Source organism: Arvicanthis niloticus, chromosome 27 (genome assembly GCF_011762505.2).
Source record: "Arvicanthis niloticus isolate mArvNil1 chromosome 27, mArvNil1.pat.X, whole genome shotgun sequence".
Lineage (NCBI taxonomy): Eukaryota > Metazoa > Chordata > Mammalia > Rodentia > Muridae > Arvicanthis > Arvicanthis niloticus.
Genome location: NC_133435.1, coordinates 5,142,136 through 5,214,224, shown reverse-complemented (window position 1 = coordinate 5,214,224; position 72,089 = coordinate 5,142,136). Strand labels below are relative to the sequence as shown.

General features: G+C 44.0%; 1 protein-coding gene across 1 annotated transcript; it reads left to right on the top strand.

Annotated features, from left to right (window-relative positions):
• The first annotated feature begins 46,967 nt into the window (after positions 1-46,967).
• On the top strand, positions 46,968-65,418 carry LOC143439525 (dynein regulatory complex subunit 7-like). Its single transcript, XM_076925899.1, has 15 exons — positions 46,968-47,122; positions 48,146-48,225; positions 48,993-49,190; positions 49,435-49,652; positions 54,728-54,856; positions 56,924-56,996; positions 57,753-57,881; positions 58,032-58,160; positions 59,471-59,691; positions 60,893-61,108; positions 61,631-61,741; positions 61,836-61,946; positions 62,896-63,090; positions 64,951-65,090; positions 65,175-65,418. Exons 1-15 carry the CDS (start codon positions 46,968-46,970, stop codon positions 65,266-65,268), a joined length of 2,199 nt encoding a protein of 732 aa, XP_076782014.1. The 3' UTR covers positions 65,269-65,418.
• The last annotated feature ends 6,671 nt before the right edge of the window (positions 65,419-72,089 follow it).

Below are 72,089 nucleotides of genomic sequence, written 5' to 3'. Positions count from 1 at the left end.
AAAGCACTTCCAGCTGGGCTTAATGCTAGGGACAGTTATACTGGTGTGGAGGAGGGGAGGAGGACGCTAAAGAATGGAGAGGGCAGGCCTGCTGCCCAAAGCAGAGTGTGTGAGAGCAGAGAGAGCCCTTGCCACCCCAAGTCTGGAGGAGAAAAGAGGACCCATGTGGGGGAGGGAGAGAAACAGGTATGGAGTGGCACCCCGGCAGGCATCCTACTGTATTAAGAACCCAGCCAGCCTTGCCAACGCCACATGCAGGAAGCTAAGGCCACAAAGATCCCAACTTTCTTCTTTATGTCTCAACTTCTGCCAGTGATGACCCAGGACAGCCAGTGATGTCCTGGAGAGTGAGAGAGGGTGAGAAAATGAACCAAAAGCAAATGCCACACCAACTTAACTCTGTCCCCAGTGCTGAGCTCAGAGCACTGAGTTCACCTATTATTTATTTGCAGATACTTGCAACTGCAAAAAAAAAAAAAAAAAAAAAAAAAAAAAAAAAAAGATTAAATAAAACAAATTAGTTCCCCGCCACTTGTTTTAGTATCCATCCCTTCTCATTGTTTTTGAGGAGGTGCTGAGGATGTTTGTCCTATGCAGGTTATTAGTCTGAGCTCTTTGAGGCAGATGGGCCCTCAGGCATCTTTTAGCTTGAAGGCACCATGGATGGCAGGCGGTGACCAACACAGCCTCTCCACTGGAGAGCCATCGTGGGCTTGCCATTGTTGGGCTGCAGTAGGTGGGAGGAGGACCCTTGACAGAATTAAGGACACAGCTCTGGTGAAGAGGAGAGGGACTGGCAGTCATTATCCACACTGCTTTTCTTTTCTGTCGCCCCACTCCCACCCCATCCTGATGGGGAGGGGATGGTGTAACCTCCCTCCCTCAGCCGGTGAGGTGTTCAGCTTGATGGAACAGCACTCCTCTGGACTGTCCCATATTAGAAATGAGACTGTGTTATCTAGGTCCACATTCTGTCTCTTGATAACTACATCCTAACTGGAACAGAGACTTCTAGGCACTAAGGGAGGGGCCCCAAGACTGTCCCCTCTGGTGAATGTGACAGACTTAGAAGAGGGATTAGAATGCAAGCGTGAGCAGAAGAGAGCTGTGCTGCTAGGAGCTGTAGCATGAAGATAGATGATTGTTCCCTACACATAGGAGCAGGGTTGTGACACTGGCAGCCTGGCCTCAGGAGCCAGGTGGGTGTGGAGGTGATAGCACAGAAAAGAGGATCCCAGATAAGTTTATTCTGAATAGGATGGTGTGTTTTGGATATTTATTGAGAAGATTCTGAGTCAAAGATGCACTGTATCTTTACCAGATTTTTGATGCAGTTGTATTGGGGAATATCTCTTATTTGCATATTTACAATAGGCAGGGTTTAGTCCAAAAATCAGAGTCCTCAGGCTTTGCTTGGAGAAGGCTGATGCTCAGGTGTAAGGGAGAGGCAGAAGCCCGGGCCAGGCAGGCCTAGGCTGCCTGTATCCCTAGAGCACTCATTACCTCTCTCTTGCCTGGCTCTCAGCTCCCAGTGCTTAATCAAAACCACAGAGCCCACAGAGATGAATATGTAAATTATAATTTGAATTATTCATCTGCAAAAGAGCTATTTCTTACCCATATCTGAATTTATGTGAGTCTCACTGTGTCTTTGTCTTCTGTCTTTGCTGTTAGAGAGGCCGAGTGATTGTGTTTCTAGGATTTCAGGATGAAATTGATGATGCAGCACATTGTGGTTTTATTGCCACATTTGGAAAACAAAAGCAAGTCCCACACTCAGTGTGCTCCGTGGAAGACATTTGCCAGTGTTATGGGTGTAAAAATGTGGGGTGCATGTAGCGGATTGTTTCTTAGAAACTACAAAAGAGGGCTGGAGTGTGGCTGAATTGGTGGGGTGCCTACCCAGCTTGTACAAAGCTCTGCACTCAGTCAACACTGCATCAGTGGGGAATGGTGGTGCTCACCCACGCTCCTAGCATTCAGGAGATAGAGGAAGGATGAGCAAGAATTCAGTGTCATAGTCAGCTAGAGGAACGGAGAAAGCGTGACCCATCCCGTGGGAAAGAAGTGGTAGGGTTTGTTTTACTGAAAGATCCATTGGGGTTCTAGGAAGGGAGGTTGAATTATGTGGAGAAAATTATGTTCCATTTAGTTAGTAGTATTCCACTTCATAGTATGTACAGTTTAGTTTTAATTTCACAATAACCTGGAGTGCTGTTTTAAAAATCAGAAACTCATCAGTAATTCAGTGACTATTTATCTGAGGACCTGTTGCATGCCGAATGCCGGGGACACTATGGGGAGTTCCGATGTCTCTTCCTACCTGGTGCTGACATTCACAGATGTGTCAACCTAGCTATCTCAGAGAATGTTCTAGTGGCCATGCTCAGAGCCTCTCCTCGGGAAAATGGAGTGGTCCTGATGGTTCTCTTTCTCTACCTTTCTTTCCAAGCTCCATGGGCACTGTCATCCTTGTGTCCACATGTCGCTTTGATAAAAATTAAAATAGCAGCTTGGCTGGGTGCCAAGATCTTTCTTCCTTGTCAGGAATATAGATATTTGCTTCACTGTCTCTGAGCTCTTGCTTTTAGACCATAATGGTATATGATATATTTTTTGAAATGAAATATATTTTGTATCTGGTTAGAACTGGCACAGTAGTCCAAATCTTTAGAAGGAAGACTTCCTTCTAAGCGCTGGTAGGCATTTCCGTGCCACCTCAGTTTGAGCGACAACCTTAACTATAGCAAGTTTGAGTAGTTAAAAATGTGATCCCACTGTGAAGACATGCACAGTGCAAAGATGGAAGGGGTGTGACTCTTGTTCTCTATAGCTGACAGGCACACATGAAAAGCATCCAAGGAGCCAGCTTCTACCACACCAGTACTGAGGGAGGAGCTGATTTTGGTAACCCATCAGAAACAGATGGTACAGCTTCATTGATGAAGACACCACATAGACAAATCAAGCTGGGACTGAGCTGGAAGCTTCCTCCCTGCTGGGCAGCATTCAAAGTACCAGAAAGTGCTACCCAGGCTGCTGGAGGAGAAGAAACATTAACAGTCTTACCCAGCTGTGTCTCCTATGAACTACAATACTGACTTGCTGGATAAGATGTGTCCTCTGGTGCATCAGTGGGCATGATTGTTTTAGGGTAACCAGTTATTTTCTGATTGGGTTGGAGGACAGATCCATGAGAAGCAACAAATACCCCATGCTATAATCTGGTCAAAGCTTATTACAGAGAGGTCACAAACCCTAGGTGCAAGGAGCTCACTGCTGATGTTATGCAAAATAGATATAAAGCCAAATCGTTTTCTACATATTTACATTTCTACATTGGGATCGTGCTGCTCTCCTGAGAAGAGAAGCTTGTCTTGAACCGTGGGCAACAGTTATCACAGAGACCCTGAACTGGTGACAGTTCTGAGAATGAGTGAATGAGTAACTAGGGACAGAGAACATCTTTGTCCCCTCAAGGCCCAGAGAATGTTGCATTAAAGGGGTCAGAAAGATCATGTGAGCCAGTAGATGAAAAATAGTATGGCGAAGTGCTGTTTTCTGAATAAGACATAGACTCTGAATCATGAACACACAGAAGTGAGGCTATCTACATATACACATAGTCACATGTGCATGTGTGTGCACACAGACATACATGCAGACGTGCACACACACGTACACTCATATGAAAGAGTTGGTAAGAAGAGTGGAAGGGGAGTAAGAAAGGATGATGGGAACAAATATGATCACAGTACATAGTGCACATGTATAAAATTGTCAAAATAGCTATCTTACTTCTCTATTGCTGTGAAGAGATACCGTGACCATGACAACCCTTACGAAGGAAAGTAGTTGGGTCTTGCTTACAGTTTTAGAAGTTTAATCCATTATCAGCATGGCCGGAAGCACGGTGGCGTGCAGGCAGACATGTGCTGGAGAAGGAGCTGGGAGTTCTACAACTGAATCCACAGGTACCAGGAAGAGAAGAGACACTGGGACAGGCTTGGGCCTTTGAAACCTCAAAGCACCCCCACCTCTGCCTCCTATAACACACTTGCTCCAACAAGGCCACACTTCCTAATGCTACTCCTTGACAAATGATTCAAATATATGAGTCTATGAGGGCCATTCTGATTCGGCCTACCATAATAACTAATTAAGGAAATGAGTCTGTAAGGCAAGGACAAGAGAGAAAGGGCACACGTACCGTCAGTGCTGTCCCATTGTACTGAATGGAAGGTGTAAACACGCCACTAGAACATGCTCTGACAAGACTTCTGTCCACTGAACTGCCAGCTCAGATCCTGGAGCAGTCTCAGCTCTGCACAGAGTGGCAGTGTTCTGTGGAGGGGACCCATGTAGGCTGTCAGGGTTTTGTCAGACACCGGGCTCTTATCATTTGAGTTGTCAGTGCTGTTTCCAGGATCTGCAAATCGACAGCTACTCCACCCCAACCTCACCAGTCTGGGCCAAGCTTACCTGTATAGAGGCATCACTAACTTTTCGCTGTTGGTTGATGAATTCTTTTAGTTTGTATTAATTTATCTTCTCTCAAATTGGCTCTCGGTGGAATTTTAAAATGTATTTTTAAAAAATACACTGTGTCTTTTTTCTCTCTGAGCAGTGTGCAGTCTGATTAAGGAGAGATTAGAATCTTACAGACACATAATAGCATGGAACCTACAGTCAAATACTAAATGTTCAAAGCTATTAGAAGTCAGCCAACCTTGTTATTGGAAAGTTTTCACTAGCCTAGCAAGAAGCAAATATTTTTTTTTTCTACTCAAATAAAGTTGGAGAGTTTAGAAGTCCTATGGGACTCTGTAAAAAGCCAGCCTGGGCACAGGAAGGTAGGTCTGGTTCAGAAAGGGCGTCTGTCATGACCTTCAGCTTCTAAAGGGTAAGAAATGTCATGCTTCCCTTTTGAGGGGTGTAGCCCTCACATACCATGTCCTGTGAATCCACTAACTTCTTGAAAGCTCAGGTGTCCTCTTTGCTTGGGCTGAAACAAAAGGAAATGAAAGTAAAATTATCATCTATTGGCACCAGCATCTAGTGTTTCATAGGGATTCTCAATATAGTATGTCATTGTATTTTTACAAAACTTTTATATGCTACCTGTCACCATTCCCCATTTACAAGGGAAGAAATTAAGCTTACAGAGTTTGACTGACTTGTCCCAGATAAAACACTAGTCACGAACAATTTTATCTCTGACTCATGAATATGGTCTCTGAAAGCCCAGCTTGGTGTCCATACCTGTAATTACAACACTTGGGAGGTAGAAGCAGAAGGATCATGAATTCAAGATCATACTCAGCTACATAGTCAGTTTGAAGCTTGCATGGGTTATATAAGAGTCTACTTCAACAGATAGACAGATGACAAACAAGACAGACAGACAGACAGATAGACAGACAGCAGGCTGAATGGACAAGAATTTTTCTTGCAGTAGCACATCATATTTCTATTGACTGGCCCAGGTTTTTTAGCTACAGGTCACTAATAACAAATATCACTGACCGTAGGTATCATAGGCATCCTTAGAAGACATCCTTTAACTCCAGTAGAACATGCATCTGCTTGGAAATTCTTGCCACATGGAATTTATGGTTGAAAAAAATCTTACACTGAAATGTCACAGCCCCTGTGACTCTTAGAGAATCTTGGGATAGCTGGGAGCACAAGTCCTTGATATAGATCATTACAATGAGCTTGCATTGTTTATACCTGTTCCCAGACTGCAATGCTCAGTGTCTCTGCTCTGTTGTACCCAGATGTCTGATCTCTGAGCTCTGGTCTCCTTTGTTCATATGTGTATATGAATGATTGGTATGTGTATGCATACACACACAGGAGGGACAGAGACAGACACAGAAAAGAGAGAGAGACAGAGAGAATATGTTTTCTTCTGTGGAAAGCTATGATCTGCATGACTACTGGAACGAGGAGAGGGAAAGAGGGCCCGTTAGTGGGCCATCAGAATACAGTGGGTGACAAAACTGAGTATAAAGAAGCCTTGGGTTTGGAGAGCCAGCGTCCGACAGTGACGACTGCCATAACGCAGGTGTTCCAAGTGCTTTCAAGACCTCTGCCAAAGCCCATTCATTCTGGTTTATCTAGTCTAGGAGGTTCTTATTTCTATCTAATATCATAGTGGACTTTTTAACATGGCTGTAAAATCCAATCAAGAAGACTCTGCTATCCTGCTGAAAGAAGTATTAGGATCTCTGAAGCAGCCTGTCAGACTCACACCCTTCATTCTCTCACTTGAGTCTCTTCATGTGTCTGAACAGTATGGGCATTTTCCTCTGCAAAGTGTCCAGTAAGCAACCTAATTGGCCCTCCACAGACAAAATGTTTTTAAATTGACTCAGGTCAGATTCCTATTTTCTTGTTCAGTACAATAAACTTGCTCAGGAAAACTCTCCAACAAGCCCCAACATTGATTCTCTGGGGCTTCAGAGCAGTGCACTGCGTTGCCCATGACACCACGTTGCCATGGCAACTCTCGTGGTCAGAAGACAAATGAAAGCAAAGGGATTGCTGTAATGTCCTCATCATTGTAATTGTCTCTTACTGAGAGGGAGTGGGGCTGAGGATTGGCTGTGCTGGGGATAACAAGGAAAGCTTGAAGCCACGTCCTTAGAGCCTCTCTTGTCATCTCCTGTCTGCAGTTTCTCTCTCATTCCCTTCATAAGTCTGAACCATTCCAAGATTACTTGAGTAAGTGTCCTGCATATTGAAAAGTAAAAGGAACATTACTAGGAATATGGAAGGACCCCCATCTGGCAAAGCCCCGGGATTAAGACTGAAAACTGACTGGCTCCCTGAGCCCCAGGTAGCCAATCAGATTCTCTGTGTCACTTTGCTCAGGAATGGACCGAGGTGAGCAGTCACTCTGTCCTGGGAAAGGGTAGATTGTGATGAGATAAGACCTGAATAGTTTTAATTTCCCCAACTTTTGTTTTTTGTCTTGTTTTGTTTTGTTTTTGCCAACAAGCAGAAATGATAACAGTACCTTTCATACATATTTGCACTCTATTTTAATTATGGTGGTCACTATGCCATAACCTTCTTCAAGAAAAAGTTCTTCTACCAAAGAGGAGATCTAAATAAACATGTTTCCTGTTTAGTTCTGCCTCCCCTCCTCCTCCACCAGAGCAATCAAGTGGAGGTGGGTGCCTGAAAGGATCCATCTCAGCCTCTGCTGTTCAGAGAGCAGATAGAGAAAAGAAATCTTCTTTATCTGGAATTTGTTCAGCAAATATTTGTGGATTGCCTTATATAAAATACCATTGTGAACTCGATGGCAAGACAGATACTGCTCCCTGCATCCTGGTGCCAAGAACATAGATTCTTATATGTAAGGAAATGTGCTCTGCTCTGCTCTCAGCAATAGGTGAGGTGCATGACTGATACAGTGTAGGTGCGCGTACTCGGTGCACAGCAGGCTCACCCACCGTTTTAGGGTCAGGCCTCATGGGCAAGCCGCAGCGATTCTAGTAAGAAGTGTGCCCAAGCAGTGTAGAGGAAACACGAAAAGACCAGTGTGGTATCAGTGCTGCTGGCCAGCCCTGGAGGATTCTACAGTGAATTTTCATCTGCAGATTCTCTGAGCAAATCTTTGTTCCCTCTGACTCATGGAGTCTAATTAAAGCAAATGCTGGCAAGATTTGAGAGGCGTGCATGGACCTTAACTTTAAGGGCATGTATGAGTCACTGTCCTCAGGCAGTGTAGACTTAGATGGACAAGCACGATTGACAGGAAATAAGTAACTTGCATGGTTTCAGTGCTAATACAGGTAGCAATCTGTATCCGAATTTCAAGATGGCAAGTCACAATTCTCAAATTAGTAAATACAAATTTCTTTGCAGTAGAATTTTTTTTCGTGTAGGTTTTGTAGGGCTTGTTTAAACTGTGGGTCAACTGTAGCATTTTCCTTCTGTTGATGGTAATCTCAATAATTATCTGTGCTGGTACACTTCAAGTTTTCCTCACTGTGCCTTCTGCTATTGATTTCAAAGTTTACATATTTTATATTGTGTACCATGGAAATATATTGTAATTCTGACTGTTCTGAATACTTTTATACTTTAGCCTTGATCCTAGAATTAAAAGTGGATGCAGCCCATTATTCTTCAGAATTATATTATTCTGTAGCTAGCTATATATTTACTTTTATATTTTTATGTGATTGAATTTTGCTCTTTGATAGACCTTCATTTCAACTTGAAGACTTGCTTTAGTGCTCTCAGGCAAGTCTAGTTACTTTTGTTTGTTTGGAAAAGTCTGTATTTCCCATTTATCTCTGAAGGACAGCTTATTCAGTCCAGTATTACTTCCTGGTAGCTTTTTTTGTCTTTCAGCAATGTGACCAAGACAGCACAGTTTTTTGTTTTCTTTTGTTTTGTTTTGTGTGTTTTCTGAGAAATCTCCTCATAGTTTCATAGATATTTCCTTGGGAGGTGAAATCTACTTTCCTCTGAATTCTTTCACAGCACTTTCTTGATGATTGACTTTTGACAGCTGAGGTACAGTGTTTCGGTGTGGACTTTTGGGCTTCATGTTTGGAGTTTGTTGGGTGTCCTGCATCCAAAAATGGAGGCGTTCCTTTCCTAGTTATTCCTGTGTTTACAGTTTCTTGTTTGGGGGAACTGATAAAATACCAGTCACCATTAGGTGATGTCACAGATGTCCCTGTGCCTTCTTGACATTTTCTTTTCTTATTTTTGTCTCTCTGCCTGAGTCCTTTCAGATAATCGGTCTTTGAAGTTCAATGATTCTTCTGTTCTGTCTGCTGTTGAACACTTAGCATGGACTTTCTAGCTTAGTGTTTGTATTTTCCAGCTCTGACTCTCCCATGTGACTCCTTTTAGCTCAGCACTGCTTATGACCAGTGAAGTGGGAGTCAGGACCACAGTAGAAGCTGCCCTCCAGCTCCTGGATAAGATCAGCTGCTGTGAGCAGACAGCTTAAGGAAGGAAACATTACTATGTCTTACAGTTACTGAGATGTTTCACCCTATCATGGTGGGAGGGGCATGGAAGTGTGCACTCTGGCAACTTATTCCTAACAAAGCAGAGAAAAGGGAAACAGAAAGACTAGGCCAGAATCAGGAGCAGTTACAACTTCCAGAGTCCCCAAACTAATGATTACTGCCAGCCAGCCAGCTAGCCAGCCAGAAACCTCCCAAAGGCCCCACAGCCTTCAAATAGCATCACGAGCATTTAAAACATGAGTGTGGGGTGGGAATGTGTATCAGTTAGAGAAGTACTTGCATAGCACGAAGCAAACCTGGGTTTCTATCCTCAGCACCTCATAAAATGGGCATAGTGGTGCCTACCTATAGGTTCAGAACGCAACAAGACTGAGGTCAGCCTGAGATACAAAGGACTTTGTTTCAAAGAGTAAAATAATTAATGCCTCCTAAAGTCTCAGATGCCCCACTACAGCTAAGTAATACTATACTTGAAGTGTAGTGATCACACGGTGGAATATTTTCAGCCCTTGAAGGGAAGGAAAAGTCATGTGGATGGACAAAGGGGACATTAACTAGGTGAAAGACACAGCCACTGATCAGTAGAGGCTACACAATGCTCTATGTGGCAGTAGCTCAAGTAGACAGAGCTACAAGGTAAAGTAGTCATTTGAGTGGCTGTGCGACATCAGAGCATCCTAGAGGTAGATGGGCGAGCGCTGTGCCTGTGCTACTAGCAATGCTGCTTGCTGTACATGTGCACACTGCTAAGTGGGCAAGCTTCGCTATAAAGTGTTATTACAATTTTAATAAAGGAAATCTGTGCCAACGTTTCATTTACATGATTAAGGGACTTCAGGAACAATGTGGCGAGCTCAGTGAGGGTTTGAGAAACAGGGTTTCCATTGTGGCAGTAAGAGTGTTGAATGCAATTACCAAGTTGCATGCAAATATCTGGGAGAGTTCCATCTGTTTGTCAAAATTGTATTTCCTGAGGGACCTGTGGCTCTCTGATGTGCATTCTAGAAGATAGCCTACTATGACATTAACATATTAGATAGTTATTTTTGTCCCATTTCAAGTTCTGTATAATTTTTTTCTTTTTATTGAATATAATTTTTTTCTCATACAATATATCCCTATTAGAGTTTCCCCTCCTCTACTCCTCCCAGTTCCTCCCCATCTTCTCTCCCCTCTGGATCCACTCCCTCTGTCCTCATTTAAAAAGAACAGGCTTCTAAGAGATAAAGACCAAACATGACAGAATAAAACATAATAAGATGAAACAAAAACTGTCATATCAAAGTTGGACATGGCAACTCAACAGGAGGAAAAGAGTCCCAAGAGCAGGCAAAAGACTCAGAGAACAACTTGTTCTCATAGTCAGGAGTCCATATACTTAGATAATAGCCATAATATGTATGCAAAGGACCTGGTGCAGAGCTATTTAGGTCCTGTGCTGGCTGCTTCATTGCTGTGAGCTCTGATGCCCTTCTGATTTAGATGGCCTTGATCCCCTGGTATCCTCTATTCCCTCTGGTTCTTCTAATCTTTCTACCTCCTCTTTTGCAGGATTCCATGATGACAGAGAATAGGGATTTGATGGACACTTCCCATTTGGACTCTCTGCATAATGTCTGGCTGTGGGTCCCTGCATCTGTCCCTTCTGCTCTCTGATGGTGATAGAGTAAGGCATTGATCTATGAATTAGCAGGATATCATTAGGAATCTTTTTTTTTTTTTTTTTTAAGAACAGATGTGTTTATTTTACCCTAAGTGAAAACATCAACTATTTTCTGGGCTGTCTACTCTCTGGTTCTCAGTCACCCAAGCAGTGCTGGATGTGAGTTTCTTCTCATGGAGTGGGCCATAGATAAAATCAGACATTGGTTAGCTACTCCTGCAAGTTCTATGCCACCTTTGTCCTAGCATACTTTATATAGAGAACATATTGTAGGTCAGAAGTTCTGTAAGTAGGTTCATACCCACATTTGTCTTTCTGTAGCCTTCAAAGTATCTTCCTGCACCAGAGAGATCAGAATGTAGGATGAAGGTTCAGTATAGGCACCAGCTTGACTTCTCCATGCTCATTGAGTTGTGTGAGTTAATTGTTGATTCTGGTGCCTGTACTATCAGTGTTCTGTTCAGGAGACATCCTGTGCCAATGCATTCAAGGCTATTCTCCACTTTATTTTCTATCAGGTTCTGTGTAACTGGTTTTATGTTGTGGTTTTTGGGCGTCACTTTGTTCAGGGTGATAAATGTAGGACTTCTTGCGTTCTTCTACATGCCGCCATCCAGTTTGACCAGCATCATTTGCTGAAGACGCTGTCTTTTTTTTTTTCAGTGTATATTTTTGGCTTCTTTATTGAAAAACAGGTACCCATATGTATTTGGATATATGATTCTATATCCCCTTGATCTCCTTCTGTTATCTTATTTCTATTGGGTCTTAAATTCAATTCTATTAATCAATGTGTCTGTTTTTAATGTCAATACTGTATGGTTTTACTTCTGTTGCTCCTCAGGACAGCTTGAAATCAGGGATAGTGATTCCTCCAGAAGTTGTTATTGTTCAGGATTGGTTCATCTATCCTGGTTTTGTTGTTGTTTTGTTTTTCCATGTAAGATTGTGAATTGTCCTTTCGATGTGGGGATTTTGATGAGGATTGTATTGGATTTGTAGATTACTTTTGGCAGGTTGGTGATTTTTTACTCTGTTTATCCTATCAATCCATGATGATGGGGCATCTTTCAGTCTTCTGATATCCTTTTCAATTTCTTTTTTCAAGGACTTGAAATTTTTTAATCATAAAAGTCTTTCACTTGCATGGTTAGAGTTACCCCAAGATGTTTTATATTATCTGAGGCTATTGTGAAAGGCATTTCTCTCTGATTTCTTTCTCAGTCTATTTGCCATTTGTATATTAGAGTGCTGCTGATTTTTTGAGTTAATCTTGTATCAAACCACTGTGCTGAAAACGTTTGTTGCTGTAGGAATTCTTTGGTAGAATTTTTAGGGTTGCTGCAAATAACAAAACTTTGACTTTTTTCTTTCCAATTTATATCCCCTAGATTTCCTTCAGTTATCTTATTTCTCTGGCTAAAAAGCCAAGTACTATATCAACTAGATACGGAAAGCATGGACAGCCTAGTCTTGTTCCTGACATTAGTGGAATTGCTCTGGTCCAGTCTATCTGGCGTTCTTTAAGCTTCTTGCACCTTTATAGGCACATCCTTCTTTAGGTTTTGAAATTTTAGTTCTATGATTTGTTGAAAACATTTTTTCTGGGCCTTTGACCTGTGTTTCTTCTTCTTCCTCTATACCTAATATTCTTAGATTTAGTCTTTCCATAGTGTCTCAGGGTTTCTGGATGTTTTATGTCAGTAGTTTTAGGTTTAACATCTTCTTTGACTGATGTATCCATTTCTTCTGTTACATCTTCAGTGCCTGAGATTCTTTCTCCTATCTCTTGTAGTCCGTTGTTGAAGCCTCTGTAGTTCCTGATCGGAATCCTACATTTTTTGTTTTCACACTTCCCTCCCTCAGTTTGGGTTTTCTTTATTGGTTCTATTTCCAATTTTAGGTCTTGAAGAGTTTTATTTATATCCTTACACTCTTTTCTTTGTGTGTTTTCTTGGATTTTCTTAAGCGATTTATTAATTTCCTTTTAAAGAACCCTTATCATATTGATAAATGCCATTTTTAAGGTTTTTTTTTTTTTCTTGTGCTTCAACTATGTTTAAATATTCAGGGCCTGCTGTTGTAGAATATTTGGGCTCAAGTGGAGACATATTGTCTTCTGGTTGTTATTGATTGTGTGTTGGCATCAGATGCTGGCAACTAGGCATCTGGGTTTGGGATGATTATAGTTCTAAGTACTGATTTCTGGATATATCTTTGTTGTGTGGGTATTTTTTTGTTGTTGTTGTTGTTTTTGTTTTTGTTTTTGTTTTTGTTTTTTTTCCTGTCTGGATTGTCAGAGAGTGGGATGGCTTTGTGTTGCCCATTTTCCTGGCCTGGTGTGTTCACAGGGAATGCCTGCTGGCATTAGAGGCTGGGTAACTGGGATGAATTGGAGGAAGGAAGGTTGAAAGAGGTCTTTGTGAGACCACAGCAGGTTTCCAGAAACTACAGAGCTGAGGCTAAGACTAGGGAATTAGATGTCAGAGCAGTAGAAGAGGTGTGGGTGCACCTTCTTATTGCTATAGGAGGAGTGGTTAGCATTGGGCCGGGATACAGCAGTGAGTCGGGAGAGGAAGGAAAGGTAGGGGAAAGTCTGTGAAATTCAGAGGATGTGAGCAGGGGTGAAGGAAGGGGCGAGGGAAGACTGTAGTTGATATTCTGTGACAGTACTAGCAATGAGACTTGAGATTGGGTCTCAGGGGAACAAAGACAGGAGAAGGGCTGCAGGCAGCCCACCTGGTTTTCCCGAAGGCACAGCCTGTCTGGATAAACTTTTACTGAACGCTACTTCTGCTGTCATAAAGTAACAGTGTTGTTCTTCAAAATGAATATATGTTCATGCCTTCACACCCACATGAAAGCCAGTGTTGTATGTCTTGTGATAACTGAATTTGTTTAATTAATTGCCTTATTTGGTTTCTCAAGTTTGAATTAGACATAGGCTCAGCCCATAGTCTATATACAAACTATGACATAATGGTAACCCTAATTTATATTATGACACCAACTTAATGACAACTACTAAGTGTAGCCCATGACCCATGTCTTTATGGTGTCTAAATGTTGTTCTATCAGCCTGATTTATTAACACAGGTATAACAACAGGTGTTGAGCCACTGTCCTTTTTGTTGTATTGTCAGCAAACCCAAAAAGAAAATGAGTTACTTAATTTCTAATTGAAGGTCATAAAAAGAGTCTAAGAGTCTGGAACTGTCCTTAATGGTGGTCACCATCATATTCTGATAAAATAGAATGTATTCTCCAAGACGCCATTACCAGCACAACTTCAGTTGCATAGTAAGTTGTTCTATTTAGATTGTAGTATAAAGGCTGATTTCTAGAAGTCCTGTGTAAATAATGCTACTGGGTCTATTAGAGTAAATGCTTTGTGAGCATGAGGACCTGAGTTTGATCCCGAGAAACCACGTGGAAAATGTTGGATGTGGTGGCGTGAGCTGGGAGTGGAGACCATCACGTTTCTGGAGCTTGATGGTCAGTCAGTCTAACCTATAGAGTGAGTTCCAGGTCATTGAGAGAAGTTGTCTCAGAAAGTGGTTGACACCTATGACACGAGAGAATGACCCCTCCCCTACTCACAAATATATGTACCTGCATATGCAAATAAAATAATTGTTACTGAATGCTAAGAGACTCTAGTCTCATCTAGTTACAGTAGTCTATGTTTATTGTATTGTTATAAGCACTTTTACCTACAATGTTGTCAGTATCTTAGCTTTTTTTTTTTTTTGGTAGAATTACTATAGATTCTTCTGGAGATAACATCTTTAAAGTTAGAAATTGCAAAACTGAAGCTTCAAGTGCTTCTTTTTGTTTAGGATGAATCATAGCCTTTCTAAGTGGAATCCAATGTGACAGGACCTCTTCCTAATACCCACAGGCACAGCATCCTTAACATCTCTGGTGATCCATTAGCTTATCATCCACACCAGGATTTCTCTCACTGATGCTCTCACTGATTCCAAGGGGTCAGTAGGGAGAAGACATTCCTTCTCATTCACTCAGTACAGTAGGGCAAACATCAGAATGAGATCAAGAAAAAATGATCTCATATGTTCATCAGGAAAAAGAACATGCAAACACTAACAACCATAGTTTGAAACAAGTAACCACATGGAGGTTTCTCTCAATGATTTTATTTGATCTGATATCACTGATATGCATTCTGCTGATCTTGGTTCAACTACTATTTACTTGCATGATAGTCTCCTCCCCTGTTAGTGTCATCCAGTAGTTCCTGACTTGGGCTCTTGGTCTAGATGGGCTCTAGCTTAGAAAAACTGGACCATGGCGTCTTCCTCTCAGCCTATGTGGTTGTGCACACCTGTGATAGCCAGGCAAGTTGGTGTGCATTCGTGATTCTACCACTCCTGAAGGCTGAGTAGGAATTTGGGCTCAACCTGAAAAGAAAATGGAAAAAAAATGAATACAGATAGATGCAAAAAAAAAAAAAAAAAAAAAAAGGAAATTTGGTGTAACCTTTCTGAGATAAAGGATTTAGGAAAACTGTGAGAAAAATGAGTGAGCTTTGCTGACAAAGACAGGTGATAGGTATGCCCTAAAACGTGAAAGCATCGAAATGTCAAGAAATAATAATAGAAGCAGCTTCCAGCACAGGGTGAGTTTGGAGGTTCCCTGGGCAAGAACATGGAGGATGATTGACAAGGAAGGAGAGATGCCATGGAGATGATTTGAATGTGAGGAAACCACCTTGGATCTGCGGAGAAGGGAGTTAGAGATGTGTCAGCTGAGAGTGAATGACTATAGTTAAGGTGACCTGTGAGCATAGGTAAGATGCTTTGACATGCTTTGACAGGAAGCTGTCCAAAGCGGGTGTAGGAAGAGATGAATCCCACTGAAGGAGGCGTCTTCATTGATTCCAGGTGGGTTTTCATTGTGCCACTGTTGACTTTTTCTATGAGAGGAGAAAGACTATAGCCATGTGAAAAAACATCACTATTAAATAATGCCCTATGACTCCAGAGTAGGTTTCCCACTCCTTAAAAAAAAAAAATCCCTCTTCTCTGTCCAGGTGCCTAACGTCTGGGTATATGTTATTATTTTTCTAGGTGAGAAACAATGGGCTAGAAGCTAATTTTAGCTGAAATGAGACAGATTTTAATATTTAGACAAGAGATCATGTTTCTTTCTAAGAAGACTTAGGAGACTCCTAATGTGGTCTGAGATACAATGAAGCCCAACACCCATCTTTTTCTGAGTTTTCTGTTGAGAGCTTCGTCGGCAGGTAGCCTGTCAGCTGTTGCATCTGCTTCTGGAGTCTGCTCATTTGTAAGGAAGTAGCTATACTTTTCTTCCAGAGTCCCCATGTCACTTGCTGTCCCTACCATAAACACCACGCCATGCCCAGGTCCCTCCAGTCCCATCTGTGGAGTGCTACTCAGCCCAGCTCTTCTGAACCTCCACCTTAGCCCACATATACCGCTCAGAGAGTATACCATGGTGACCTGCACTTCTGAGCCAAATGATGCCTGGGTGAAGTATTACCAGTTTTCTGGGGATGGCAATCTTAGTGGTGGAATATAACTTTCTGAAATGAGCATTCCAAGTTTGGACTTCTTTATGCCATTTGAAAGGACTGTTGTATGATCCTTTTGCTCACTGTCTCTCTCCAGCCCACCAATATGTTAGATCTTTTACATCTTTTTTTCATAGGAAATTGGGAGAGAGAGGGGAAAGGGGAAAGAAAAAGTATTGGGGCCTTCATCTTGGAGGATGACAGCATTGCACATTCTGATGCTTTAAGGTTGATGTGCTACAGATAACCATGAGACCAAGTTTACTGTTGTTTTTCTACAAATGTCCCTGAGGATTTCTGCCTAACTTCCATCAGTTATCACTAGAAGTGATGTTTAAAGTATTTGCTGTTAATCCTAGATTTGTCTATTTATCCTTCCTGGTTCACCTATCTTAAAATGCTTTTATCAGGAGTAGAATTACTTGGAATTATGGTATTTGAATGCATTATTCATCATTCTTTTGAGGCCTGCCCTGTTTTTATTATTGGACATTTTATTTACATTTATTTACATTTATTTTATTGACATTTTATGTCATCCCTTTACCCCATTTCCTCCCTGCCCAGGAACTCCCCTATCCCATCCCTCCTCCTCCTGCTTCCATGAGGATGTCTCCCCCCCCCCAACCCCACCACTCCTACCTCCCCACCCTCTAATTTCCCCACACTCGGCATCCAGCCATCATGGGACCAAGGATCTCCTCTCCCATCTATGCCCTACAAGGCCATCCTCCCCTACATATACAGCTGGAGCCGTGGGTCCCTCCCTATGTGCTCTCAGGCTGGTGGTTTAGACTCTGGGAGCTCTGGTTGGTTGGTATTGTTGGTCTCCTCATGGAGCCACAAACCCTTTCAGCTCCTTCAACACCTTCTCTCTAACTCCTCCATTGGGAACCCCCTGATCAGTTCAATGGTTAGCTGTGAGCATCTGCTTCTGAATATGTCAGACTCTGGCAGATGTCTAAGGAGACATCTGGGTCCTGTTTACGTATCCAGTCTGTTAGTCTACGTCTTTTTATTGGGGAATTGAGTTCATTGATGTTAAGATATATTAAGGAAAAGTGGTTGTTTCTTTCTGTTATTTTAGTTATAAGAGGTGTAATTATGTTTGTGTAACTATCTTCTTTTGGGTTTGTTGGAAGATTACTTTCTTGCTTTTTCTATGTTGTAGTTTCTCTTCTTGTGTTGGAGTTTTCCATCTATTATCCTTTGTAGGGCTAGATTTGTGAGAAGATATTGTATAAATTTGGTTTTGTCATGGAATATCTTGGTTTCTGCATCTATAGTGATTGAGAGTTTTGCTGGGTATAGAAGTCTGGGCTGGCATTTGTGTTCTCTTAGGGTCTGTATGATATCACTCCAGGATCTTCTGGCTTTTATAGTCTCTGGTGAGAAGTCTGATGTAATTCTTATAGGTCTGCCTTTATATGTTACTTGACCTTTTCCCTTTACTACTTTTAGTATTTTTTTCTTTGTTTTGTGCATTTGATGTTTTGATTTTTATGTGACAGGAGGAATGTATTTTATGGTCTAGTCTATTTGGAGTTCTATAGGCTTCTTATATGTTCATCTGGATACTTTCTTTAGGATAGGAAAGTTTTCCTCTATAAATTTGTTGAAGGTATTTACTGGCCCTTTAAGTTGGGAATCTTCACTCTCATCTATACCTATTATCCTTAGGTTTGGTCTTCTCATTGTGTCCTGGATTTCCTGCATGTTTTGTGTTAGGAGATTTTTGCACTTTCTTTGACAGTTGTGTCAGTATTTCTCATGGTATCTTCTGTACATGAGATTCTGTCTTCTATCTCTTGTATTCTGTTGGTGATGTTTATGTCTATGACTCCTGATTTCTTTCCTAGGTTTTCTATCTTCAGGGTAGTCTCCCTTTGAGAGTTTCTTATTGTTTCTACTTCCATTTTTAGATCCTAGATGGTTTTGTTGAATTTCTTCACCTGTTTGGTTGTGTCTTCTTGCAATTTCTTAAGGGTTTTTTGTGTTTCCTCTTTAAGGGCTTCTACCTGTTTACCTGTGTTCTCCTGTATTTGTTAAGGGAGTTATTTATGTCCTTCTTAAAGTCCTCTATCATCATCATGAGTTGTGATTTTAAATCTGAATCCGGTTTTTCCAGTGTGATGGGGTGTCCAAGACTTGCTATGATAGGAGAACTGGGCTCTGATGATGCCAGGTAACTTTAGTTTCTGTTGCTTATGTTCTTGCACTTGCCTTTTGCCATCTGGTTAACTCTAGTGCTACCTGCATCGCTGTCTCTGAGTGGAGCCTGTCTTTCCAGTTATCTTGCTTGTCTCAGAACTCCTCAGAGTCCAGCTGTCTCTGTGATCATCTGATCCTGAGCTCTCGGGTAGAAGAGCTCCTGGGACTCAGGCTTCCTCTGGGATCCTGAAATCCTGCTGCTCTGAGTACAGTGGTTCCACCAGCACTCTAAGATTGTTCAGGATATGTCTTCACAGGAGCAGACCTGCTAGGTGTCTTCCCCAACAAAAAGGACCAAGCAAGGGGTGGAAGGGGAGTGGTATTCCAGAGGGACGGGGTTTGGGTGAGTGATGGGTCCAGAGTGCCCCAGGCTCCCAGTTGCAGTTCTGGGGCATAGGGTTGTGGGGGAGAGTTCTTACCAGTTGCTCTAGGAAGGTTCAGGATAAGGTATCTTCATGGAACAAACCAGCCAGGTGTCTGCCCCAGACAAAAGAGGAGAGGCCTGCCTCTTTATCCCTTGTGAATAGTCTTTGCTTTGAAGTTTACTTTTTCAAATCAAGCCACTCCTGTTAAATTTAAATCTTATTCTTAGAATGACTTTTGCCCATCTTTTACTTTTAACTAATTTACATCAATATGTTGAAAATTACTTTTCACATACTGTATATTAGCTAGGTGTTGGATTTTTAAACTCCTATCTGAATTCTCACTTTTACTTGGAGTATAAAGAACATTTACATTTAATGTAGTTATGGTTTGAGTCATCTTGCTAATCTTGCTATTTGTTACAACTATTCTTTGTTTCTGGTTTCTTTCGTTTTCTTTTATCTTTCTTTTTCTTTTTTCTATTTTTTTTTTTTTTGGCCTCATTTTGAATTAATCAACCTTGCTTCTAGTGATTCTAGTTTTCTGTTTTGTTTGCTAATTAGCTAATAAATGGTTGCTTTAAGGTTCAGTGATTTCCCTGAGGTTCAATGATTGCTTTAGGGTTTGCTGATTGCTTTAGGGTTTAGTGGTTGCTTTAGAGTTTGCTGATTGCCTTGGGGTTCAATGATTGCTTTAGGAATTAGTGATTGCTTTAGATTTTGCAGGATATCTATTTTGACCACATACCACTAGTCAGTGTCACTGCATTTACTTCATAAATGTTTAAGAACGTTCTGACAGCATTTTTCGTCTCTGCCTTCTTAAGCTTTATGTCGCATAGACTAACATTTATTCTCAGTGGCTATGGGGACTGTGCATGTTCAAGGCCAAGGTGATGGCAGCCCTGTGCCTGGTTGATGAGAACATCCTGGTTGTAGCCTCACAGGGTTTTCTTCATGACCTTGACTCTCAATCTGTAGTTTGATCTTGGGCCTTCCAGACTTGTTTAAGAATGCCCTGATCCCTGCGACTCCAACAGCAACCCTCACTCTTCCACCTTTGATGCTGGGGCTGGCATCGCTCTCAATGACAACTTTGTAAAGCTCATTTCCTGGCATGACAGTGGATACGGCTACAGCAACAGGATTGTAGATCTCATGGCCCACATGACCTCCAAGGAGTAAGAAACCCTGGACCACCCACCCCAGCAAGGACACTGAGAGCAAGAGAGAGAGGTCCTCGGTTGCTGAGGAGTCCCTGTCCCAACTCGGCCCCCAACACTGAGCATCTGCCTCGCAATTTCCATCCCAGACCCCCATAACAACAGGAGAGGCCTAGGGAGCCCTCCCTACTTTCTTAAATACCATCAATAAAAGTTCACTGCACCCCCTCCCCCCAAAAAGAATCCCCTAATTCTGAAAACAATTTCTAGTCAATTCCATCTAGACTTTGTGGCTATTACTACTGAAAAATCACAACTCTAATTGACTTTGTTCAGCACTTGCTATCGCTTATTGCTTTGCAAGAGTTGTTTGTGGGCATTAACTCATTTATGTCTCTTGTATCTCCAAAGGACAGGGACTAGGTGAGAATGGAGTTCTCTTTTGTCTCTTCTTACAAGTGCACTGAAGCTATCACTGGGGCACTATCCTCATACCCTGATGAGTTCCCAGAGGCTCCGCTTCTGAATAACAAATCGTTGGCATCTCTAATACTTCTGTGGATTTTAAGGAGCATAAACTTGTAGTGATGATATGTTATAAATGTCCAAAATAGCTTGTCATTTTGTTTAGTTACTCTTAAGAAGATTTGCACAGACAAACAGCACATATTATCCATAGGAAGCCCGTTTCTGCTGCTCTTCATTTCTTTATATAGATCAGATTTCTATCTGGTATCACCTCTTGCCCGAAGGATTTTTCTTTAACAAATTTATAAGGCAAATCTTGGGCGGTGTGATGGGTCAGCCTTTGTGAGTCTGGAAACACTTGACTTTGAATGATGTTTTTACTGGATCTGTTACAGCTGGTTGGTTTGTTTCTTTTGGAAGTGTGAATACCTTCCACTGTCTTCTCACTTCCATTGTCTCAAGCAAAGAGTCTGCTGTCACTCTTGTGTTTTCTTTTGTGCACAGCATGTCCCTTGTTTGGCTGTTTTTAAAGTTTTGTGTGAATTCTTCATCTGTTCGCCAATAACATGCCTAGATTTTATTTTCTTCTGCTTTCTTGTGCGGAACATTTATTGACTTTCTTGACGATATTTTGAATGTTTCTTGTCATTATTCCTTGTCTATGTATCTCTTTGGGGGGCCTAGAATAACCTAAGTTGGGCTATCTGAAGCTCCCCCACAGCTCTTGGGTCCACATTGCATCATCTATCTGAAGCTCACTTTGTTTGAGTTTTAATGGTCTGTGTTAAAATTCACCATTCTCTCCTTCTGCAACATTTGTTTTTGTACTCTAGTCCATTATGGTTTCTGTCTCAGTGCATCTTCTTTTGACATTGGAGCTTTTTAATAGCTTTACCTCAATTTAAATGTCCAACAATCTAGATTGTTTAAATATCTTCCTCTGGATCATTTTGAATTGATTCTGGCTGATTTTTCCCCCACCATGGGCCATATTTTTACATGCCTGGTGACCTTTGGTTGAATTCCAGACATTATGAATGTACTGTGAAGAATTCACTTTGATCCATGACCAATACATGTTTAGTTTGTCCGAGTCTCTCCATGTGGCTCAAAATTCTGAGTTCAAATGATATTCCTACCTCAGCCTCCCAGAGTGGAATTACAGGCATGCACTATATACCCAACACAAAAGTAGTCTAAAACTTAGATGAGAGCCTTGGGGTGTAGCTCAGTAGCAAATTGCATGCTTAGTATTCATGGGGTTCTGGATTTAAGCCCAAGTCCAATAAAGCAAAACACACCAAACAAGAAAACACTATGTGGTGTGTGTGTGTGTGTGTGTGTGTGTGTGTGGAAGTGAGCACACATACTCATTCAGCTTCTTCAAATTCAAGTTTAATACATTCTTTGCTGTACCCCTTAGCCAATCAGCATATAAATTTGTTGTGTGAGTTACCACAACATACTGTTTTTTTTACCTTCAATCTTTAAACATGCTGTTCCCAATGATTGAAGTGGAGCCTCTCACATTTATTTGCTAACTTCCTACTCTTCATGTGTTAGTTCAGATATCACTTCCTCTGCACCCTCTCTTGAGTCCCAGAACTAGTTTTAATCCCTTATTTTTAGGTTCTGAGAATTCCCTTCTTTTCATGAAAGTTAATTTCTTGGAGTTTGGTTCTTATTGTAAATCTTGACCTCTTTAAGTGTAGGAACATTAGTTATATACAAACAGATATATACACATATATGCACATGTATGTACATTTATACATGTATACACACATGCACATATATATGTATGTATATTTAAAATGATGTCACTCATAGTGGGGAACCCATAAAAGCACTGACTTAAATTCCCTTTCAATTTTCCCAGCTGATTCAAGGACATCAAGGACATAGTCTATGATATCAAGGACATATCCTTTATTATTTACTTCAAAGGACCCCAGTGAGAAGGGAAGGTATGGAACTGTATGAGGGAGAGTACACGAGCTTTTGACGCCAGACAAACATGAGTTTAAATGGTGGCCTCTTCATGTATTAGCCGAGTGACTGGAAAAGTAGTTTGCTTTCTGAGTCTCGAGGTATCAGCGATGTCGTTAGTGTAGAGACAACAACAGCTTCTCTCTGAAGCTGCTATGACAAGTGAATGAGGTGACTATATAAAGCTCTTAATACAATGCTTAAAATAGAGAGGTGCAGCCCAGTCTCTGTTCATCCACTTGCTGCTCCAGTCTCCACTTCCTTGTTTGCCTTCTCTTGAGTGAGCTATTAACACTACTAAGTACCGCTGTAACATAGAAGAAAGAGTTCTCTTTTCTAAAGCTGATGGCAAAAAACACTGACAAACCTAGATATAATGTAAGATCACAGAGAACCAGAATCAGAGGGGACTCAGAAAAAGCCTTCACTGGGGCAAAGAAATTGACATTCAGAGAAGTTAGTTTTCCAGAGCCCCAGAAGAAGCAGTGAAGATCTCGGGGAGAACACCCCCTAAATATGTCAGGGGAAGTCATCATACAATGATAGACTCACGTTGAAGCTTAAAAGGTAGCACTCATGTGACAACAACTGACAGAGAAGGTGCAGGTGCCGGGGTCCACTCTGTAATCTTCTCTATGTCTCAGACCCAAGACTGACAGTGTCAAAGTGTCAGGAGGATTCTGTTCTTCACATGGGTATTGTTTAGAGTAGTCCACTAGTTGCCACTAGTAATCTGTGTGTAAAACTCATCTGAGAGGCAAGTTGGGGGCATGTCCACAAAGGTTGTGTCCATATGCTGTACTGTGGGGAAGGTGGCTGGTAGCTAGAAAAGGAACTGTGAACTCTACTGTCAGTTGGTTCTGATATGAATCAAGCCATTGGCATCTTATGAGTGTATGCGTTGTTCTTCTTAGTTGATCTCCGGGACGAGTGCCAGAAAAATAAATGAGAACCAGAGCCCAACTTAAACACTGCCTTATCATTATGTCAGAGACAAAAGCATGCAGATAAAAATCTCAAAGCCAAATAGATCTAGGACAAAAGGGAAATAGTGGCAGCTGGAAGCATAGTTTGGAGCTAAGAAGTGGAACAAACGAGGCTGGCCATCTGCTTGCAAGGACGGGGAGCCTCAGAAAGCCACTGCACTGGGGATCTGCTGATGGGTCTCATGACCTCTGCCCAGCCGTTTTACAAGAACACCACAGATTGGTTCTCTAACAGCTTTCCACATTCTCTCCATGGTTAGCATCTACCTTACCTTCCATGAAAGACACCCCCCCGGGGGGTGGAAGGCACTGTCTTTGTACCTTAGCAGAGGACACATGGCACAATGTGGCAGCTCACAATGCTCTACATTTTTGTAGATAATTCTAAAATATTACTTAGCTATTCCGGGCCTCAGTTTCTTCAAACTGAATTAGTGGTGAGGAGAAAAATAATATTGTGTTCACAGAATACTTAACATAATGTTAAGATATTGTTAAATACTTATTAGTGTTGTCAGTGTATACATTTTTACTTTAATTAAGCTTTTTATTTATTGGGGTGTGTGTGTGTGTGTGTGTGTGTGTGTGTGTGTGTGTTTAGAACTCACACAGTGGCATGCCTGTGGAGCTCAGAGGGCAAATTTGTGGAGTTGGGTTTATTCTTTCACGTTTATGTGGGTTGTGGGGATTGAACTCAAGTCATCAGCTTGCATACAAACACCTTTATCGGGGGATTGAACTCAAGTCATCAGCTTGCATACAAACACCTTTATCCGCTGAGCAATCTTGCTACCCCAAACTCATTTTAAACAGTTAAATGTATATACAAATACATACATGTCAAAGGCTTGTTTAGACTACCAATGAAGGGAGCAGAAAGAATGGTTCCAGAGATCCTGGAAGAAGGAAGTCTGTCTAGTTAATGGGAGAAAAATGCAGACTTTTAAATAACTATGAGAGACTTTGTTTTCATCTGCTTGCTGTATTTGATTTTGGAAGAAGCATACCCCGAAGTCCAAGTTCTCCAAGTCCTCCTTCCTTTGTAGTGATTTTCCAGTCAGTTTATTTTTGCACGGTTTCTACGCAGGTTTCCTTGTGAGCTATGATATTTTATCAGTGATTTAAAATAACAGTAATAAACTGGGTGCCTGTCAGTAAGTCCTGTGTGATTCAGGGATGCTGAAGTGAAATTAAGTTGTGTACAAAACTGTCAGTATCCCACGGAGCCAGTGAAATGGTGTCCCCGAGGTTATCTTTTTAATAGGGTGTTTATTACACTTATCTCTAGGGGGCCATGGTAGCCTTACAGCTTATCTGGCTCCAAGTTAACGCTTAGCTTTGCACGAAGCCCACGTCCTAATTAATAATAAAACTTGAGTTAAATGAAATCACAGTGCTAGGGCACAGAGGTCTCAAGTGAACTTCTCACTTCGGTTTCCACTTTAACCCTTTCATTTTCATTCAGTCTTTATCTGGAGAGCAATCCCCCATCCTGGGTCTTCATATGAACTCAAACCCCTCCCATTTTACAGCCCTTCCCTTTAAGAGTGCTGAAGGCAAAAGACCCCCTTTCTCTCTCTTCTGTGACTCCCTTTTCAAGGTTTAGTCCCACCAGCTGTTTCTTTGTTTCTTCCCACCAGCCTCTTTGTTTCTCAGTGCCTTCCTTCTGTTCCTTTCAAGTATTCTTAGTCCTTAGTTGGGGGGCAAAAGGAGCCAAGAAACTGAAGGTAAATCAACGGGCACTTTTTAAAAGGGCATACTCTTATTCTTTAATCCATGATGCCTTTTAGTCATAGTTGATAATAATTTAATCAAAAAATAACATTAGTCTTGACATCTGTAAAGATCACAATACCAACACGTACATTAAAAATAGTTTTGTATAACATGTGTCATCAAGATACATTCTTGCTATTTGTCTCCTGTCTTTGTGTCCTTCTGCGTGCTTTTTGTACGATTGTATTCACTAAACTGTGGGATAAGAAGTTGATAAAAGCTGGGAAACTAAGCCTGTTGGGACCTGTGTTCTTCTAGGACTGGCAAGGCCAAGCGGCTGAGGGTTGAGTTACCTAGCTCTGCACACAGGGCTGCCTTGCACAAGCAGAGAATCAACAATTGTTTGTTTTCTAATTCGCTGGAAGCCCAACAGAAGTCAGTAACAAAGAGCATTCTAGCAAACAAAGACCCCTGTGCTCTGTGAATGCAGAGAGGCCCATACGGTGCTACAGGGAGGACCTGAGATCTGAGTTCAAATCCGTGCAGGAAAGTAGGTAACCTGAGAGAGCCATTCATGTTCTCTCTGGGCTTTAGTTTCTTCCTCTATAAAATGAACACATTAATGAAGATTCTGGTCATCATTTTGAGGTTTAGTAAAGAAAGAGGATGCTGTGTATTACACACACTCTGTGACAAGGTACAGACGATCAAGCGTGCTGTGGTGGCATCTACTGAAAGCCCAGTATTCAGGACATGGACACAGAGGATAAGAAGTTCAAGGCTATCTTGGGCTACTTGCAAGACCGTATTTCAGAAACAGGAAATCGTAAGAATAAAAAAATACAGGCATTCTGAATACTCAGGAGTGAAATGACATAAATCGTTTGTCTGTTTACCAGACGAGGGAGAGTCGTGATTCTAAGCACAGCTACGACTCTGCTGCTTTTGCTACACCCTGCTGCAGCATACTACTGCTTCATTTATGTTACTCTGGAATCATTTAAATGAAACGAATATATGATGAAAAGATGAGCTAAAGGGCATTTCTTCGTTTTTCTGTATGGGAGGGAGGCTGTGATTGGCAGGCAAGGGGTGGAGCCCTCTTCTGAAGCAGCTTTGACAATGGATACAGTTTCCTCACAGACAGCAGCTCACTCTGACCATAGCTTCAGGGTACAGTCAAGCAGATACTTTAGTTACATCTTTTTCAGATTGACTCAGTTCTGGGACTGTTGAAGGTTGGGGCTACTTCCACCTCTGCAGTCACCTTCAATTGACACTCTGAGCGGCTCTCTTTGCTAGGATCCCAGAGATGGATGTGACCAATGGGCCCTCTCTCAGCAACTTCAAACCACTCCTTCGCGTTGTCTCTAGATCCACCTGTTTGCACCTGTTTTACCCCATGCCCTCATTTTACAAATCTGAACATTATTAACTTTGTCATCAAAAGGACAACTGTCTTCTAAAGACACCTTCTTTGCCAGAGATCTAATGAGCTTTTCTTTCTTCCCCCCCCCCCCCACGAGACGTGGGAGGAGAGCGCGAGGAGCGGGCGGAATTCGAACGCGCGCACAAAGAGACGCGCACCCTCTGCAGGTGGACACCTTACGGGCTGAGCCACCGCCAGTTCGCTTTTAATGAGCTTTCCATTCTCCATTGCACAATTAGACTTTTATCTCCAGGCAGTATATACAATACCTCTGTGAGCACTCCAGTATCTCCTGGTCCAGTCATGTACTGCAACTGCTCCTATCCTGGCAGGGTTTGAAAGGAGAAGGCATTATAAACAGAAAGGTAAAAGGCTAAAACCTGCCAGCATGAGTGGTGTGTGTGTGTGTGTGTGTGTGTGTGTGTGTGTGTGTGTGTGTTCCTTTTACCCTGCATCGTCATGTACATGGATGGCCTGTGGCATTAACTAAGTATATGAGTTCCTGTGTCTGTTGAAACACAGTTACTACTAAGTTAGTGACAATCTAACTCAGAGGCATTCTCCTTCTGAACAGCAAGATCCAGGAGGGATCGGGCTGAGCTAGAAGCAAGGTTTTGACAGGGCTGTTTTCTCACTGGAGACTTTGCGGTAAATCCAGTTCTTTGCCTTTGTTTCAGGAGCTGCCCAGGTTTCTTCATGAACCTCTTCAACTTCAGATCCAGCCATGTTGAACTGAAGTCTAACTGCATCTCATTGGCCTGCGTCTGATCCTTTTCCTTCTTTAGGGACCCTGGAGTTGACTTTGGCTTTACTCAGAGAATCCAGAAGAAATTTGCCGTTCTTAAATTCAGCTCATTAATCAACCTTCCTTCCTTCCTCTTTCTTTCTTTTTCTTTCTTTCTTGTTATTTTTGTAACATTACTCATTTGTATGTTCCAGAAAAGACACCCACTTTGGAGGAGGAGAACATTGTGCTCACCACGGCAAATCGAAACAATCTGAAACTGTAGCCCGAGCGCCGCTGCTTCCAAACTGTTTTGATACGTACATGGATCAGTATCTGAAAGATGAGGGTCCAGATGAGAGATGCGTGTGAACACTGCCATGATAGGTCCTTCTTTCCAGTTACTTGGAATCTTGAACTTGGCTACTGCCTTGCTGGATATTCTCAGATGATGCCTTATGTAGTTCAAAGGGGCACAGGTTTTCTGCACGGGCTTTTGGTTACCTTGGCTGGCTTGCAACTACATAAGACCATAAGCCCAAGGTGAGCTCGTGGCAATGGATGAGAGGTTTTCCACGGCCCCACGCGAGCAGTGCTTCTTAGCACCTGATGTGGGAGTCCCTAAAGACTTCTTTTTCCCGTCTTGTTTCTGTCCTTCATGGTCTTGCCATGAGTACAGGGAATTTTCAACATTTGTTAATTGATGTAGGTTTGGAAAATGAGTCTCAACTGACTCAAAGTTAAGTTATAAAGCTTGGTGCATAAATCTGCTAACACAATTAAACCCTTGGATCTATTAACACATCAGGGAAATGAGATTCCTCTGTGTTGGGATGCAGGGCAGGGCAAGGCAGGGCAAGGTAGGGGTTTGGAGCCTGAGACAGTGGAGAGCCAAAGGTGCCTGGGATGGGAGGGGCTGCTGCATAAGAGAAGTCTGTACAAGCTCGAGAGACTTGTTTACTAATGTGTTAAGAAAACTGTTCATACTACATAGCAATTATAAGACACCCTGGAGACTTCCTTTACAGACCTTAGTTTAGGGGCATTTACTGGGGTGCCATAAAAATAAATGTATTCATTCTCTTTATTTTGAGCCTGGATCCTTTTATCCACCATGAGAGCTTTCCAGTTACTTGGAATCTTGAACTTGGTTGGCTACTGCCTTGCTGGGTAGTCTCAGATGATGCCTTATGTAGTTCAAAGGGGCACAGGTTTTTCTGCATGGGCTTTTGGTTACTTTGGCTGGCTTGCAACTGCATAATCAATAAAACCTCCCTCTTACATCAACAAAGTAAAACAAGCCCAGAACATGCCTGTGGGATCCTGTCTTTTCACCTTCAAGCACCTTCTCTTTCTGCCTTATTGTATAAGGACTCCAGGCGCCTCATGTTCCTTCCACGGCAGGCTGGGGTGTCATCAGCTCCAGCTTTGGATGCCTCTATGTTTGGATGGGCAGGCTCCATCAGCCACCCTGAGCTTAGGGCCAACAGAGGTAGGACCCCTGCCAGTGATGCAAACTTAGGCTAATGTTCCTGTGGGCTTCTGGGAAAGGAAAGGGCAAGCAGTAGAGGGCAGCCACCAGAAGTTGGCAGGAAACAAGTATCTTTTTAAAGAAAACCGTTAAGAAGAACATGAATCCGATAGAACCTCAGAGGCTCTGACTATCTGAGCTCATCCTCACATCTCTTTAGGATTAGGAAGTAGAAAGAGGTGGATGGGGTCCTGAGGTCCTGTGTCCTTGTACTCCAATGTCATTGGACCAGGAAGAAGACAGGGATCAGGAACATATGGGACTAAACACTCTGTCAAGCATCCTGGAACACGAGCCCCACATTCTTGGCCTGAAACAATGAAGAAGTTAGTGTTTCCTCCCACGCAGAGGTATTTTACTGTTTAATGTCAGTACTCATGACTTACTTGATTCTTCCAATGAACATTTGAAAGCTGCAATAATAAAAATGGGACTCTTGGATGAATAAACCAATCATCCAGTCAACCAGGAAGGCCTATGAAGCAGCCAGCAGATTGCTGACATCATAGATTGAAGATAAGGAATAATATAGTATAATAGAGTAATAAAATAATAGTTACCAGCAGCTATACTGTGCTTGCTTTGTGCCAAGTACCATTCTAGGGCTCAGACCTCACAGATGTTGATAAATGTGTTCTTCTCATTTCTATTATACAGATGTGTAAACAGAGGCAAAGAGAGGTTTAAGATACATGTTACTTGCTAGGAGACTGATGGATGTAGGATTCATACCTAGACATTATTGCTCTCTAGTTCATGTTCTTTTCCTTAAAGGATATATATATTATATATTTATTATATATTATATATTATATATTATATATTATATATTATATATTATATATTATATATTATATATTATATATTATATATTATATATTATATATTATATATTATATATTATATATTATATATTATATATTATATATTATATATTATATATTATATATTATATATTATATATTATATATTATATATTATATATTATATATTATATATTATATATTATATATTATATATTATATATTATATATTATATATTATATATTATATATTATATATTATATATTTATTGTATATTATATATTATATATTATATATTATATATTATATATTATATATTATATATTATATATTATATATTATATATTATATATTATATATTATATATTATATATTATATATTATATATTATATATTATATATTATATATTATATATTATATATTATATATTATATATTATATATTTATTATATATTATATATTATATATTATATATTATATATTATATATTATATATTATATATTATATATTATATATTATATATTATATATTATATATTATATATTATATATTATATATTATATATTATATATTATATATTATATATTATATATTATATATTATATATTATATATTATATATTATATATTATATATTATATATTATATATTATATATTATATATTATATATTATATATTATATATTATATATTATATATTATATATTATATATTATATATTATATATTATATATACATATATGTATATATATATATATATATATATATACACACATATATGTGTGTGTGCATGTTGTGGATGGCCCTGGTGTTTCCTGTGTTTTCATGTTAATTCTGCTTTCACAGGAAGGGCTGTCTGGAATGAGGGACAAGTCAGTACTCAGGTGACTTCTTGTGAACCTTCCCCAGTGAATAAAGGGATCAATCACTGGGCAAGTAGGCGGGACTTTCAGGTTGGACAAGGGAGAGAGGAAGCAGGAGAGAGATAGGGGCTTTGGACAGGGATAGTGGGAGGACAGAATGTAGCTACAAGTGTCTCCCAAATTAGATGGCAAATCCACCAGGATTCGCCACTGGAGGAATTAGATTTAATATGGTTTACAAGGTTAGGATTCTGGTTGTTGCACCCAGTGATTGAGTTACCATTGTTTCTGAACTAAGTTTGTGTTGTGACCCACCAGTGGGAACTTAGCAAGCTGGGTGGAGAGATTATGGAGCTCTGAGTCAGAGACTCTCCACGAGATAAGAACAGGCCAGCCACTGCCCGGCAGTGTATGGTAGACCAGCCCGCCAGGGAAGAGAGTAGCTGAGTATAGCGCGGGAACTTGCGGCTCTTTTTAATATTTCCCGGCAACATGTGCAGGTGTTTTGACTGTATGTATCTGTGCATCCTGTGTATGTCCAGTGCTGTAGAAGCTAGAGAAAGGCTGTAACAGGCCCCCAGACCTTAGCACAACTAACACCATGATGGAGGTGTTGTTTAGGCCATAAAACTCAGCATGTAGATAGATAGCACCACATGCCAAAATGAAAACAGAGACCTCGTTCATCAAAGTCCGTAGTTCTGGGAAAGTCCTTAAATGTACTAACCTTGCTTTTTGGCTCCTATAGTTCTGCTTCTGGCTAGCTGTTCTTGTTAACTGAAGTATGACAACCCGAGACGTGGTTTTTGTGCTTAAAAGCTCACTCTGAGAAGGGGATCCCCAACACCCACTGTAGTTGCTGGGACTTTCTATTGGCTTACACTAATGTCCAAATAGTTGTCTCTGGTGGAACCCCCACAACAAGGATATCAGATCCTCTGGAACTGCAGCCACATTCAGTTGTGAGCCATCATGTGAGCCCTGGGTTATTAACATAGGTTCCCTGGAAGAGCAGCCAGTCTACATCCTTAATTGCTAAACGAATCTGCCTTCATAGAAGAGAAATAGTAAAACATTCTTCTTCGAAGACACCAAAAATGAGAAGCTAATCAGTGTATTTAATGTGCTTCGAGAGAGATGGCTTGGACTAAAATGGATAACAAAGATCCAGTGTATAGGAGAGAAGTCATGCCTTGAAAATGAAGTAGAGTTTCAGAAGGTCCAGAGGGAGGTGACAGTGAAGGAGTGTTTCTTGACACTTAACTTCCCAGCCTCCAGCAGTTGCTAGAAGTGTCTGTCAAACATTATGACAACCAAGAGATTCTCCACAGGCACAAACAGGGCTGAGGAGATGTTCCAGTGGATAAAGATGCTTGCTATACAAGCATCAGAACCTGAGATCAATCCCAGCACCAACATAAAAAGCTGGCTGTTGTCTCTATGCCTGTAATCTGGGTGCTGTGTGTATGTAAGTCATAGATGAGGAGAAAGAGGCTCACTGGGGCTTCCTGGCCACCAGCCTTGTTCCAAGTTCAGCGAGAGATCTTGTCTTAAGGGAACAAGACGGAAAGTGATGGAGCAGAACACCTGACACCTCCATCTGAGCTGAGAGTTCATGAGCATGGGTGTACACTTGTAACACACACACACACACACACACACACACACACACACCACACACACACACATTACTCCATCTCCAGCATTTCCGGTTCAATATGGGGCACAGGATATTTCCACAAAATTTCTAGAGATTTCTAATTATGCTACAGAAAACTCTGAAATTATTGTTTTTAAGCGGAAGGCAAAAAGACTCAGAAGAAAGGTCCAAGATGTGGCTGGGGACAGTAGAAGGGAACAGAAATGAAGAACACAATGGATACCTGACAGCGATGGCTAGCTAGTGAGCGGTAATTTATTCTGAACCCAAACTTATAAACCATCCAACATGTATCATCTTTTAATCCTCAAATCAAAGCAATATGTAGTTATTGCTTCCCTTTTACAGCAGAGTAAGAACTACATCATTAGGACCTTCCCAGGTTGTGTAAATGCAGACTTGAGCCTGCTGTCAGGTAGACACAGTTGGCACCACTGCTCCAGAGCTCAGGGAGCCATTTGATGTGGTGTTTCAAACTGTATGATCCGTAAAAGTTTTGATCATTGACATAAGAAAACAAACAAGTTAATTAGAATGCATTATTTTCATTCCTAAAGGTTTCATAACTTCCGCAGACAATGCCACTGACAGGGGTCCAAGTGTTCAAATACGTGAGCCTATGTGGGACATTTTCATTCAAACCACTTGGGGGGTGTAAAAATAAAAGACAAATCATATGCGGAGAGAGAGGCAGGGATCTCCTCCAACCAATATTTCTTTTTGTTTTATACATGATGTCTGCATACAGATTTTGTAATCAGAAATTTCCATCTTGTATCTGCAAAATGAGATATAGCCCACTCATTTCTTTCAAAATATTACTGAGATTCACTTAAACCAGTGAGTTATTTTATTTGAATCGTGTATATGTGTGCATGCTTGCATATGTGTGCAGACTGTTTCAGAGGCCAGAAAAGGTGTCGCAGCCTCTGGAGTTGGAGGTATAGGCAGTTGGGAGCTGTCTCGTGTGGCTGCTGGGAAGCAAACGTGGGTTCTCTGTAAGCACAGTGTGTGTTCATAACCACAAAGCTCCCATTCGGCATCCTTTTAATGAGAGGTCTTTTATTGCACAGGCTAACCTCACACTTCCTGTTTAGCTGAGAAAAGCCTTGAATTCCTAACCCTTCTGCTTCTATTCCTGGGATTCCAGAAACACATCACCACCTCTGACTTTACTATGTTGTTTAGAGATAAGAAATAAAAGACAAGTGTAAGTTTCTTCACTAGTAGCTTTTACCTACCCATTCCTGATGTTCTAGAGCTTTCCATGGGGTGGATTGTCTTGTCACGTTTGGATCAGAGCTGATGTCTTCTGGAAAACTCCTCAGTTATCTCTTTACATTTTTTTTTCTCAGCTTCATTATAATTTTCTTCAGAGGATTCCAGTCTGTATGGGATGGAGCCTCTTGGTCTGTCCTCTAAGTTTACTGACATCTGTGTTTTTATGTGCATGCTTCAAAAACTTTGGGAATAAAGTCTTTAAAATGAGCATGTGTTCACTGTCTCCCATCACTCTCTGTAAATACGGTGTTTTCAATAAAAATGGCTCCCATAGGGAGTGGTACTATTAGGAGGTGTGGCCTTGGTGGAGGTAGTGTGTCATTGAGGGGTGAGTTTTGAGGTTTCAGAAGCTCAAACCAGGTCTAGTAGTTCACTGTCTCTTCCTGCTGCCTGAAAATCCAGATGTAGAACTCTCAGCTACCTCTCCAGCACCATGTCTGCCTGCATGTCACCATACTTCTCGCCATGATGATAAAGGACTAAACTGTAAGCCAGCTCCAGTTAAATGTTTTTCTTTTCTTTATAAGAGATGCTGTGGTCATGGTGTCTCTTCATAGCAATAGAAACTCTAACTAATACACTAATATTTTAATTTTTTCAATTTTTATGTATATGGGTATTTTGCCTATATAGTACACACACACACACACACACACACACACACACACACACACACACACACACTCATGTACCATTTGAGTGCTTGGGGTCAAATTGATACCCTGGGGCTGGAGCCACCGACGGTTCCACATGGACAGCTGCCATGTAGGTGCTGAGAATTGCCCTCTGTCCTCTGGAAGAGTGGCCAGTGCTGTGAGCCTCTGAGCCATCTCTCCCTAATCTATTTAATTCATTTTGTTTAATTTCATTTACTTTTTGTCACTTTAACTTTTAAGTTATTTTTCTTAAGAACAGTTTTGGTAGTCTCTTACTGCCTGATTTTGTTTTCAGACCTTATTTTTTCAGGCAGATCAAACACTCTTTATCTTATATCTAATATGTGATAATTCTAATATTTTGGAGCTTTGACTGGCTATGTCTGCAGTGTTATTTCAGCTCTTAGCTATGTTGACTTGTTTACCTGCATATTGTCATTTAAAAAATCTTTACTTAATATTTGTTCTTCTATTATTCAGACAATTCTTTTAGGTCATCCTGAAATAAATTTACCTTAGGTAAACTTTAGCTTTCTTCCTATAACCTGGGAATAAGAATCACAACATAATGCCATTTTATTAAATTTTCAGTGTTGAGGGTTTTGTTTTTTTTTTTTTTTTAACCATATAGAAGGTTTGGACTTGGGCCAAAAGCATGCACATGGTTAGCTTACGGTTCTGAAACCATCAGATGATTTTTTTTCCTCTCCTATTCCTACTGATAAGATGAGAAGAGGTGCCTCTGGGGCTCATGAAATGGCCCAGAGAGTAAGAAAACACATGGGTCTTGCAATGGATCTCCGTTGGGTTCTCAGTTCCCATATGACAGAAACAACATCCCGTAAAAACACCCGATGCCCTCTTCTCTAAGGAGACCAGGCATAGATGTCTGATACTTATACACATGCAAGAAAAGCACTCCTACACATAAAAGGCAGAAAGATGTCTACGTACTGTACTTCCAAGAGGAAATTGTACTGAATGGGGTCACAGGCTTATATGAGAAACACAGTTACCCCTTCTATTTGCAAATGTCTTCAGCTTTGTCTACTTTTGTGTATTATGTAGCCCTCAAAACAAATATTCAATTTCACCAGGATTTAGCAGATTCTGGTCAAAGCCAGTTCTTGCTTTTCCATACTTCCCGTCTTCCCGTATCATTCTGGTTCAGCTTCAGCATACTGCAGGAGTCTGTGCCAGCCAGCGAGGCACTTAAACTATTCTAAATATACAGCGGTATGCACAGAGGCAGCGTTTCAGCTGCTTTCAACAGAAGGGTTGTTTAGAGAACACAACTGCCTGATCTATAGAAGAAAGTGCAAGTCCAGAGTAAAGTTGAAAACGTATCATGAGTTAGGCTAAACCACAAGAAGAAAAGTAGTGATTTTCATGTAATCTTATTGTTATATGAAATAGCAAGCAAACTTCCCAAGGAGCAATATGGATTTTTTTTTTTTTTTCCGAGACAGGGTTTCTCTGTGTAGTCCTGGCTGTCCTGGAACTCACTCTGTAGACCAGGCTGGCCTCGAACTCAGAAATCCGCCTTCCTCTGCCTCTCAAGTGCTGGGATTAAAGGCATGTGCCACCACTGCCCGGCACAATATGGATTTTTAATTTTAATCTTTATTTTGTTTGAATGAAAGATCTGCATACATGTATATATGTGCACCATGTACACTCCTGCAGTCTAAGGAGGTCAGAAGGGGGATTGGATACTTTGATCTTGGAGTTACAGAAGGTTCTGAGCCACCATGTAGGTGCTCAGAATTGAACCCCCATTCTTTGGAAAAATAGCAAATGCTCTTAACTACTCTATCTCTCTAGCCCCAGAAACAGAACATTTTTTATTTCCACCTTTAAAGCTCTATATTGTGACAAGACACAGAGCTCTGTAGAGGGTGAATACAACAATACAAACATTTATATGGTGTATAGACTTTCAAAGGATTTAATCACTGTAACTCATTATTAAATGTATTTGAAAATGTGCTTGGCTGGCTTCTGCCTGCCTGGATATTTATAATACGCATGCATGTGCATTTACTAAGTATTTCTAACATTATAATATACTCACAGTTTGTGCAGAGCCGAACTAACACCTTTCTGATGAGCTGTCAGGCAGGCTATTAACAGATAGGTGCATACCTCAGCAACTCCCATAGCACTAAGCCACTTCAGACTGAGCGTTCTAAATGTATTCTAACTTTAGGTGGTGATTCACTCTCTGGCTTAGATGAATTGTGTATATGGAATTTCTCTCAGGCTGGGCTTTCCATGTGCTGAGAAGAGGGCAAGATGCTGAATATAAAATTACAGAAAATAAGAGACCCTCCTGTGTGGTTTCTTCTCTCCTTGGGGTGGTGGCACACCTGAAGGAAGCAGCTTGAAGGGGACGTTTACTTTGGCTTACAGTTTAAAAAGCTACCACCCGTAGTGGTTGGGAAGGCATGTGATCCTGGCTTCTGTTGCCCTGATAATCAAGGAAGCAGAGAGAAAGAGAGAGAGAGAGAGAAAGAGAGAGAGAGAGAGAGAGAGAGAGAGAGAGAGAGAGAGAGAGAGAGAGAGAGAGAGAGAGAAATATTAAAGCCTGTGGGGAACTTCACGTTCACATCATCAAACCTAGAAAAGGCAAGTCTTTCCCATAGTGTTCCCCTGAAAACAGAGAAGCTCTTCAGACGTTGGAGTAGAGAGCAGTGTGGAAACCCAGAGTCTCAGGGTTCTGTCTGGTTCAGTCTGTCTGTCTGGGACTCCATTTTGCTGAGTAGCTAGCTGGGATTGAAAACTCTCATTGTTCAGAGGTCAGAAGGCACTTTGTCTCTTAAACAAACAAACAAAAAACTCAAAAAAAAAAAAAAAAAAAAAAAAACCCTTAGAATGGCATTTAGAGCAGGCACTGGAATTAAGCAAATTGGTGGTCAACCCTGGCTTCATCTTTTTACTGTCTTCATTTGCAAATGAGCTACTAACCCTTCAAAGCTCTGTTCTATTGTTGGGAGCAGATTGAAGGAGCTTGTCTTAAACACTGCCATTTTGAATTCAGACCTAAGCTGACCAACTCCCTCTGGAAGGAACAATAGTTACCCCAAACATAATGCCCATTCTTAACAACAGAAAGAACAAATGAATTTGATTGGTTGGGCAAGAATGCTGACAGTCAGTGTCAGTTGACAATGAGGAAACACTGGAGAAAGTCCCTCATCCCTGAGTTTTGGTAGGTAAAAATTAAAATTGCCACTTGGCCCAGATGCTTGCGTGTTTTATGCTTATAAAGTCCTCTTCAGTCCCTGCTTGGGGCTGCCATAAAAGCAAGGCTCCTGAGTCCCTGTCTGGTGGTCCTGACTGATCAGCGACTCCACTTATGCTGTTGAAATAATAAAAGCCCACTGGTGTATTCTCTCCCTTCCTCGTGGCACACAACGGACATAATATAACACCATCATAATGACCTGGGCAATAATGATTGCTGTTATTTTCGCCTGGTGAACTGTGCGTGGCACACAGTATGCCAAGACATCTGCAAATTAAAGAGTCTACTCTCTTAGTAGTGTAAACTGTTGTCCATATTTCTTCTATGACTTTAGCCTTCCCCAGTGGAAGGAACAAGAGCTAAGGTGGTGCTTTGTTAAAAAGAAGAAGAAGAAGAAGAAGAAGAAGAAGAAGAAGAAGAAGAAGAAGAAGAAGAAGAAGAAGAAGAAGAAGAAGAAGAAGAAGAAGAGGAAGAAGAAGAAGTCACATGTAGAGGTCTATTCAATTGTGGGCTGGCTGCTTGCCCTGTTGAAGGATAGAAAGAATTCTCAACACCTGACTCCAGCGTCCAGGAGCCAGCAGTCTTCAGTCCTTTCTGTCCTTCCTTGGCAGAGCTTACAGAAATCATTGACTCAAATGCTGACATAGAGCTTTGTGGTCAGGGCCACTGCCACCCACATCATCTCCATGAAGGAGCACTATGTCCAACTGCCAACATCCTAAAAGGTTAGATAGAGATAAAAACTGCATTTTCTTTTTCTTTTTTTTTTTTTTCTGGTTGCTTTGTAGACACAGAGAAGCCTTTCTCTGTTCCTTTGTTTGCAAACTCCCACCTTGCCTGCAAAAATCAAGCTTGTTGGTTAAAAATATGGAGTTCTAACAGGAAATCTCAGTGGCCCAAAGGCTTCAGAAGGATGTGTGTGGTAACACACATTGTCAGACAGAAGAGTGACAATCAGAACCCAGGGCCATCTGTGGGGTTACAGAATTTCCTCCAAACCGCAACCCCCAAAACACTTGTTGAGTCCTTCACTTGATTTGAGACATTACGGTAATTAATTATGTAGGCATTATGGGCTACAAGGTCCTTTACTGCAGCTTAAAGGCAAACTGTTCTACAGAGATATCTCAGTCCTCCTGTCATATAGTCATATACCCATTCTATCTATGTCATGAATCCCTGATGTCTGGGACAGACAGACAGAGCAAGTGGCTTCCATCTGGGGTAACGTCAGTAATCTTAGGCATAGGGTAACACACTAGCCATGACTCTGCATATGCTAGACTCTAACCATGAGCACCGATTAGCACAGATAGCACAGAAAGCCCCATCACCCGCACTGTGCAAGGTGCCCCCAGAGGTCAGAAGAGGACTTTGGATTCCCTGGGAATAGTACTCAAGTCCTCTACGAGAACAGAATCTTAATCTCTGAGCCATCTTGCAAGTCCCAGAAGTTTTTATTGTTATCATTTAAAAGTGAACCTTAAAAAGTTAAAAAAAAAAAAAAGTGCACTAAAACCAGAGCATTGGTTGGTTAAATGCTATCCTCTGCTTCTACTTGACTACGATATACTAATTGTAACAACACGGGAACTAAGGATGGTTTCGGTTTCCCCCACAGATCAAGTATCTGTCAACAGTTCATATAACTGTAGGGCTCTGTCCTTATCTGTCCTTGTTTTCACTCTTTTGACACTTGTTTCTTTTAATTCTTTTAAAAGAGCCATCTTTGAACTCAGTATCTCCCCGCCTCCTCTTATGTTTGATCTTATTCGCCTTGTTCTCCTTTTTCCGTCCTCCTCCTCTTCCTCTTTCTCCTCTTCTTCCTCCTCCTCCTTCTCGGATCTTACTCTAGTCTGGCCTTGAACTTACTCTGTCTCCACTCTGTATTGAACTTACAATCCTTCTAGGTCAGTAGCTTGAGTATTTTGATTATGGATATGTGCCACCATATCCTGCTGTAATTTCATTTCTATAGAGGGAAGCCAAAGATAATTTGGCATCTCTCGTGGTCACTGATTAAATTCTTTTTGACTTGCCTCCGTGATGTTGTTGTACATGGATTTATTTTTGCTTTGCAGGGTACCTATAGGTTTGTGATCTATAAGGAATTCTGATGGATTTTAGGTTTTTGTTTTCAATTTCATAGGAAGGACAGCAAAGTAAAATAAACTTAGAATTTTATATACTGCATTGTTGAGCACCTTCTGGTAGAAGGGGATCTCCACTTTGACCAGAGTTTAAATGTCAGCTCTGTGATTTCCTCTTTGATGACTAGAAAAATTTCCCAAAGGCTCGCTGCTTCTCCATACATTTTCAAACTGTAGGATCCGCCACTGTAGGATCCACTATGTATACAATATCTCTCACATTTTGATAAGACATTTCAAAAATACTGATCAAGGATGGTCCTCACAACCAGAGCAACTGTGCCTGGAAGTGACTGAATTGCCTCAGTGCTGGACTAAATGGATCATGAATGCAACCAACTTCCTCCTTCCTGATTACTAAAAATGCGTATAGCTGCCCTGATACTTCTTACACACACAAACAGGCACGCATGTGCTGGTCAAAAGCTTGACTGAGAATAAAAAATTAGTTGGCCAAAACTAGAGCAAAGTTTCCTGTGAAAGATGAGCTATACATTGCAAACTAATGAGCCATAGAAGAAGGCATGAGCTTGGAGCTACAGGAAGAAATAACAAACACAGAAAGAGCAAAGAACAAAAAGTGACTTGCTTAAGACAGAAAATGTAGCATTCTAGTGTAAAGGTTATTTTTTTACAGGTAACCTAGATAAAGAAAAAACAAAACAAAAACTTGCAGATGTGAACAGAGCTTGGATATGCAAGGACTTCTCTATATGAATTGGTGCAATGATAACCCTTCACAAGTTGTTAAAGATGAATATTTAAATGCTCAGAAAAAAACCACAAGATATTCAACTCATAAAACTACAAAATGAAGAAATTAATTAAAATCAAATATCAGAATTTATTCAAGATAGGAAAGGAGCAGCAATATCAGAGACAAATAACACAAACGAAATCAAAACCATATAAATTAAAAGTCAGCGGAAAGGATGTAAATGGTTAAGACATCTACAGATCCATATTTGATTTTAATTTTTATTACTGAGATATTTACACATGCTCATAATGTGTTTTGATCAAGTCTGCTCTTACTCCCTCCTCTCTAATCCCCACCCCTTTCCCTTCACCTTCTCCTCTCAATTCCTTGTGTTCTTTTTAAACCCACCGAGTCCACTTAGTGCCAACTATCTGTGCATGGGTCATCTAAGGTGTGGTTTGCCCGCCAGGGTCTGTGCAGCACTGAATGAGAGGTCTTCTTAGGCTTGCTCGTTGCCTGGACTCTGTGAAGACAGACTGGTGATCATCTTGGGCTCCCTCCTGCCTGGGCTGTGCAGCCCAGGCAGGGGTCATCTTGTCATGGGCTTTCTCCCTGCCCTGGACACAGGATATCTGGCAGAAATAAGTGCCGGACTGGTGGTCATCTTTGGCTTGCTCCTTGCCCGGCCCCATGGCACCAGACTGGTAATCAGTCATCTTGGCTCACTCTGTGCCTGTGTCCTGTTGGCCCTAGGTAGAGGTTGTTCTGTCTCCCACCTGAATGTTAAATTTTTAACTCTTTGGCACTTAGGGGTTTCAGGACCTCATACATTCTAGGAAAGAGCTCCATTATTAAGTAACATACAAAGCCCCCTGGTTTTTTTTTTTTTTATTATTATTTTCTCAGTTTTTTTTTTTTTTTTTTTTTTTTTTTTTTTTTTTTTTTTTTTTTTTTTTTTTTGTTAACTTGTGTGTTTGTGTGCACATGGAAATAAAACAGTATTTGCTACTTAGTGAACAGAGCAGATGGGAATTCAGGAGAATATAATGATTGCTTAGAGAATAGAATACATTATCTTCTAATATTCTGAGCAGCAGGACCCTTAAATACGTGATTCTACTGCATACTCCTGGCTCCACTCTGTGTCTTCCTCACTTAGAAAGTCTAGAACGGAGGGGCTTCAGTTCAGAGTTGTATGAGTCTAAGACACTTTCTCCTCCCGCCTCAGAAAAAGCCAAGCCTGGGTGATGTATTTAAGGAAGCTTTGACGTCAGCACTATTTAATATTTTTAGATGTTTCTTCGCAGAATTGAGGGAGTTTAATAGAGGAGAATAAAAGTAAAGTTATCCTCAATCATTCAACTCATATTGATTGAGTTCCTACTTCACGTGGGCACACAGCAGATAAGACCCAGCTTTTATCTGGCCCAGCCCCTGTTCTATAGATGCTTACAGTGTAGGGTTCGGAGGCAGGAACATAGATCATGGCAATCCAAGCTGTTGAGTGCTGAGATAGGGTTGAGCACACAGGCAGGTCTCTGCTCAGCCATCAGAAGGTTTGAAAGCTTCTCGGACAGCTTGTTAGGGTAGGAGGAATGACTGTGTGAGCTCTGTGAATACATGTAAGGGACAGAGAACCGATAATGAAGTAGGTGGAGGTGGGGGTGATGGAAATCATCTAAGCAGAGGAACTTAACGGTAGGGACAGAGCCAATGTCACACGCTGCCTCAAGGGACATAGCCAATGTCACACGCTGCCTCAAGTAGCCCTCACATGTTGCCTAATACTTGTTACACTTGTTGGGACAAGAGTGTGTAGGCAGAGAGGGGGCAGTTATTGGATGTACAGATAATTGGGCAACATAATCCAGTAATTACTCTATGAGCAAGAGATGAGAGTTACTGACCCAGAAATTCCATGTAAAAGGGCTTTCTCTGTCCTTTCAATTCCCAGAGACAGCTTGTGCTGATGTCGGAGGGGAACCCTGCGCGTTCACTCCTGTCTAAGTAGGTCAGTATTTGCTGACACTATGGGAGCCTGTGTTGTTTCTCAGTCTGCTCGAGCACTGCACTAATGAGGAGCAGGTCATGGGTTTAATCCCCTCTTGGGCCTCTTAGCTTCTCTCTGTTCTGCTGCCACAGACAGCACCCTTAACCCTGTGATGTGTCTTCTCAAATGCCAGCAGCCAGCCCAGAAGGCTGGTGAGACCTCTTAGACAGATGAGGGAAGACTCATCTGCATTCAGCCCCTCGCAGGGGAACGGCTTCCAGCGAGGATTCCAGTGACCTGGCTTTATCAGTGTGGCTGTGGTTTGCCAAAAAAATGATAAACATTTATCTTATTGTATCCCTCACACAAGCTCCTGCTGAACAGTTGCATTATATCATTTTTCTCTTCAGTGCTAACTAAAAAGATTCATCAAATGTCTTCTGAATTGGGAGGGTCTTACCAAATTATCCGGTAAGAGGACCCAAGGCACTAACCCACACAAATCTCAAGCTTAATTTCAAAAATCCGTATATAATGTAGCCATTTTGTAACACAATCCATAGCTCCAGGACTGAGCTGGGCATTTCTGTGCTCATCACACAGCTAAGCAGGGATAAGTTCACCCAGTATTCAATAAAACATCAAAACTCAGTCTGGCTAAAAACTTCACTGTCAATCCAGCCCACTACTGTGTATATATACTCTTGTGAATCTTGAGGCTGCCCACCAGGACTAGAGCATAAAGTCATGTTACAGAAGATACCACACACCTTGATTGTAAAATGTAGAGAAAGCAGGCTGGATTTTAGCTGGGAACTTTCTCTCTGATGGCTACCATTTAATATACCAGAGGGCACCAAATAGTCTGTTGGAGCAGAAAGGATATCACTGATCTTGCCAACTATGAACCTTATGAAACAACTTCATTCTGGGCAAGATATGCCAACCTGTGTAACTGCCTTTGCTCTTTGGGGATAACTGCCTGTCCTCTGGTTGAATCTGAGGTCTGCTCTGTGGAAGGGAGGGAGAAGGGAATCCATACTGGTACTGTGAGCCCAGCTAACAATCCAGATCTGGGGTGAATCAGAGACACTTCTTCTTTACAATGAATGGTGGTGAATTAGAGACTTATGTCTGCCCAAGATATAAAGAATGAGTGTGAATGTGCCTCACGGGGGGGGGGGGGGGGGGGGGCTCCTGTTGGGTTTTCTTGTTTGCATCATCTCAGGCTTGTTAATTTGCTAGAAAGGGAACCTGATCTTGGAAGACTGTGCAGCTGATGAGCAGAAAATACAAATTATAACCAGCCCCTGGTGCTTATGGCTCCTCTACCCTTCAGTACCAGATTCTATCAACTAGACTTTCTAGCCTTGAACAAAGATTTCTTCTGGGAACTTCTTTCTATGAAGAGGCCCCTGGTAAAATCCATGTACATCTTTTTTCTTTTATAATAAATATACTTTGTGCTTGCTGGGTATGTCTGAGAAGCTGTCCTATCTGCACTTACAACTTTGACATGTGTATAACATGGGAAACAGAATTTGTCACTGAGTACGGGCACCTCTGAAACCTTCTTCTAACAGCCAGATGGTAAGGGCTAAGATGGCATCCTTTGGGGCCAGCAATGTTCACAGAGGGTTTCTTCCTAGATGTGCTTCCTTTACAGAATCTGCTCCATTGTAGAGGGCACGGTCTGTGTTCTCAGTTAAGCATTAGAGAAACCAGAAATGTTAAACACGCAGCTAGAGGGATTTAGACTTTTCCCAGCCAGAAGGCTGGAGTAGATATTGGTTTAGTAGCCTGGTGATCCTTTCCTCTCTGTAGGGCCAGGTCTTACCTAAATAACCTATCCCTATGAAAAAGGTCTCGTGTACTTTGCAAAACAGTTTTCTATTATGTGTATTACAAACTCTTCCTCCTTCATCTTCAGTACTGTTTCTCAGTCAATGGAGCCCACTCTTATGGAAGAAGTCACGGGTGCTTTGCAAAAGAGTTTCAGAGGAGCCATGCCTGAAGCTTTGTTGTGATAATTATCACAAGGAAAGTTTTTCCCCAAAGTTTTACTGTGTTTAAATATGTCAAAAATAAACCGTCTGGTGTCAGACTCCAGAAGTCTGAAGCAGCCCAGCTAAGTTATCCTGAACCGAGTTTCCTTATTAACTCTTGAGGATCCTTTCTCTGTGGGCAGCAGAGCTTCCCGGGACATTTACACTCCATGGCGGAGAGCTGCACTGTGTGTAGGTCTTCACCCTGCACACTCAGGGCACAGTCTTAACTTCTGTGGTCTGTGGGCATCGGTTTCCTTTTATTTTCTCTCTCTCTCTCTCTCTCTCTCTCTCTCTCTCTCTCTCTCTCTCTCCCTCTCTCTCTTTCTCCCCTCTCTCTCCCTCTCCACCCTCTTCTCTTTCCACATGCAGAGGCCAGAGGTTACCAGCTGTTACTCCTCAGGCACTGTCCACCTTGACATTTTTGAAGCCAGGTCTCTCATTATTCTGGAACTCACCATTTCAGCATGGTCTCGAACCCCCAGGGTCCACCTGTCTCTGTCTGTTCCCAGCACGGGCATTACAAATGTATACCTGCTGCATCTGGCTTTTTCATATAGGTTCTGGGTACTGAACTCTCACACTCCTGTGTTTGCAAGGCAAGCATTTTACTAATTGAGTTATCTTCCCAGCTCCGGATTCTCGTTCTCTGATATTTGCTGTAGCAAGGCAACAGAGTTAACCTACAGAGCCATCTTAGAAACTCATCCAGGGTTCGACCGTTTGCTTAGTGTCAATGTTTTGTGGCGGTGTCGCTATAACTAGTAAATAGACACAGTGATAAGATGACGTGCCAGCTGTTAAGGAATTCATAGTTTATCAAGAAAGACAAAATACAAGTTAAACATGATATGTTGGTAGATATAAGCCAAGAAGGTATTGGGGATCCAAATGAGGGTAGGGGGGATTGATAAGACCTAAAGTGGTCTCTGGAGTGGTGACACTCCCAAGCTCCAAAAGAAAAAAATCATGAGTTCATGGGTGGCAGTTTTGGCAGGGAGGGAGGTTCCCAGCAGAGAAAGGTAAGCAGGTATGGTGAGCACAATGCCTCTGGTATCTCTAAATGGATTTGATTGAGACTCAGGGGACATAGGGTAGTATGAACAGACTTTTTCTGACCATGAAGAAGCCATTCCATCTCTTGCTCACAGAGAAATCTGAATGTGACCCTGTGGGTAAGATATATTAATTTATATCTAAACTGGAAAAACAACCCAAAGTACAAGGCTGGCTGCTGACGAATCAGTTGTTGAAGATATGTGTCAGATCCTAATGGGGTTGAGGGGGAGGGGATGGATGTAGAAGATCGGCCTGCCTGCTGACTGAACCTGCTCTCTCAGACTGTGGGGAGGAAACTGCTGAGTAGAAGAAGCCTTTGACATACCACTATGGGTAAACAGTTTTGCTTAGAGCTCTATCCTGGGAGCAAATAGCAAGGTGTTTTTGAGGCATGGGGAGGGCACGACTCACCAGCGGGTAGCTGGTGTTGGGAAGTAGGAGCTGCCTGGGCTTGCTCAGGTTTTTGAGTTCATGGGTAGATCACAGGAAGCTAAGAAATCTCAAGAGGTGAAGGGATGGAAAAAAAGAGTCTGGCCAAAGCCAAAGGGCTGTTTAAACCTAAGCAGGTGAGTTGGGAGAGGAATGCCCTGTGTTTCCACTAACTGCCAAGTGGTAGTCTTAAGGTGGTATAGTCCACTTGCTCATCACTGAGGGAAGTCAGGACAGTCTTGTCAGGAACTTGGAGGTAGGAGCTGATGCGAAGGCCATGGAAGAGCAACCCTTACTGGCTTTCTTATAGTACCCAGGAAGACCAGCCTAGGCAATAAACTGCATAATAGCAGTAAACTGGATTCTCCTTCCCTAATTAAGAAAATGCCCTACAGGTTTGTCTGCTTAAAGCTGGACCTTCTGAAGCCATTTTATCAGTTGAGGTTCCTGCCTCTCAGATTACTATAGTTGGCATCAAGGTGACATAAAGCTAGCCAGCACAATATAAGGAGATAAGCACAGCACTGTCCTTGTCACTTTCTGTCCTACTTAGCTTCTACCATTAACTTGGCATAGCCTTAGATCTTCTAGAAAAAGTCTTTGTTGAGTAATTGTCTTTATCAGGTTGGTTTGAAGGCATGTATGTGAGGAATTGTCTCGATTATTAATTGATTCGGGAAGACCCAGCCCACTATGGGTGGCACCATTCCCTAGCAGGGGGTCCTGAACTCTATGACAAATTTAATGAGTGAGTCAGCAAGCATATTGCCTCGATTATTTCCACTCCAAGATCTGCTCCAAGATCTTGAGTTCCTCCTGATCTGAGTTCCCTTAACAAGAGACTGTAACCTGCAAGGTGAAGTAAACCCACTGCTCTACTACATGGCTTCTGGTCAGCGTTTTAGCATAGCAACAGAAAACAAGGCCACATCCCAAGCCTTGGAGACCTATATAGGTTGATCTTCTTGGTCTTGGATGATCTGATTAAAGTCTTTTTTTTTTTTTTTTTTTTTTTTTTACATTAGTCTCCATCACTACTCTGTTTCAGAAAGAACAAACTCAAATGATTGTCTTCAAATTCCAATCATCATCTTCAAATACCACAAATGGACAGATCTATGTTCATTTGCTTCATAGTTTGTTGACAGAATGTCTCATTTATTATAGGTTCCTAAGCCTAACTTCTTTGCCTCTAAGGACCCTTGGCTCCCCAGAAGACAGCTGGCAGAAAGACAGCTGGGAAATAAAAAGACCTTTCACTGCAGCTGTAACAAGATGGCGTCAAGTTTACTGGGCTGTCACAGAACAAAAGCTTCCTATAGAAAAGAATACAGTGAGAAAGTCCCACTTTCCATGTTTTGTCCCTTTGGTTTGGTGATCCAGTCACAGAAGATTGTCAACTTTCCTGGTCCAGATGAAGTAGGAAGCAGGTAGGAAACTGCCTTCAGGCTGCCTCCAGTGCCTCAAGATGGAATTAAAGTTCCAGGCTGAGCTTCCTCAACGTTTCAGGGTCTGAGATACTTGGAGATTTTAGAATTAGTGAGCTTTGGTATCTATCCGAGTGAGACTCTTGCCTTTTCTATATTGTTTCAGAATAAGATAGAAGTGAGGTTTTTAGTTCATTTCCATTCAGTGAAAAGTCCTTTCTTATTTCCAACATGTCAAATATGTCATGTCATAGATATGTCAGGGTCAGAACACTGGGTACTGGCAGGGAGTTCCTGTCCTCACCTATGTGGTGAGGAGAGGTTGGTGAGAAATAGCAAAGGCTTTAGAAGGGCTTGCTCCATGCCATGCTTTCAGCCTATTTTGCCAACTGTAGCTACACTCTCATAAAGGTTAAAAAAAAAACAAAAAACTGCATGATCTCACCCTTGACCGCAGCCCTGAGCTGTCATGCCGGTAAATCCAGCAAAGCAGAGTCAGCACATACAAAATGTAGACACCTTCATTCTCATCTCAAAATGACCAGAACTGAAAACAGGAGGCCATCTTTCCATACAAATTTTACCTTAATATTTCAAGCCTGTGGGTTTCTTCTGAGGAATTCTTTGGTTGGGTTGGGGAAGAGAGGAGAAGAAAGAGAGTGGAAGGGACGAGACAAAGCCTTCACTAGCTGGGCTTTGTGGAGGGCACTGCACAGACGAGGGTGGACCTTTCTACCCAGTGTTTTAGAAATTACAGCCACCAGGGAATACAGCAAATATTTGTTCTGCTTTTGAGCAAAACACAAACCAGGGCCCTTTTTGATACTGCTGTGTTTTGGAATTCTGCAAATCTCCGGTCTGATGTTCCTCTTGCTTCAGTTGGCAATTTGCCCTACAACTCTTCCCAGTGTTTCTACAGTCAGCATGCCAGGCGGCTGGTGACAAACATCTGAAAAGAAGAGGTGGACCATCTGTGGTGATGCCACGGTTTGGGCAAATGCTCTCTTACATTTTTTTTCCTTCCAGAGCCTTTGAGATCACACCTCCTGGTCTTCTTGCTTCAGAGGCAATGCAAAGAATTAAATTTATGTCAATAAGTAATGAAGGTAGAGAACTTTCTGGATGATGCACAACAGGTTGAATGTGGGCTTGGGTGACTTGTGGCTACTCATGGCACCCTGGGTAGTTGGTGTTATCACTCTTAGCATACAGAAAGATAAAATGACATGCTCAAGAGGAAAATGTGGTAACGTGTTTTTGGAGGATGGAGACCCAGGGATGAAAGCCTGGGTCTGATCCTCAAGACTGGAGATTGTATTTCTTTCACAATCACAAGCCCACCTCAGCAGCTCCTGGAAAGCTCTTTCACATACCATCATTTTGTACTTAAGTATATACCATATACACGCACATACATGTAGAAACACACACACTACTTTTCCTTCCTGGCCCAGAAAACTTGAACTTGGAATCAATTTATGAACTCTCCCAAGGATAACCCCTGAAAACTCTTACCCCAGACTATCTGCCCCACCCTCTGTCTGGGATCCAGGTCAACTGGGCTGTGCATGTGTGCGTGCCTGCGTGTGTGAGTGCGTGCATGCGTGCGTGCGTGCGTGCGTGCATGCGTGCATGCGTGCATGCTTAATGTTCCCGCGCCAGGCTGGTGGGGAGGTATTCTGTGCTGTGCGGCTAGGCTTGATCTGTAAAGAGGACCTCCACCTCGACTCCCCTCCTCCCTACAGGTCCTGGAGCTGTTGCGGTGGTGCGGCAGCTCCCTCTTCTATCAGGGCTAGCCCCTCGCCCCCCCATCCCATTAAGCCCGTAAAGAGTTCAGGTGGGAGTTCGACTTTCCACTCTTCTTGGGTGACAGATAGTCAAGAAGAAAGAGAATGGGTGCCTAAGAAATACGCTATCAAGCCGCCCCGGGACCTGACCAGCAGGTTTGAGCAGGAGCAAGAGGAGAAGAGACTACAGGAGATCAAGGATCTAGAACTGAAGCGGCTTAAGGAAGAGGAAGATCGCCTCCTGGTGGGTCTCTACGGCACTGCACCCTTCATAGCTGGTCACGGTGGACCCAATGGATAAATTACCAGTGCCATAGGCCTTCTCTTAAGATTCACCAAAGCGCCCCTTACCCATAGAACGTATTTCCCTTCTTTGGATGAAATCTCACCCAGGAGTCCCCAAGAGTGAACCACAGATCTGGTCCCCCCAGCATTTTAGTGGTTGAAACCTGGAGTTCTACAGAGGAATGTTGGAAAGAGCATTAACTCTCCAGCATTCTCTGGTGGTCACTTACCTTCCTTGTGCAGGAGGCGAAAAAGCGAAGCCCGACCCCCTGCATGGTCTGCGGGTGCACTCCTGGGTCCTGGTGCTGTCAGGGAAGCGTGAAGTGCCTGAGAGCTTCTTCATTGACCCTCTGACTGGACGCAGCTACAGTACCAAGGATGACCACTTCCTGGGCATTGAGAGCCTCTGGAACCACAAGAACTACTGGATCAACATGCAGGACTGCTGGAACTGCTGCAAGGTGGGCCTGAGACCGGGGATGGGGGCCCCTGGGTGGTCTGGCCACCTTCCCCTTGATAGCAGGGTTCTGCTTGGTAGAGGTCCCAGAATCCACACCCCCCGCCTATCAAGGACCATTCTGGCAAGATGAACTTCTCCAGTTTGCTGTGTGCATCCTTTTTAACCCATGTGCTGTTGGTTTATGTGAATGAACTCTGGGTGGAAGAGAAACATTCGCACAGGAAAAATGTGTGTACATCTGAAGTGCTAAGCACACAGTCCACTGAAGGCCCTGCTTCCTGAACCCAGAATCAGAAAGAATACAGCCATACTACATGAATCCTCTTGTGCAAATTTTTTTAAAGGTTTTGTTTATAGAAGTGTAGATGTATTTCCCAGTGATCTATTTTCTTTTATTTCGGTTTAATTGTGTGGTTTTTAGAGAGTGTTTACCATGCAACCCCCCTGTCATTTTGTTTTTGTTTTTGTTTTTCGAGACAGGGTTTCTCTGTGTAGCTCTGGCTGTCCTGGAACTCACTCTGTAGACCAGGCTGGCCTCGAACTCAGAAATCACCTGCCTCTGCCTCCCAAGTGCTGGGATTAAAGGCATGCGCCACCACCGCCCGGCACCCACTGTCTCTTAAGGCTTGGTTTTTGGTCCAGCTTATGCTGCCTCTCAACTGTTCTGTGAATTTGACTAACATGACTATTCTTTGAAGCTGACTGGAAGGTTCTGTTGAATATCAATCATCACAAGTCCGCTGATGGTGCTTAACTCTTCTCTGCCTTCTTTGCTGGTTTTCTATATTCTAAAGTTCTTGATGTTACCCACATACTGGATTAGAATGTTGGATTTCTTTGTTTCCTCTATTGGTGTTGGCTTCAAACAATGTAGAAATATGTAATGTAGTGACTATACATTTAAGGTTACCATGTCTTCTTGATAAACGGACTCCTTTGTATTGTAAATTCCCATCTTTCCCCCATCAATATTTTAAATCCTGATATTTATTTAAAATCCATAAATATAGTTCCTCTGGCTTTCTTTTGGCTTATGTTAGCAAGGCTGTCTTTGCTTTTTAAACAAAAACTCTGTATTTTCTATATTTAGCATGATTTACGGGTCTTTGTGTATTCTGTCAGTCTCAGCCTCTTGGTGATGGTGCTTAGGCCATTTCATGCACTAGGATTTTTTTTTAAAGATTTATTTATTTTTATTTATATGAGTACACTGCAGCTGTCTTCAGACACACACACCAGATGAGTGCATTGGATCCTGTTCCAGATGGTTGTAAGCCACCATGTGGTTGCTGGGAATTGAACCCAGGACCTCTGGAAGAGCAGTCAGTGCTCTTAACCGCTGAGCCATCTCTCCAGCCCCCAGGTTCTTACCTTTAAAAGCCACATAGTCTAAATAGATTTTTAAGCTAGACACCACTCAGGAGGCAGAGGCAGGAAGCCAGTCTGGTCTACATAGCAAGCTCCAGGACAGCAAGGACTACATAGGTAGACCCCATCTCAAACAAATAAAAATTTCTCATAAAATATATTCTGATTATGGTTCCTCCTCCCCTCCCTCACTCCTCTCAGCTCCTGCCTACCTCCCCACTCACTTAAATCCACACCCTTTCTCTTTCTCACTGGGACAGGCAGAAATAATAATAATAGTAATAATAATAATGATAGAAGATAAAATAAAAACAAACAAATCAGCAAAAGACAAAGCAAACAAAAAAAATAGAAAAAAAAGCACAAGAAACATATAGACACATACACATTTACACATGCAGAAATCCCATAAAGACGGAAAACAAGAAACTATAATTTATAAGCAAAGATCTATAATGTTAAAAAAAGCCAACAAGAACAAGAAAACAGACAGACAGACAAACAAAAGACAAAACATTATGAAGCCAAAAAAAAAAAAAAAAAAAACCTTCCAAAAATCACTAAGTTCCTTTTGTGTTGGCTATCTACTGCCGGGCATGGGCCTGCCCTGCGTGTGGCTTGTATACCCAGTGAGACACCAACAAAAAAATCTAATTTTTCATTTGCTAGTACCTGTTTCCATTCTCCATGTGTACATGTGTGTATGTAACTAAAAGCCACATATGACAAACATTTTAGAGATAATTGGATGTCTGATCTCCTGCAGAGATGTTGGGTGAGAATCTGGTGAGAAAAGAAGACATGTAGCAATCCTGGATGACCTTACCTGAGCCTTCTGTTATCTTTAGTCCGTGGGTGTGGTCCATCAAAGGCCAGTGCAGAGTCTGGGAGATTGCCTACCTTTTTCTTTTTGGAGGACTCCCATCTGATTTCTCTTTCTCCCCTTAGTACTACAGTACTGTGGATAAATTCCTCCTCTTCCTCCTCTTCCTCCTCTTCATCCTCTTCCTCCTCCTCCTCTTCTCCTCTCTTCTCTCCTCCTCCTCTCGCTCTTCCTCTTCCTCCTCTTCTTCTCCTCTTCCTCCTCTTCCTCCTCATCATCCTCTTCTTCCTTCTCCTTCCCTCCCCCTCTTCTTCCTCATCCCAAGCTAGCCTTGAACTTACTATATAATTGAGGATGACCTTGAACTGCAGAACTTCAGAACTTCAGATCTCCTTGCCTCCAACTCCCCAAATGCTGGGATTACAGGCATGTGCTACCATGCCTAGTTTATGTGGATCTGAGACCCCAGGGCCTTATCCATGTCAGGCAAGCATTCTACCAATTGAGCTACATCTCCGCCCCTCCCAGAAGTTCTTCTTAACTGCTTCAGACCCCTGCCTGGAGAAAACTCTCCCCCCCAACCATAAACATCTTTTCATGGATCTTTTGCTGCGTAATTTCCCTTAGTAGTAGAATGGAACCTGGGCCTCACACATGCTGCTAGATGAACCCTCTACCACGGAGCTACATCCCAGCACAGCTTCTTAATTGTTGTGGGTTTTGATGTTTGTTTTTAAGTAACATCTTCTGTACAGTTTTAACATTGCTAGAAGGGTGTGACTCAGTGACTTATCATGAGCCTCAGCTCCTGATGGTGTTTACGGTCTCTGTGGGCGTCTAATGTGGGTCTAGGAGCTGGTGTAAGAGAATGTTTAAATATGGGTTGACCAGAAGAGAAATGTGGGTGACAGGGTATGGATATGATGACTGACTAACTCATTTGGTGGGGTCAAAGTGGCAATTCTGGGAGGGAAGTGTGTGACGTGTTCAACCTCTCCGCTGCCAGGCTGAACACTTGTGCACGGTGAACTGCCCTGACCTGAGCATAACAGAGAACTGCTGTGTACCATCCATGAAACATAGGAACATGACACAGAGCAATCTCCACCATTAGGCATATTCATGGAAGAGAAAAGCAACAAGCCACTGGGATTGAACTCAGGCTCAGGCCTCCAAGTCCTGTGCTCTGTTGTTATACCCAGTGTCCCTATTTCTGACTAGATAGAACCCTGTTGCAATGTGCCTATCCAAGGAATGGCTGTGGCCCCTTGGGAGCCAAACAGGTGAACATGCTTCCACGAGGTGGCCAGTGACTCTGAGTCTGTGAATGGAAGGAAGTTGAGTTACTGGGATAGGGAAACGTCTGTCTCAGTGCCCTACTTAGCTCCATGGCCTGACTCCAGGGCCTCTCAGCCTTTGTTTCCCTCCCAGAGAAACAATGCTCAGAATGTGCTTGTAATAGGTCCTGGGCATTTCACAAGTGTCAGCTTTGTTTCTTCATACGGCAGACACCCAGATTATCGAAACTACTAGGCAGATGATGCAGGGTAGCATCCCAGAAGGATAATGGCCCTTCAGAGTTGGCTGCAATCCTTCAGCTCCTCCTCTAGCCTTCAGGTCCTTGTGCAGTGCACATCACACTGGTGCTATGGGGAGGACATTTATTCTAGGCAGGAGTGAGGCCAGGGAGCCAGTACCGAGTCACCACGTAAGGGAATAGAAGAAGAGACCATAACACTAGCCAGTACGGACATTGTTAAAACAGCACTGGGGCTTTATTCCCACTGAGAACCTTGCATTGCATTGGGCATTTGGGGGATGGGGCAGCATCCTTACAGAGACTGCCTGGTACAAGTGCCCCAGGAGCACGAGATGCAACCACTGTCCATCCATGGAACAGAACTGGCATTGAAGCAACACAACATGTGTGACTACTGCTTGCCAGTTATAAAAGTGACAGGCCTTAGCAAAGAGTAGATGATAGGTGACCATCCACACAGGTGGGCTCCACCACTTTAGTCTTTATTCCCAGTCACTGCTGTATCCAGAAGCCTTCCTCTCCTCTGTTCCCTCCCTCTGTTATGGCCACCTCTCCATCCCTACTACCAGGTAGGGCACAGTACACAGGAGCCCTCTTGGGACATGACAGGACAGTGAACACGGGACTGGGGCTGCCTCCCAGTGGCTGGATGCTCAGTCTCCTTTGAGCAGCTTTTCTCCAGGCTTCCATCTTTCTGTCACCTTGGGAGATGATCCTCGGGAGAAAAGCGAGTAGACAGGACCCCAGTCCCCTTGGTTGACACCTGTACCTGCCACCAGAAAGTGCAGCAGGCTCGGAACTTAAAGATCAAAAATTCTTTGATTTACAGTTCTGGAGACTAGAAATCCAGGGCTGAGGTCCTGACAGGGCCGGTTCCTTCTGAGATCTCCTATTTCCTCCTGAGTCCTTAGTAGCGCTCTGCTCCTGACTCCCAGGCTTCCGGGTCCCGGGTCCTGGGTCCTATCTCCCTGGCTGGGAGAAAATAAAAACAAAAGCAAAAAAAAACAAGGAGGCTCACATTAAACCAGTCATTTCCTGCTCAGAAATGCTCTGTAGTGATATACAACGTCTTCATGTACAGACTGCCCCCAGTAGGGGGCACTGCTGAGTCTCTTCTGGACATGCTATAGTATTTCTTCCTTGAGAAATGGGATGATGGAATGAGAGTGAAGCCTCAGTTTCCCTGTTGAGATGAGGAATGTGGCTGGACTCTCAGAGACTGGATGAAGCATGAAGCTGACATTCTGCACAGCCCCTGATGGCCTCGGGGACTAGCCATTGCCCCTTAGGAGCAGGTGTAGTCATGGGGGCCCGGGGTACACTCAGTTGGTTTCCCTTCCATCAGGACTTGATCTTTGACCTGGGAGACCCTGTGAGATGGGAGTACATGCTCTTGGGGACCGATAAGCCTCACCTGTCCTTGACTGAGGATGATGATGAAGGGCTAGATGATGATGATGATGCAGAAGACCTGGTGAGTCTGGTAGCATGGGGGTGGGTGGAGGGCCTTCACCCCAGGTTGCATCAGGCAGCCTGACAGACATCCCTGCAAACATGTGCATGCATGGGGGAGGTCCAAGTGTATCATTCATACATTCTTCAAAGCAGAGGGGTCTTGTAGAGCTCTCATTTTACAGATGGGTAAACAGAGGTCTAGGCATATCCAGTTACCATCCAGAAGCTCTCAGTAGGTTAGCAGTAGGTCAGGGGAGGGACAGTACTTAAATCCAGTCTCTCTTATCTGGAGCCCTGATCAACAATTGGACTGTTTCTTAGAGAGGCCATGTCTTTGGAGTGGGAGTCCCAGGGTCCACTCTGCTAACTCCTCTTCAGTCACCACTGGTTTTTCTATCAAGCCAGACCTTACCTTCCAATTCTATTAGGTCTTCTAAAGACCACTGGCCTGGGGTATCCCCTCATCAGCCTTCCATCTGTCATCTTTCATCAGGGATGTGTGTGTGTGTGTGTGTGTGTGTGTGTGTGTGTGTGTGTGGTAGTGGGGTACTTTCTTCATGAGGTCCTGTGTGAGAAATGAGAGACTAGGAGGCAAATGCCCCCTGCTTTGGGAATCATCCGTGTCTCTTCTACATGTAAAACTAGGGTGAGGGTCACAGTCTGTGTTTGATATCCATAGCAACAGTGACAGGTGTATCAGTCGGCTAGCATTGCCATAGGGGAGTGTTACAAACTGGAAGTCCCACACCCCTGGAGGCTAGAAATTCAGGATCAAAGGTGCTGCTGGCAGGGCTGCTTTCTTCCCAGATCCTCTGGTTTGCTGATGGCCACGAGCTCTGTAGTTTTACCTCTCTCTATGAATCTGCGTCCTAATTCCTTTGTCTACACTTAGCATATTGTAGTAGGACCACCTAAAGACCCAACTTAGACTCCATTGCCTAACTGTGAAGGCCTTACTTCCAAATGCAACTGGATTCATAGGTACTGGCAGTGAGGGCTTTAGCATACGATTTTACAGGTAGGTTGAGCAAGCCCATATCAACAGGCAACACTAGGGTGGGGGGTAGGGGGGACAGGTTCTATTTCTGGTGCAGAATCTGAGTTCACTCATTTAAATCTCCACTTCCTGAATAGCTGAGGACAACTTACACACAGCAAGGCAAAATGAGACACCCACCCAGTAAGGACCCACCCAGTAAGTGAGAGAGCTAGAAGTCAACCCCCAACAGTCTGGCTGCATATCTGGGCTCTCAGTGGTGACTATTCAGCTCTGAGGGCTGCCTAAGAATGACTGAGGCTACCCTGTTCTCCCTCCCCTTGATTCTGAGCACTGGTGTCACTGCTGACTTTGGGGCATAGACCAGCAGTGTGCACCCTTAAACTTAGGAGCCTGGAAGCCCTGTCACATCCCTGGAATGAGAGTCCTGGTCCCTCTAACACGGACAGGGGATATACATCCTGAGAGTCAGCACTCAGCTGTAGGGCTAAACCTGGGCTGTCTCAAAAAAAGTTGCTGTTGCCCACTGCTGACTAATCACTTTGCACGCCCTCAAAAGAAGTCAATTAGCTGAGCAAGAGTCCAAGATCTGAGCATTGTTTGTGGCAAAAAAATAAAATAAAATAAAATAAAATACATACAGAGAAACTCTTGAGCTTGGTTTGAGGATCATTTGTCTAGACCAGGCCTTATTTCACAGACCAGGGAAGAACAGCCATGCAGGGCCCAAGCCTTATTCATGACATCCTTATTCTTCTCAAGAGGACCAGTTAAGCTAAGGAAACCTAGGCTTTGAGTGGATGAAAAACTTACCCAGCCCTCCTTATCTCCAAACCTAATAGTCAAAGGTTTGGCTCCCTCTGACTCAGGATCCCCTCTCTGAGTAGCCGTCATGGCTGCAGGTAAGATATGAGAGCAGGTGCTACCATCTTAGACCAGGCAAGTGGGAATAGGGGTCCGCCCAAACCTTCTCCTCTCCTTCCCTTCTGACTCTTGCTCTTAGCAAGTCTGGGTCTGGGGTAGGGGATAGAGCTACGCCATGGCCTCTGCTCCAAGGCCCTGGCCAGCAACCACTTCTTTTCCTCACAGGGCAAAGAGGAGGAGGATAAGAGCTTTGACATGCCGCCTTCATGGGTCGCCCAGATCGAGATCACCCCAGAAGGTCTCTGTCATTCACTGGTTCTCAGCCCACAGCTCAGCAGAGAAGTCATAGAGGCTCCCTCGGCCCTTCTTTCTATCCCTGTCAACACCCTGCCAGCTCTGTGCCCAGAGCCTGACACTATCTAGCTCACAACGGGACTGTTAACATCATGAGCACCAAGGTCCGGGACATGGCCCTTCCCCAGATCCCTGTTCAGAGGAGGCCATGGGCAGAATATGTTGTATATGGTACAATGGGCCAGGCCACAGGAAAAAATAGGCAAAAGAAGGCAAGAGTGTGGGTTATCTTTTGCCCAATGTCTACATATGCCCACCTGGAAATGCCTAGACTCAGAAGAGGGGCATAGGCATAGGTTGTTCCGGCAGGTGGCAAAGTGCTACAGAAGTGGTCATGAAGGCTGGGGTAGGAGCACCCATTACATCCTAGATAAGGGATGGAGGCAAAATGTGTCTTAAGAGGTAGTGGTCACTGGGGCTGGGTTTTGAAGTATCAGATGTCATTCTAGCACGTTGTTCTCAGTGGTGAAGGCCTGGCAGGGGAAAGGAGTGGCTGGATCACAGATAGGATTCTCGGGTAGCTCTGGGATGCTGGCTGGCCCAAGGATACCTTGGGAAGAGTTGAAGCCAGCACTGGTGAGTATTCTCTTCCTCCTTGGAGCTGGTTCTGGGCCTGGAGGCACTTTATAGGCAATGGAGAGAATGGATGAGCATCCAAGATGGGTGGAATGAAAGACCCCAGCTCCCTCTACATCCACAGAGTTTGAGACCCGTTGCCCCAGTGGAAAGAAAGTGATACAGTACAAGAAGGCACACCTGGAGAAGTGGTCCCCATACCTCAACAACAATGGCCTGGTGTGTCGCCTCACCACCTACGAGGACCTACAGTGTAAGGCACCTTTGGGGCACAGAATAGGGGAACAGCCAAATGCTGTGCTTGGTGACTCTGGGTAAAATCACTTCTACTTGTTTTAGTGTCTGTGTGGCAGAAGCCAGCGGAGCTGGTCTGCCTGCAGCAACCGTCTCTGTGTCCCCACAGGTACAAAGGTTCTGGAGATAAAGGAGTGGTACCAGAACCGGGAGGATATGCTGGAGCTGAAGCACATAAACAAGACCACAGGCCTGCACGTGGACTACTTCAAGCCAGGCCATCCCCAAGCTCTCTGTGGTGTGTGGATCCCATTGCTGGGCAAACCAGCAGCCATGGGGGAAGAGGTGTGTCACATATAGTGACACGGATGGGGAGAACCAACCCTAGGCATCACCGGGGTTCTTGGGTGGCAAGCATGACTCTGAAAGATAAGGTGGTGTGCAGGCAGCTGAGGAAGCTCTGAAAAAGGACAACACCATGGCCATTCGGCTCTCTAGGAAAGTCAAAGCCAGGCTCACATGTCGTTCTGTGGCTGGGATCAGGTAGGAATCTCCACCAGAGGACACATGATATGGGTCACATGTAAAGGGTCTAAGAATGTTGGGCAGTAAAGCCAACCAACACCACCGACAAAGGCAAATACAGGAGCAGAGTGGTCACTGTATGGGTATGGCTAAGAGACCATGAGGTTAGGAAGAGGAGGAAGAAAGAATAAGCCTCCTGAGATCAATATCCTACCCTAGACTCCGGCAGAGAAAAGTCTGGAGCCAACACACACATGGAAAGATACCAACCACATTTGGGAGTTGAAAATTTCCAAGATTAAACCAAGAAGGGACCATGCCACAACCTCTGTTGTGGGCAAATGGTCCTAACCTGTGTTGTGTGTGTGTGTTTGTGTGTGTGTGTGTGTGTGTATGTATGTGTGTGTGTGGTATGTGTGTTGGGGGTTGAAAGGGGTAGAAATTTGTTTCCTACTGATATCAGCAAGTCACTCTTTCTTAAGAATTATTGAGCTAAATGTGTTAATAATCTGGAGATGTAGCTCAGTGGTAGAACACATGCTTAGCATGCCTGAGGCCCCCTTGTTCCATCTCTAGATTTATTTTATTTATACGAGTACACTGTAGCTGTCTTCAGACACACCAGAAGAGGGCATCAGATCCCATTACAGATGGTTATGAGCCACCATGTGGTTGCTGAGAATTGAACTCAGGACCTCTGGAAGAGCAGTCAGTGCTCTTAACCACTGAGCCATCTCTCCAGCTCCCTTGTTCCATCTCTAAACAGCATCAATAATGGCCTTAAAATGTGAGCACATCTTGACCCGGTAATTCCTCTGCTGAGAATTTGTTCTTAGCAAAGGCTGAGCAAGAACAGTAAATATACGTTATAGTCATCCATCATGGTATTGTTTATAAAAACAAAAAATTAGATGTAACCATACAGATGAGCCCAGAAAGTAAGGATTGGGTACATGACTGATACTCGTGCATACTTCTGAACTTCCCTTTCCCTGGGCCTGGGATTGGATTACAGAGCCAGCTGCCACAGCTTTGATGCTCACCCAGCCCCTGCCCTCTCCCCTTCTGTCCCCTCCCACTCAGTGCACTCATACAAGTCTATGCTACCTGAGATGGACCGCGTCATGGAATTCTATAAAATGATCCGTGTGGATGGCCTGGTAAAGCGGGAAGAGACACCTATGACAATGACCGAGTACTATCAAGGGCGCTCAGACTTCCTCTCCTATCGACACATCAATTTTGGACCCAGAGTCAAAAAGCTCACCCAGAACAGTGCAGAGTCCAACCCGAGGCCCATGGTGGTGAGAATACACTTGGGCCGGGGACTGGCTGCCCACCCGCTCTGGCAGATAGAGGATCATCAGGATCAGGGAAGCCCTGATTCTGGGCTGATTATTAATGCCTGTGATTTTGCCAGGGTTCTAAATGAGAAACAACCACTTTAACAAAAGCAGACCCCTGGGCTTGTTAGGGCCAAGCTGTGTCCCCAGCTACTAGCCAAAGAAGCATGGTTTCTTTATTGTAATGAACAAATACACACATAATAACCAGACATCTGGAAACATGGGAAACTAAAGAAACTTAAAAATATCTCAAATGACCTCTCTCCAATATTACTGTAGACTAGTAGGTTTGTTCATTGCTGGACAGTTAATCCCAGCACTTGAGAGGTGGTGGCTGAAGGGTGGAGAGTTTGAGGCAACCCTCAGGTACATAGTGAGTCCAAGGCTGAGCCACATGAAATCCTATCTCAATGAGCTGAGGACATAGCTCAGTCAGTAAAGAGTTTGCTGTGTAAGCACAAAGACCTGGGTTTGATGCCCAGCACCCATGACAACAGCCGGGCCTATGACTCACATCTGTAATCCCAGCACCAGGGTTTTTTTGGCTTGCCAAGTCAAACCAAACCATTGAGGGCCAGGTTCAAGTGAGCCCAAGTTTTGAGACAGAAACCCTGTCTCAAAAAACAAACAGGAGAGCAAATCAAGAAAGGCAACGTCAGTCTCTGGCCACCACACAACTGTGTATATGCACACCAAGGCACACACACAATTTGTTCTTGAGAGTCATTTAAAATTTTTTGAGATCTGGGGTGAGGGTTAGAATACCTGTTTTCAGCAGCTTTGCCTCAAATTTAACTTTGTTTCCTCTAAGATGCTACAAAGTACTTGGGCACTGAAATCCTGGCCATACACCAAAGATGCTCCTTTCCATAGTAAGGGATATCTGATAATGGGACAGGCTTTTTGGAGAGGCAGAGAGCTCCCCACGTCTAGAAGTGGACAAGCAGAGTCTTGTGGAGGAAACTAGAGAAAGGACCAATAGCATGTGAAGCTGGGTCCTGAGAACCCACAGGGGTCATAGAATCATTGTCTGTCTGGCCAGAAAGGATCGATCAACAACTCGCACCCCTGAACTCCTGGGTCTTGAGAGTCCTTCCCTCCTGCCCATAGAGCATCCACAGAAACCCCCCTCCCTCCTCTGTGTGTTCTGGCCACACAGAAAATCACAGAGCGGTTCTTCCGCAATCCAGCGAAACCTGCGGATGAGGATGTGGCAGAGCGAGTGTTTCTGATAGCGGAGGAGCGCATCCAGCTTCGTTACCATTGCCGCGACGACTACATCACCGCATCCAAGCGAGAGTTTCTGCGGCGCACGGAGGTCGACAGCAAGGGAAACAAGATCATCATGACACCAGACATGTGCATCAGCTACGAGGTGGGTTGGTGACCGCATGGCACACAGGATGGTTGAGGGCACACTCTGGAAACTGTGCCTGCAGCATCTTCTGGTAACTCGGGAAACCCATCTCTGTCCCTGATAACCGGCAAAACTCCCGTATGAGGACCTTCCCCTTTCAGCTCCTCTGAAAATCATCCCATTTCCACCAAAATGAAAACCTGAAAACCCAGCAGGCTGAGACTTCCTCATGGTCCCTATCTGCACCTCTGAGGATCCTAGTCCTCAGATCTCAGGGACCTATCCCGAAGGTAGCAGGATATTCTTATGCCCTAGAATCTAGGATGGTCTCACCTTCCTATTTTAATAGCATAACTGTAAGTCCCTATCTTTGGTCCCTCTTTGTTACTATATTTTTGTAGAGAAGGATCCTGAGGTCTGGAGAGGTTAAGCACCTTGCTCAAGGTCACATGGCTAGAAAAAGGGAGTAGATTTAAACCAAGTGGTCCCTAGACTTGCTCTGGTACAGCCTCCCCGTCACTCTGGTGGTTCTGGTCTCAGGTAGAGCCAATGGAACACACCAAGAAACTCCTCTACCAGTATGAGACCATGATTCACCTGAAGAATGAAGAAAAGCTGTCCCGACATCAGGCCTGGGAGTCAGAGCTGGAGGTAAGGTCCTATCAGACAGTAAAGGTGGCAAGGAGACAGGGCCTCCATGATGCATATCCTCCATGATGCATATCCTCCATGATGTCCTATCAAGGTCCTGGAGATCTTGAAGCTTCGTGAAGAGGAGGAGGAGGCACATACGCTGACCATCTCCATCTATGACACCAAGCGTAACGAGAAGAGCAAAGAGTACCGGGAGGCCATGGTGAGCCTCCCTTCTTTTGCCAGGTCTCCTTCCCTGGAGCCCTGCCTCCAGGGTAGGGAGAATATGGGAACCCTTTGTAAGGGATGATGAGAGAGTATGTCAACCCTCTGCAAGGGATGAAGTCACTGGTTATATCAGGTGAGTATTCTTGTATTACCTGCCAAACTGACTGTGCTGATGGGTCACCCCCAAAGAGCACTTAAGATCCAGGCTGGGTGTACTTACCCAGGGCTGTGGCCAAATGAAAGTCTCCACTTTGTGTGGAGAAAGAATGAGAACTACATGCCCATCTCTACTGGGCTTCATTGAGGCTGTGACCTGAGCTGGGAGTCCAGCCAACTGACTCAGGCACAGGTTGAGCACCAGGACTCAGCAATGCAGGGCTTTGGGCTTTATCTCCTCCCCCAAGTGGGAGGACCAGTTCGGGTTCCTAGACTAGATGCTAAATCCTCTTCACCAAGCAGTACAGCACTCTAAAGAAGTTAGGAGTTGGCCTGGTGAGGCTGGGCCTTGGAATGTTCTTGGGTCCATAGGAAAGGGCAACAGACCATGTCTCCATGTTCTCTGGCTCCCGTGTGCCCCATGTAAGTAAGGCCAGCCTTATGGGCAAAAGAGAAAAATGGGAGCTCAGAATCATTGCTAAACCACCACCATTCACTGTAAGTACCTGCTTTGGATTGGCAGGCCTAGGCTATGTGCTTTCCAGACCTGAGCTGGTCTGTTTTCAGAAGAGGAGACTAAGGCTCACACTGGTTGATGAATTCATGTCAGAAACAGGAATTACATGTCAGAAAGGACTAAACATGGATAAAGAGGCAATCATGTCTCATAGGAACCCTACCCTGAGACCTGGATTTAGGGCCTGGCTTTGTAGTATTGCACAGTGGACTCAGCTGCTTGGGAGGTCTCCTGGATATCCCGCTCTTTCAGCTGATTCCCTGGCCCACAGGAGCGTGTCTTGCATGAGGAGCACCTGCGGCAGGTGGAGGCCCAGCTGGACTACCTGGCCCCATTCCTGGCACAGCTCCCTCCAGGCGAGAAGCTAACACGTTGGCAAGCGGTGCGCCTCAAGGACGAGTGTCTCAGCGACTTCAAGCAGCGGCTCATCGACAAGGCTAACCTCATCCAGGCTCGCTTTGAGAAGGTGTGGCCGGGGCCCAGGCAGGGGAGGTGACCTCACTATCCACAGTCAGAAAACTGGACCTGAGGTCTTTTTGCTCAGTGCCTCATGGAATACAGGAGAGACGGATGAGCGGATGAGTGTGTGTCTGTAATCAGGGCTTCCAAAAACCTGATTTCTTCTTTCCCCCTTTGTTACTGTATGAGCGGATGGATGGTGGGTAGGTGAATATTCGTGGATCGGTGGATAGCTGGGTAAATGGATGAGTGGATGGATGGGTAACTAGGTGGGGGGAATGGCGGGCAGGTACAGTTGGATCTGTGGGTAGATAGATGTGGGTGAGGATTAGATGTAGGTGGATGGATGGATGGATAGATGGATGGATGGGTGGATAAGTGATAGAATAAATGGGTAACTAAGATGGGCAGACAGAGGGATAGAGGAGTGGATAGGTGGGTTTGTGAATTCATGGACAGATGGATGGAACATTATAATAACACCTAGTCCTTGGCTCATTTCTGTGAGACAGGTGAGGTGCATACCTGTGAGAGAATTGGGTGGAACGGGACACAATGACCCTTATTTTTGGAGACGAGCTGCTGGGGGCTCTAAGCATGCCTGCAACTTGTCTAGATCATGTAGCTATTTTGTGTGTATGGGTGTTTTGTCTGCATATGTGCATGTACACCACATGCATGCCTAGTGCCCTCAGAGGCTAGAAGAGGTCATCGCATCTCCTGGGACTGGAGTTTCAGATGATTCTGAGCCTCCATGTGAGTTCTGGGAATCTAACCCTGTTGGGGCCGGAGCTGCCATACGTTTGGGGGCTAAAATGTCACAGACTGCTCTATCAGTGTTGGGACCTGCACTGCCAAAAGCCTTGGGGGCTAAATTGTCAGAGCCCACACTGCCCCAAGCTGCTCCAGTCCGCGGGTCAGGGTTCAGCAAGAGAGAGAGTGAGGATGGACTCGAGGAATGGAGACCAGACAGAGTGTGATTCAATCCCGTTTATTCTCAAGTCTCTCTTCCTAGTCCAAGTCCCAAGTCTTGAGTTCCTAGTCCCTAGTTCCTAGTTGCTAGTCTCTTTCCCAGTTCCAAGTTCTTTCTCCAAGTGCTAAGTGCCTAATGTCTAATAATTTCTTCTGTCTGCCTCTTGCCTTTTATGTGTCTCACTTCTAAGCCACGCCTCTAAGTCACACCCTTAAGTCTCTGCTCTAAGTCACACCTTTAAGTCACACACACCCAAGGGAAGATCCTGGGTATCTAAAACAAGATGTTATCAGAGTGTGCTCAGCTGTTGTAGGCTGTTGTAATTAAGTCTCTTGTCAGGGTATATGGCTCAAGATGGCTGGCTGTACAGATGATAGCCGCCTTCTGTCGGCTCCCCACATAACCCCAGTCCTCTGGAGAGCAGTCAGTGTTCTGCTTTGTTTTTTGAGACAGGATCTCACTCTGTAACCTTTGCTGGCCTGGAACTTGCTATGTAGACCAGGCTGGTTTTAAACTCACAAAGATCCATCTGCCTCTGCCAAATGAGAGCTGGGATTAAAGGCGTGCACCGCCATATCCAGTTGTTTTGATTTTGTTGTATATGAGAGGCTAGGGGTGGAACCTGGGGGCCATGCACTAAACCACACCCCTAGCTCTGACCAGCTGTTTTGGCCCTGTTCTGATTTTCATGCATATGCTGTCCTTCAAATCATGACCCCCCCCCACCCCACCCCCAGTGGTTCCCACCCAAGATATTTTGTGATGCTCTAACTCTGTCCCTTCCCTTGGGGGTTGGGGCATTATCCTCTGGGGACTGCCTGGTCATCTATGGGCCTATAGCCTGGCTGCAGATCAGTTCACACAATCCCCATGCTCACCTCTGTATGCTTCCAGGAGACCCAGGAGCTGCAGAAGAAGCAGCAATGGTACCAGGAGAACCAGGTAACCCTGACGCCTGAGGATGAAGACCTCTACCTGACCTACTGCTCTCAGGCCATGTTCCGCATCCGGATCTTGGAACAGCGGCTCAATCGGTAAGGGGCAGAGCCAGGAGGACTCCTGGGAGCACTCTGATAGCTTGGATCATCCCTCACCTTCTCCTTCCTCACTCTGCTCAGGCACAAAGAGCTGGCTCCACTCAAGTACCTGGCGCTGGAGGAAAAGCTCTACAAGGACCCGCGCTTGATAGACTTCGTGAAAGTCTTTGTCTGATGGCCCCTGGAGGGACTGCGGCAGACCCTGCCCGAGGATGGAGTCCCTCCCTTGTCCTCAGCCACTGTGATCCTATACCAGCCTCACTGCCACACTACCTCCCTGTCCTTTGTAGCCTCCCTCAAATAAATGCACTTCCTGTTTGCCATTTACAGTAGTCAGTGTTTACAAGCTCCAGTCCCCACCACCCTAAGTCTTTCTCTTAAGTCATCCTCTCTGCTGGATTATCAAGTGTTTAGCTCTCCAGATGGTTCCACACCCACCTGCCAACATCTGCTTAGAGCTCAATGTGTTGATGGTGGGTCAGCTCATAAAGGGAGAGCAGCCTGACTAAGGAGCACACCCCACGACAGGGCAGCTTGATATTAGAGGACAAGGAAGAGAATCCAAGTTCCTCTCCCATGTACCACCTGTGAAATGGGGCTGGTGATGTTTCCTGAAATAAGTCTTTAAAAAGCAGAGAAAACTGCTAGAGTAGTGCATGCCTGTAATCCCTGCAGGAGGTGAGGGCAGAAGGATTGAAGTTCAAGATCTGTCTCAACTACATAGGGAATTTGAGGACAGCCTGGGTCACACGAGGCTCTGTCTTTAAAACAAACATACAAACAAACAGACAAACAAAAAAGAAACAGGCTGGAGAGATGGCTTAGTGGTTAAAAGCACTGACTGCTCTTCCAGAGGTCCTGAGTTCAGTTCCCAGCAACCACATGGTGGCTCACAACCATCTGTAATGGGATCTGATGCCCTCTTCTGGTGTGTCTGAAGACAGCTACAGTGCATTCACATATATAAAATAAATAAATCTTAAAAAAAAAAAAAAAAAAAGTAAAGAAAACCTGGCCTGTAATCTCAAGTTCATGACCCAGCCACAGCCACAGCAGCCCTCACTGCAGCTGTGGCTGCCTGTACTATCTGGGCCAGTGACTGGCAATCATGGACTGGGGAGGGACTCATGGGTCCCTGTCCCTTCTTGTTGATGAATTCTGGTGGTGGAGCAGTCATTGTCTTCACTCAAAGATGAGCCCAGTAAGGTTCAGTGCATAGTTCCAAACCCACGGTTAAAACCAGGGGCTCGTGGCAAATGTGGGGGCCCATGCCTTTAATCCCAGCTCTTGATCTCTGTCACTCCAAGGCCAGCCTGATCTACAAAGTGAGACCCTGATACAAAGAGAGGAGAGAAGAGAGAGAGGAGAGGTGGTGGAAGAGAGATCCAAGGGACAGAAATAGGATGGATCTTGGAAGAGTCAAGTATGCCAAGGATGCAGAATCCTGCCTGGTTCCTATAAAGATACTGTGTACCCTCCACATGTGTGGTGTTGGTATGCAAGTCCCATTGTATCACTATGCATTCTGCTCTGACATTCTTCACCTTATTCCCTTGAGTCAGGGTCTCTCACTGAACTCATAGTTAGAATGACAAACCGACAACCCCTAGCAATCCTCGTTTCTGCTTCCCACAGTTCTGCTCCTTATAAGCACACATGCAGTCACGCCCAGATTTTTACATGGGTGGTGAGGATTTGAACTCCGGTCTTCATTCTTACACTGCAATCACTCTTAGCCACTGAGCCATGCCATTTCTCTTGCTCCTAGGAAGTTTTTATTTCCAGTGCTGGCAATTGAAGCTAGTGCCTGCTGCATACTAGTCACGGCCCTCTCTGTAATCCTGAGCTACATTTCCAGTCTAGTCCCTACTTAAAAGTTATTATGTGTATAGGGAATGATGACAGTCATTTTAACATCGTCTGTATGTTAGAGGATTAAGTTATTTTAGGGGTGGTGACATTGGTTATGTGACCAAGAGCCCTTAAAGAACTTCATGCTCAGTGTTGCCATGGTTGAAATGTCTTGGGGGTCTGTAATGTTCAAATAATTGTATAAACAAAGCAGATAAGGCAAAATGTGTCAAAATGAAGAATTTGACTTTATTATTATTATTTTTTAATAAAAAGTTGAGGGAACAGCAAACTACAAAATTTTGATCAAATGTTATTCTCCGAATCCAGGTCTCTTAATAATTAACAATTTCTACTCAGGGCTGACTCCCCAGAATGGGGGGGTGGATGTCTTTTTGTTCCTGTAGAGGTTTTGCATTTAAAGGGGACTTTGCATGCCTTGGCTTTAAGACCAAAAGTTCAAGTCCTGGGTCGTTCTTGCAGATGTTTGGTCTTTTCCACCACCACAGCATCTGTTTTCTCAACTATAAATGGGAAATTCCTCCCGTTTGGGGCTGTGTGGAGCCGAACGCCAGATGCAGCAGGCCGGACCAGAAGCGAGTGAGTGTAGGACAGAACGGGGTTGGAGGTTATTTCTGCAACAGGCTGGGACCGAGTACCTTGGTGAGGGGGCCCCGACTCATGGTGGGTTATGTAGCCTCTCCACGATCCCAACCTGCCTAACGTGTCACAGACATCAGCCTTTCTCTGGTTCCGTAGTTTTATAGTTTCCGCACGCACGCGAGCAGACACAAGCCTACTCATCCCACTGTGATCTTAGGGACGCACTCCTGGGCTCGACATCGACTCCACACGTAATCAAGCTCTGTTTCCCTCGAGGTCAGTGAACTCAAAGTGTGTGTGGATCCAAGTTAAAGCCAAGTCCTCACACCACGCGGGCAACACTCACAGACTGGAGGGGGGGGGGGTGTCCCGGCTGCCCTGTTCCAATATGGAAGATCTGCAACTTCATACTGCTCTAGAAGCCCCCTTCCCATTGGTTACCTCAGAGTTGGTGCTCCAATAATGCTGACGTTTATTGGTCCATTCAGAGCTGTTGCTGGAGTGATTGGTGCAGCCGCCATCGGGTGCGGCTCGCGGATTTTTTAAACATAACCGAATTCCAGGAAATGGAGAAAAAGGGCGGAAAACCCCAGCCCGACTGGGGCGGGACTAAGAACACAGAAGCTCGTATTGGTTCTTCTGGACTTAAGGGCGGTCCGTAAGCGCTTCTTCTTGTGATTAGTCTTGAGTCGGGGAAAAGAGGCGGGTAGTTACGTAAATCTGCAGAAGCGCTTGCTTCCATTGGTCAATTCCAGAGGAAGGCGGGGCGTTCGTGGCTACTGATTGGTGTGAGAAGTAAAGTGGGAGGGACTCTAGGCCGGAGGTTTTGTTGTGAGGGTCGGTTGTCAAGCAGCGACCAATCAGGGCAAAGGATGGAGGCAAGTGGGGGTCGCGCCTGGAGGGAAGCCTTGGCCTCTAGAGCTACAGCTGCAGGTAGAGTGGCTCTCGGGGTCTTGGAGGCAAAGGGAAGATGGCCCTAGTCTTCGCCGAGCCTGGAGGGCACAGTCCCGTCGCCGGCAGAAGGCTCTCGGCCAGGGCAGTCTGGAGCCAATGCCCCTCAAGGCAGAGGGGCAGAGGGTCAAGCGAAGCTCAGGGACCGGTGGCAGATTTGGGATGAGCGAGCAGGACGGGTGTGCGGAGGCCGGAGAGGGAAAACTGGTGGGCCGGAAGCCGAGCTGAGGGTGTGCGGAGGACCGTGTTGAGTTGGGGCTCCAGAAACAGGAGAGCGAATGAATGGAGGACTCAGGTAGCAGCGGGGAAAGAGAAGTAAAGAGGGTCTGGCGAAGCATCTCCCAACTAAGGGAGCACGAGATGTGTCGGAATGGGAGCATAGGCAACAGGAGAAAGAGAATCCAGCGAGAGGATTCCTGGGCAAGAAGTGAAGGGCCGTGGCTGTGCTCCATCCACGCTGTGGCCTTTTAGAATTGAGGAGTCATTCCTACTCACCTAGACAGGAGACTCAATTCCTAGCTATGCCCTTGAGAGTTGCAAGGAGTGGGCGTGGTTCCCTTAGAGTTGGAGATGGAGGAAACCGGACCCTCCCAAGGCCTTTACTGTTCTCTCTCTCTCTTCTCTCTGTCTCTCAGTCTATTCGTCTCTGTGTATCTCTCTGCCTTTTGGGTGCCTCTCATGGGCCTCAAAACATAGCCTCAGAGTCCAGTGTCCCATCCAATACATGAGGTGCAAATCTGAGTGGACTGCAGATTCGTGGTCCTCTCTGCCCCATAGCAGGTGTTGGCACTTAGGACACCCTGCATCCCTGAGCACTGCTATAGGCCTCCGAGAAGTCAGCCTCTCCATCTGCCTACTGTCTCTGTCTCTGTCTCTCTCTCTCCCTCTCTCTCTCCCTCCCTCCCTCTCCCTCCCTCCCTTCCTCCCTTCCTTTCTTCCTTCCTTCCTTTCTGCTCTTTGAGACAGGAACTGAGAGAGATCTGCCTACCTCTAGCTGGTCTTCTGAGTGCTGGGGTTAAAGACATGGGCCACTCGGCCCAGCTACTTAAGGAAGGTTTTTTATCTTTGGGCTCTAAGTCACAGGTTTTCAGACCCAGTGCACACTGCAGCTCCAGTCCTTGGAGGCTTTGGTGGGTCTGTGTCAAATGGCCTTGACGACCCAGGGACTTGCAACTAGTCTCAAGCAGTTCCTAACGCACCATCAACTCTGCTTGTATTCTAGCCCAGTGTTGAGCTGAGATGGCCCAAGCCTGACATTCCATGATCTGGGATCCTGACCTATGTGTACAGGCTGCTGCTTGGTAGCGGATGATCTAAACCACCAGGCAGTCCTGGGCCAGGAGAGGAGGACTCTCTGCCTGGATGTGTGGGAACTCCCTGCCAACTTGATTGTCGGATCTGGGGGGGATCCACCCCCACCCCACAGAGAAAGCACAATCTGTTTTGTGGGTGGGGTCTCAGGTGCCACCCCCCTGAAGCATGGCCACCCCTGTGGTCACCAAGACTGCCTGGAAGTTACGTGAGTACTTTTCATTTTTTATTTATCACACTGTCGTTTTGTGAGCTGCCCATTGCAGAATAGTCTTAGCCTTCAGCTCTCGTCTCCTCTCCCTGGCACAAGAGAGACACGAGGTCCTTGTTTTAAGGTAGACAAAGATGTACATCACAGTGGGCAGGTGATGAAGCAACCCTTCTGTACAGTGAAATAATCATGCCTGTGCTCTGGGGTGCAAGTGAGATCTGTCTAGTCCAGCTGATGAGCGGAGTATTTTGAGGAAGGCTGAAAGGCGTTCCAAGAATCCCAGACATGTTCCAAGTTCCTGTTCCTCCATCAGATGAAAGTCTCTTGGGATGGGGAATTCTTTAGTCTAAACTCTCTTAGATTATTTTCCTTTTTAGAGACAGGGCATCCTTGTAGCCGTGGCTGGCCTGGGACACGCTCCTCTGTCTCCTGTGTGCTGGGATTAAAGAACTGTGCCACCATACCTGGTTCTTTCATAGTCCTAAAAATTATTGAGGACTCCAAAAATCTTTCATTTATGAAAGCCATACTTATACATACATACTGTTAGAAAACAGTCCTGAGACATATGTGCACTCAAACCTGACAGGAATGATGATGTCATCACATATGTGTCTTCTCAAAGACTCCTCTGGAGCAAACGAGAGCACCCAAGGCCAGCAGCATGTTAGCATTTAACATAATAGCTCTGCTCTTCTGGATCCTTTTTGTTTTTTTCTTTTTTCCTTTTTGTTTTTTTCGAGACAGGGTTTCTCTGTGTAGCCCTGGCTGTCCTGGAACTAACTCTGTAGACCAGGCTGGCCTCGAACTCAGAAATCCACCTGCCTCTGCCTCCCAAGTGCTGGGATTAAAGGCGTGCGCCACCACTGCCCGGCCTTTCGGATCCTTTAAAGGCTCCTAAGGATCCCTAGATCAGGTCTGGAGGACCTGCAGCTCACCTCTGTGGCTTTCTCTCCAGCTGTAGCTGGTGGTCATGGGTTTGGTGTGCTGTGCCGGGGCCCACTCTGCTGGCAACTGACCCTGGGCTATTTTCAGGATCGGATAAGGAGACTTTGAGCAAAGCTGTTTTGGGGACTCAGTTTCCTCATTGAGAGCTTGGGATCGTTTTCAAGTTGTTCCCCAAAGCTGTAGGGTTCTGGGAAGACCCTGTTAATGGCTCCTGGAGGCAGAGTAGCTTTGTATTTATTGGCACTATGCATACACTCTGTAATGGCTTACCCTACCTGAAGGTAGAACCAGATGCTAGGGAGCAGGTGAGGGCCAAAACACCCAAGGTCACTTTATAGTGGGAGCTTAGCCTTGGGAGAGCAGCTGGCAGGAGTCAGAACCACAGCCCTCTGTTTCCAGTCCTGCTCTAATTCCGAGTTTTCGTGCGTGCGCTCTCATGCGTGCACACATGCTTTGAATCAGTTAATTACTGATACAGGTAGAGGGTGCATGAGCAGCAAGTGCAAAGGCCCGAAACAGGAAGCTTTGTATGTTGGAAAGACTTAGGAGACCGTGGAGCTTTCACACATCAGCTAGAGGGAAGGGTTACCACGGAAACCTAGTGAGTTCTGCAGGGGCACGCGTCCATAAGACCCTTGTTATTAAAAACCCAAGCATCAAAGTATTTGAGCAGAAGGCAGTTTCTTGTGCACAAAGGTTTTTGGGTATATAGCCTGAGGCCGCAGAGGTTTGGGGCTCAGGGTGTGATGAGGATCAGAAGGCTCTTTAACCAGTGTGGGGTTGCTAAACCCTGTTCCTTGTATCTTCCTCCTAGGATGTAAGTCCTTAGCACCTGTGGGCAGACCAAGCATGATCCTCAGTTTTGGCTGAGATGTGTCAGGCTCTACTGCTGGTGCTTGGGAGGGGCCGTTGGCTTCTGCTGGAGGGAGAGTAGCAGCCTGCAGGAGACATTGATGGTTGGAGGGAGAGCAGCAGCCTGCAGGAGACTTTGATGAATTTGATTTGTTTGCATAAAAATCCAGTACCCACATGTGGGCCATTGCTGCTCGGTGTTCTCCAAGACAAGCCAGAGAGGAAGGCTCCTGTGAGGGTTGGGCATCCTTTTTTGCTGGTGCCTGAGT

What these genes read in the sequence shown, in the direction of transcription:
- LOC143439525 (XM_076925899.1), top strand. Translation starts at nt 46,968, where the DNA reads ATGGCGTCAAGTTTACTGGGCTGTCACAGAACAAAAGCTTCCTATAGA. An exon ending in CACCTACGAGGACCTACAGT is followed by an intron (nt 57,882 to 58,031) that starts GTAAGGCACCTT and finishes GTGTCCCCACAG; the next exon opens with GTACAAAGGTTCTGGAGATA. An exon ending in AAGAGTACCGGGAGGCCATG is followed by an intron (nt 61,947 to 62,895) that starts GTGAGCCTCCCT and finishes CCTGGCCCACAG; the next exon opens with GAGCGTGTCTTGCATGAGGA.